Here is a 72,089-nt window from a genome sequence, read left to right as displayed (position 1 = left end):
AATGACTTTAACAACTTTACACTACCCGGGGTCTTCCTCCGGCCAAACCATTGGCCCTCTTATACTATGGGTTCTAAAAACCAATTCCCATTGGCCAAACTGTGGTGCTCTTCAATTTGGGGTCTCACTCCCCCGATTCATCTCCCGGTGCCCTCGCACAATTTCTGGGCTGCGGCGTGTACCTCTCCCAGTGGGTCTACCCACCTGCACACCTCCACCACTGCAGTTGCCTCCGAGCTTACCTGCTCCTCACCCTAACCTAACTACCTGGGGAAGGCCCTCTGGCTCTCTCCCCACTCCGTGCCCTCTCTGGCACTGGGCTGCCCGATCCACACCCGGGATCCTCAGGCACCCACTCACAACTACCGGCTCCCAGAGCCCACCTGCGGCCTCACCTGGCCGACATCCTCACAGTGGTGGAGTGCCCAACCAACTACACACACTAACAGGCTACACGCCCAGCCATTTCCACAACACTAATGCACCCATTCACAACACCATTCTGCAACCGCACCACAGATGCCAATATCCAACCACAATTTACCTGCACCCTCTACCTAACACTTACACTACCCGCCCCGGGTATCCGTGATGGGGGTCCACTCTTCCCCCATCCACACCTTCGCACCATGCACACCACTCCGTACCACTTACTCCAACTTTCTCCACACACCTGTACTTGCACACCTGTGCTCTCACACCTGGTGCCACCGGCACCCTTCTCTCCCCAAGCGCATTCGCGCTGATCCACAACACTCACTACTCATACACTACTCCACACACCTGTCCAGTTGCACACCTGTGCAATCACACCTGTTCAATCCTCACACACACAGCATCATCTCAGCTAACTACTCCCTTCTGAAACTTGCGCTTCCCAGTCGTCCCTTTAAACTATTGCGCTCCCTCGTCATTATCATCCATACTAATCTACCTGCGTCCCCACTACAGGTATCAGTCACTAACTAATCTTAACGTTACCTAATGTCATCTTCTAGATCCCTACACACAATATCCTAACCCACCCGGGCTAGTTTTCACTGCCATACACCCCATAAGCTATTGCTCCTTTGCCCCCCATCTGTGAGGGATGGTGGATTTGCCATCCCACCACATCGGGGGTCTCTCACTATCAATTTTGCACGTCAAATTTCAACAAATCAAAAATTTGCCAATCCTACTCATCTGCCAATCACTACTGCCAATCCTTTGCCAATCACCAAATTTTGTTTTTCTCCAATTTTGGGTCCAAAACACTAACCTCATCACCCGTCTACTCACTAATACCTCTCGGTGCGCCAATTCCCGTCCAAAGCCCGGCTTCGTAAAGCCAAGCAATGGATGCTGGTTGTTCTGTGCCAGTGGCTGGCTGCATCCTGCCTTCGGTGCAGGGAAGGAGGTTTACCCGGCCCGAGATCCCACGCACCTTCTCGGCACGGAGCCATCCAATGTCCCGATCTCGACCTGCCGGAATTCCTCAACAAAAAGTGGTCGCCATGACGACTCTTTCTATCGGGCCGCCCGCTCCGCCTAGTGGAGCACGGACGCGGCCGTTCAAAGCGAGGCCCAGCACGCACCGAGGGCCCGATTCGGCTATAAGTCGTTCTAAACTCTACCCCGTCTAACGTCGATGCTTCACCTGGACGCTTACTCCCCGCAGCCCGTTCCTTGCTCACACATCCAGCCGTTTCCCTGCTCCTCGTACCTTTCCTTACACACCCAGGTACACCCATTCCACTCACAGCCTTGGTCACACACCTGACCACCGAACACTTTGGCACACATTCGTTGGTAGCACACCTCACCAACACACCTCTTCGCGCCCCCTCCTCTGTCACCTCCTCTGTGACAATCACAGGTGTGCTCTCATTCGCACACCCAACCACGTGCCTCACCACCAACTCCAGCGTGCATTCCCACTCACGCTCTACCATTCCAGGTGTGCATCCTTCCATCCCAGGTGTACATCCTCGCTCACCTGTCACAACTAACTCACGCTCCATGTCACTCTCACTACTTTCACCTCCACTCGTGACAACGCACTCACCCTTACTCTTGACAGCACACTCTTTCCTCATGCACCTGTCCGTCATACACCTTTCTCGCGCACACTCTTGCGCACACTCTCCGGTCACACCCTCTGTAACACTCACCACACCACGCTTCCATGTGCTCCCTCGCACACGCGTTACGACCGACTCACTCTCGCCAGCACACTCACTCCTTGGCACGCACTTTTTCCTCACACACCCCAGAGTCGGACTTTCTCGCACACCTCCTCTTTCGCACACCAGACCTGTCACACACCTCACCAACGGCCTTTCACGAACACCCGGATCCAAACCAATCCCCAAGCTTTTTAAATCCCCTGGCGCATCATACGCACGACCATATTGGTCACCACTTACACCGGGTCCTCTTCCTCTTCGCTTCTCCTCCATCACCTGCGAATCCCTCATCCGGTTAATGAGCACATCACGATCCAAACACAGACTTTGGACCAATTCTTTTATCTCCTCTTTTATCTCCTTGTTATCCCCTCTCCGTCGCTTCTTAATTTCGCTCACCCCTTCTTCCACTTCTTCTAATTTGTGCCTCACCTCTTTTATTCCCCGGTACGTATCCTCAAGCTCATCCTCTAAGGCTACCTTGACCGTTTCCAGGTGCGTCCTCACCTGCCGGTCCTTCGTCTCCATTACCTCTATCACCTCGTCCAACCTCGTTGTCAGTCCCTCACGTACTATCTGACATTCCCTCTTTGTCGCTACCAAGTCATTTTTGAGTTCTTTCTGTGTCGCCTTTAAACCTCCTAATACCGCAGTGTTCCTTTGAACCTGCTCCACTAACTCCGTCTGTCCCACCGTCAGCTGCTCCACCTCTTGCGTCAGGTCCTCTATGCCCCCTTGTAACTTTACAGTCCCCTTTCTCACCTCCTTCTCCATGTGCTCCTTACAGTGCCTCACCTCCTCGCGCACTCCTCCGACCTCCTCACTCACTCCTCTTCTGATCTCCTCTCCCATCACTTGCATCTCCTGCCCAGATGCCACCCTCATCTGCTCCATTTCCTCCCTGTGAGCATCCAGTTTGGTTTCTACCCCCATTTTGACCCCCTCTATCTGCTGCCCCATTTGGTTAACTTCCCTTTCCGCTTGGGCCCTCATGTCCCTCAATTTGCCTTCCATGGTGTTTTCCAACCCCTCTAACCCTTTTTGCATCCCTTCCATTTGATTCTCTTGAGCGGCCATTCTGTTTTCTACCCCCGTTAACCCATGTTTCACTCCCTCTATCTGATTCTCTTGAGCGGCCATTCTGTTTTCTACCCCCGTTAACCCCTCCTGTATTTCCCCTAATCTATCGTCTAATTTCCCAAATTTCATGTCTAATCCCTTAAAATTATTGTCTAATCCCTCTATTCTACTCCCTAACCCTCCGATCTGCGCCCCCATGTCCTCCCTCAATTTCTCGCTATTGGACCCCATTCTTTGTTCTAACCGTTGGCTATTGGCCCCCATTTGGCCCTCCAATCGCTCACCCTGAGCATCCATCCGGTTCCCCATTCTGTTTGCCATTTCTTCATTATTCTGGGCCATAAGGGCCTTCATTTGTATCCAAAACGAGTTCAAATCCATCGGGGGCGCTGCCACGGTCGCTGGCGCGGTGATCAGCGAGGCGCCATTTTGCGCGCCCGCTTCTTCGTGCGTGACGGCGCTATTTTGCGAACCTGCCGCCCTCACTGCTTCGCTCTCCTCCTGTCCCTCATTTTGGTCCTGGATCGACCCTACCTCACTCTCCTTTACCGGACCCCAGCTGTCTTGATCCGCCATAGCGCGACTTTCAAAATTCGGTTTTTATTTTTTTTATTTTCGTAAAACAAATTCAAATTTCGCCGTTATAATTTCGCGCGGGAAACGCGCTCCGAATCGATTTTCCCTCCCAAAATTTGGGCCTAACTAATTTAGTCCCGGGTTCGAATTCCACTCCTCGACACCAATTGTTACAGACGTGGCTTGGATGTTATTTACCGAGCGGTTTTATGGTATGACCACGTCTGCACAAGTTACCCGATTGTGCCCGAACGTTGACTAATCGCGCTATGCTAGACCAATGAAGGAAAAAGAAGACACACGGCTGGAATCAATACGACACGACACCAGGGATACGGTTCTCAAAGGTTGTTATTACAATAATGCGGCAGGTTTAGATTACAGGGACAAGAGGGAAACATAGGAAGGTGGGCACTTAAACACACTTATATTAACCCCAACGGACGACAGATAAACGGGACAAGGCTCACTCACACGGGGTTTGATGGAAAGGACAGGCGGGTAGCGATCGCTCCAGGTGCACCTGGGCTCAGGGCAGGATCACGTACGGTCCAGTTTAAGAGATGCGGTGGAGGTATTGCAGCGCTCGAGGGGTGGCGACTTCTCTCTCCAGGCTGGGGGCGCATCTCTCGTCACATCCGGCGCGGGGCCGCGTATATCCGGCGGGGAGTGACACGCCCTCGGCTCGTTAGCTCCGCCTCGTGGAATCGGCACGTTGCTTCTCATTGGGTGCGTGGGGGGGTTACTGGCTCCGCCCCTGACGAGGAGCTGACAGCCAGCCCCTTCGGGGTAACGCCGTGGAGCGTATGGTCATGGCGGGTAACCGAGCCGGTGTGAGGACGCACACTCCCCGCCCCTCTGTTGTTGTAGTCGTAGTTGTAGTTGTAATTGTTGTTGTAGTTGTTGTTATTGTTGTTGTTTGGGGAAGAAGATGGGAGGAGGTATGGGAAAGGTCCTAAACTCACTACTGATGCCATATAATCACATTCTGGTGCAACGAAGAGTCATAATTAATGGAGACGAGGCCTTAACTGACATAGAATAAGAATAACTAGGAAGATGTCCGAAAGTTGTCTACGTGTGGTGCGGTGGACCTGGGCACGACATTTAATGGGGGAATAAGGGGAAGGTCGGCTCTACTGATTGTTATTTACATGCAATGGGACTAGGGAATGGGGGATCGGGGAAAGTTGGGGAGTATTGGAGAAAATAGGGGAATATTTACAAGCGGATATGGAGGCCAAATTCCATATTCGCAACAATATATACAGACTTGGCATTTAATATGGAATATTTTTTTTGTGGGGGTGAACTTACTTTTCAAGATGACTTAGAACCAAAAGTTCATTGGAATTATGTTGAAATTATTCTAGATTTTGTTAATGTGACCTTTAAAAGAAACAAAAACCACATTTGACATTTTGAAGCAAATAAATTGATCCTTGAAAGTGATGTAAACTGATATCGAACTCACTTCACGGACAGTACTGTGTTAAACTTCTGTACGTTTTCCAGAAGTATCTCTTTATTTTGCACATTAGCCAAAAAATTTTTTCACAAAAACAAAAGTTAAATTACGACTGGGATTACGGACAGTAAAATGACAGTTCAGTACTTCGTGTAACCCCCGCGAGCATTCAGGAGAGAACGTACACGTTGAGGCATGCTGTTCACGAGATTTGCCAAGGTTTGGACAGGAATCGCTTGCCACGCAGTGACAATAGCCTGCTGTAATTCACGTACAGAGGTGGGCTGCTGGTCCAAGTTGTCGATTTGATGCATTAATTCTGCCCACAAGTTCTCTATCGGATTCATATCCGGGGACATGGCAGGCCACTCCATATGCTCTACACCACGGTCAGCAAGAAAGTGTTGGATCATGCGAGCACGATTAGGCTGTGCATTGTCATCCTGGAAGACAAAGTTTCCTCGAACGGCTGCACGAGCAAATGGAAGCAATGTTTCTTCCAGAATGGCCCTGTACTTGAACTGGTTCAGGTTTCCATTCAGAACATCCAGGTCAGTTTTGCCACCTGCATGAAAAGTAGCCCAAACGGTCACCCCGCCACCTCCAGCTTGAACTCTTGGCACTATACCATCTTCATTGTAGGCTTCATGCACTTGTCTGCGCACTCGGACGCAGCCATCTTGACGATAGACCAGAAATCTAGACTCGTCAGTGAAGATCACGTGATTCCAGTGTCCTGGCTGCCATTGACGGTGCTCTCTGGCCCACTGCAATCGGCGCTGGCGGTGTTGTCTGGTCAGGCGTGGCTTTCTCAGGGGACGCTTGGCCTGATAGCCTGCTTGAACCAGTCGTTGGTTGACTTGCCTTCTGGATACAGGCACATTTGTCAGTTGCTGCCACTGAGCCCTAAGCTGATTAGCTGACTTGGTATGGCCATTGCGGACTAACCGATGCAGCTGGCGATCATCCCTCCTTGTGGTTCTGCGGGGACGTCCTGGCCTCGGTATTGGAGTAGGGACACCCCTCTGAGCATTTCGTTTCAGGATCTTTGACACCTGACCTTGAGCGATGCCATACTGCTGAACAATAGCACGCTGTTTCATGCCAGAATTTCGTAAAGCTACCACTCCATGACAAACAGCATTGTCGAGTTGACGGACCATCTCCAGAGGAAGCGGCAATAACCTTTTTAGACGTGCAGCAGTTGTTTTCCACTAATACCAAACGCAACAACCCTTATATACCCGATTGTGAAGCCAATCATCAAATGTACCTGTCCGTACATTTTGTCACGCCACCTGTGATATAATCCTGTTATTGACTTCTTGTTGCGACAGACAATCAGTGACATGGTTCTTTTAACAAAGAAATCACCGAAGCGTAAAAGAAACTCACCAGATTGATATACTGAGTTCAGAAAGTAAACCCGTCAAGAAAAAAAAATATTCCATATTAAATGCGAAGTCTGTATATGTATATATTTTTACAAAGAATATGAAATACTTTGTATATAAAAAATATATAAAAGTATACAAAAGTAAATAAAAAACTTTGACTTCCGCTTCCGGTCTTGCCGGCGAGGTTCCGTTTTTTTCGAAGCTGTGCACGCTCTCCACGCTATCGAAGTTAAGTTATTGTTCCCATTTGTATTTTTGTCAAAACTGTATTTATTTTATGGTGTGTGTACCTACAGTGGGTCCCTGGGAAGATTCTCGGTGTAAATCTTTCATACCTGTATAGAAAATCGTGTTAATTAGTGTCATGTCTTTTGAGGCCTTGTACCATGTCCTACCTTGAGGCTTTGATTTTCTCTCAGCGGTCCGTCAATTGTGCTCCAATTACTTTCGTTCTCTGTTTTTGACCCAGTCTTTTCACCCCATACTTCCTTGTTTAAAATATCAACTCAAAAAAAACAAAAAAACAAAAAAACATTTCCTTCTCTGTTCTTATTCGTTGTTCTTATTCGTTTATTCGTTGTTCTTATTCGTTCGTTTGTTCTTCGACCACGTGTTTCACACCCATTTCCCCAGATAGTTTTCACTGTTAAACTTTAAAATGTCTAAACAATGACTTGTCTTTTAGTCCTTGAGCCAACCGGCCATATTTTGAAGTGAATGCTCCGGCGGGGGGAGTAATTCTCATTATGATTTTCCATTAGACCAATGTCTCAAGTGTCAGAAAAGGTGTGATGGACATCTGAGAACGGTAGCTTAGTGCCCGGATGGACGCCATCTTTGAAACCACCCAGCTCGAAAATGCCCATTTGGTGGGGTACATTGTTGCACGTGTATCTGGACTTCTATACTAGCTATCGATGTGCGGTTGACGACTAAATATACGTCCGATGTGTACCGTCTAAATAAAAAATAATATGAAGCATTTTGTTTTAGATTAATTATTATAAAAATCAATTATCGAAAAAAAATCATATATTTTTCAATATTTTATTATTAGACTTGTACTTTTTTTAGTGAAACAGCACTGGTATGATTTTCCAAATTATGCATTGTGCTACACCGTTTATCTGTCTATAAAAATAACTCAAAAACTAAAACATATCATCCACCACGAGTTTACACAAAAAATATATGAAAAGGCATGCACTTTCCACAAACCGAAACTATGTCAGTTGGAATTTCCCGCCGATAATCAACCCACAGGACCCAGTGCCGAAAGTGACGTCAGTCTATTCTATATCTATATTCTATATTCTATATCTCAGTCTGAGATTTGTTGCGGTGACCTGATTAATTTCTGAGGGGGGGGGGGGGGGGGAGGAATCGCTGAGTGGTGGCGGAACATCGCAACGCGTCAACGGTATCATCGTCCAACCGAAGTCGCAGTCGTGTTTGCCGCCCCAACCTCCATCGGCAGTATCCAAAGCAGATAAGAAGCGATCTATCCCGTCATCCAGCGATTTAGTTGCAATATACAGCGGTGGGAAACGAGAGGGCCCACCTGCAATCAGGCCTGCAGATCTTTCTGACACTCTTGCAGGCGCAACATCCCTTGCGCAGCGCCGAAATCACGTATGGATTATGACTCGCATGCTAGAACCATGCGACCAGACAATCAGTTCGTGGACTGGTTTCAACATCATGACTAGAGATCGTGTTCAGGTGACGGAAGATGTAGTTGGCTACCTGCCGACTATAAACGCGCCTGCCACAGATATGGCAACAGTGCAAGAAATCCTCAGAGAAGCTCTGAACATCATGTCATCACTTCAGCTTGAGCGTATACCGGTGGTGCTAGACCAGGCACTATTTGCTAAGGCGACCGAAATAGCATGGAAAGATGTCGATCGATATGGAAGAATCATGCTCATGATGGGGAACTTCCATACCATCTGTAACTTCATGTCGAGCATTGGGAAAATGTTTGGAGATGCAGGCCTTCGGGATGTAGCTGTTGAGTCAGGAGTAATCGCTGAAGGTTCCATCAACAAGGTTCTGGAAGGCAAGCAATACAACCGTGCTGTGCGACTCCACAAGTTGATGTACGAGGCACTAATGCGCATCATTTGGAAGGGCTTCCAGGTGTGGATAGAAAGCAATCATCCTGACAAGGAACCCCAGATTCGAAGCACTGACCTCAAAATTCGCAGCATCAAGGAGGATGTTTGCCACGAGACTCTCGCTGCTGCTCTCGATGATGATTCATGTGTACAGAGCTTTGACATGTTCGCGAAATACCTACATTTTCTGCGAACCAAACATGGAGACCTGGCTCGCTTCTGGATGATGTATATTGATATGGTAGAGACCCTGCTGGGGTTGATTCGTGCGGATAGAGAAGGCGACTGGATGTTTCACTTGGCTTGTGTCAGAAGAGTGATCCCTTGGTGTTTCGCAATGAACAAGGTGAACTATGCTAGATATCTACCAGTGTACTATGCACAGATGACGCAACTCCACGAAACATGCCCCGAGTTGTACAGGCATTTCAATCAAGGCTACTTCTCCGTACAGCTTAGACCAGGGAATCCATTTGCCAGAATCGCTGTTGATCAGACAACAGAAGAAACAGTAAACAAAGATACGCAAACAGCTGGAGGAACACGAGGTTTTAGTCTTCGACAAGGGGCTGTGTCACGATACTATCTAACTGCAGAAAATCGGGCTACTGCACTGAGGCAACTATGAGAAACTATCCTTGTGAATGGCAGCGACACATCTCACGCCAAGCACCCTGACTTGTCTACTTCTCGCATCAAACGTGATGAGTCTGGCGTCACAGCTATCTGTGATCTACTGGAAAATGACTGGACCAATCCATTCGCCGATGATCCGTCATGTCTTCTCAGTATATCTACCGGAGCGGCTGCGAGGGAGGACGTTTCTAATGACCTACTCAACACCCTGCAAAAGGGGGAAGCGGCGTATCAAAGCTTCCAGAAACGTCTTGAAGAGGGAACAGGCTTTCATGACACATTGAACAAGCTAAACTTGAAGACCTTTGGTAAGATCAAGCAGAAAGTTGTGCAGGGCACAAACAAGGAGATCGTCCTGAGAGCTGACAGACAACTGTTTGCCACCATGATACTCATCGCCAAGACAAGGAACCTCGACATGCAACTTGTCCTTTGTCACCCACTAGGGCCGTTACCATGGTCTTTGGCAAACGTTGATGGGTCAATGAAAAAAACGAACAAAGCTGCACTTGCGAAACACATGGAAGGTCTTGTGGAACCAGCCGAGAACGTTGACAAGCGAAGTGCAACAATAATTGATGCGATGGCTCTCATACAAAAGATGCATGGCGAGAACGACACGTTCGAAGAACTATCTGACCGCATCCTTGCTGCAGCGCTTCACGCTGGTCAAGGCAGTGAGCGCATCGATGTTGTCTTTGACACATACACAGAAGAATCCATCAAAGCAGCTGAGCGTGTGAACCGCGGTTCAAATGAAGGCATCAGTTTCAGCGAGATCAGACCCGCACACAAAATCATGAACTGGCGGCGTCTCCTTGCTTGCAGCCAGACAAAGGAGAAACTGGTTGTGTTTCTGGCGGAGTCGTGGAAACATGAAACAAATCGCGAAAAGCTAGGCAACAGAACACTGTATGTCACCTGTGGTGAAAAATGTCTGGTACTGACCCGCGATAGGTGGACGTTGGTGCAAGCACTCGAATGTAGCCACGAGGAAGCAGACACGCGTATGTTTCTCCATGCAAAGCACGCCGCTACCCACTACAAGACGATCATCTTAGTGGCAGATGACACCGACGTTCTGATCATCAGTCTTCATCTCAGCAGAACCATCGATAGTCAGCTCTTCATCAGACGAGGAACAAAGGTTCGAGTCAGAATGATCGACGTTGGAAAGTTGGCTGCGGTATTGGGGTCTGGAGTTTGCAGTGCATTGCCAGGGCTTCATGCATGGAGCGGGTGTGACACTGTGAGTGCTCTGGGCTCTGGCTAGCCAAGGAAAGATAAAGGCTTTGAAGCTTGTGCAAGCGAATGAGCTGTATCTTCAAGCATTCACAGATCTGGGATCTTCGTGGAATGTACCAACAGACGTCTTCAATAGCATTCAGGCCTTCACGTGTCAGCTGTACGCCAAGAACACGAAGATCGTCGGTGTTAATTCGCTCCGTTATCACATGTTCTGTGCAAAGAAGGGCCAGATCGAATCTGGACAATTGCCGCCTTGTGAAGACTCCTTGATGCAGCATACGCTTAGGGCCAACTATCAGGCGGCTATCTGGCGACGCAGCCTTGAAAACCTACCAGACGTCCCAACACCATCAGCAGGACATGGTTGGGAACTCGATGATGGCGGTTCGCTCACAATCCGATGGATGGCGGGTCTACCAGCTCCAGATGTCGTCTTGAATCTCATCTCATGCACATGCAGAAGGACGTGTCGACCGTCAGATTGCTCCTGCATACTGAATGGGTTGAAGTGCACTGTTGTGTGTAAGCTGCAGGGATGCTCCAACATGGTGCAGGATGATGCTATCGTGGCTCAGGATGCCAATGATTCTGATGGCGACTCTGATGATTAACTTTGTGTGCACTGTATATTGTATAGCATATGTTGTTCTCTATTATAATGCAGGCCAAATTGCCTGAAAATCTTTATAGACAGATAAACGGTTTAGCAAAATGTATAATTTGGAAGATCATACCGGTGTTATTTGACTAAAACATGACATGTTCAATGATACCTCCGCTTGCTTATTAGGAATATACATCGTATGGTGTTAAAATCAGCTCCAGACGTCTTTCCAAACTCTAGTAATGAATAATTAATATAATTGGCGGCCATTTTGAAATCCAAGATGGCCACCAAAGTGCAGATTTCCTATGTAACAATTTCCGCCTGCTTATTAGATATCGTATGGTGTTAAAATCCTCTCCGTACGACATTCCTAACTTGCGTTATCGTCAGAATAGATAATGCCAGCGGCGGCCTAAGTCATTTTATGCCTCTTTACATTTATTTGTTGTAAACTCGTGGTGGATGATATGTTTTAGTTTTTGAGTTATTTTTATAGACAGATAAACGGTGTAGCACAATGCATAATTTGGAAAATCATACCAGTGTTGTTTCACTAAAAAAAGTACAAGTCTAATAATAAAATATTGAAAAATATATGATTTTTTTTCGATAATTGATTTTTATAATAATTAATCTAAAACAAAATGCTTCATATTATTTTTTATTTAGACGGTACACATCGGACGTATATTTAGTCGTCAACCGCACATCGATAGCTAGTATAGAAGTCCAGATACACGTGCAACAATGTACCCCACCAAATGGGCATTTTCGAGCTGGGTGGTTTCAAAGATGGCGTCCATCCGGGCACTAAGCTACCGTTCTCAGATGTCCATCACACCTTTTCTGACACTTGAGACATTGGTCTAATGGAAAATCATAATGAGAATTACTCCCCCCGCCGGAGCATTACTTTTGGTCTGGCTCAAGGACTATTTAGGCAATGTCTTGCTCACCAAATCTATTCATTCCAAAAAAAAATTCCATCTCTTACAGTTCCTCTTTTCTACATTCCCTAAACTCTCCTGCACTCCACCCCCCCCCCCCCTCCCTCCAGCGTCCTTAAACGTATTTTTGACTCGAAGGTCACAAGAATCTCATTTTGCAATAAAAGTTCGTTTCCCATTAATCGTACATTTTCCAAAATCCAATCTCACCCCTCCCCTCCAAATCTTCCCCATCACCCCTCCCCTCCAAAACTTACCCATCACCCCTCCGCTCCAAATCTTCCCCATCACCCATCCCTTTCAAATCTTCCCTCTTGCCCCTCCCATCCAAATCCTCCCCATCACCCATCCCATTCAAATCTCCCCCCTTGCCCCTTCCCTCCTAAACTCCCCCCACACCCCTCCCCTCCGAGACTCTCCCTCGCTCCTCCCCTCCTAGACTCCCCTCTCACCCCTCCTCCTCAAAGCGTCCTCCCGCTTCTTCCCCCTTCCAACTCTCACCTCCATCTCCCCCAACCTTCTGCCTCGCTCTTCCCCCTCCTCAAATAACACCTCATTGTGCCTCACCCAATCACCATCAAACCTTTTGTCGGCCCCATCCTTCCCTTTCTCCGAGCTATTCTAAAATCTCTGACACACCTTCAACAACTCTCCCTACCTCTTCCTCCTCTTCCACATCTTACCCTACCCCTCCCTCCCCCTGTTCTGTATCCAATGCTCCCCCTTCCTCTTCATTAACGGTATGGACCTCAAACATCCGGGGCTTTCGTTCAAGCTTAACTGATCTCTCCATACAGGTTGCTTCTGACAAACCAGACGTGATCTGCTTAACAGAAACTTTCCTCCTTCATGATGTCTCTGATTCCTTAGTATCTCTCCCGGATTACTCCCTCCTCCGGTATGATAGACCTGAGCCTTGTCCTGGAGGTGGGGTTGCTATCTTTATCAAAACCTCTCTTTCTCACTCGCCCTGCACTGCCCTCTCTCCACCTCACCCCCAGGAATACCTCTGGGTACGGCTTCACCTTCGCTCCCACCTCTTGTTCATATGTGTGTTGTACCGTCCACCAAACAGTGATGACTCCATCTACATCTCGCTGTCTGATAATATGGACCAACTTCTATCTACTCATCCCAACTCTCTCTTCCTCATATGTGGTAATTTCAATTGTCACCATGCCAGTTGGCTGGGTGTGGGTACCTCCCTCACCAGCCATGGCTCCTCAGCAAAGGACTACTGCGACTCACTGGGACTGACACAATCTGTCAATTTCCCGACCCGGATCTCAGTCAACGGAGCATCTTCTCTTCTGGACTTGGTTAAGCCTAACTTCCCTGAAAATGTCTGCTGCTCTTCTTCTGCTCCAATCGGTTCTTCTGATTATGTGCTTGTTAAAGTGGACCTCTCTCTGACCATTCTCACAGAGCCTCCTCAGCGTCGACGAGTCTGGCATTTCACTCAGGCCAACTGGCACGGTCTTCAAGCAGCCATCAATCATCTGGACTGGTCTCCCATCTCTACCACCTCTGACGTCAACTCATCCTGGGAATTCTTCCAAAGTAAATTGCTCTCTCCCATGTACAGATTTATCCCATCTCGTCTTCAGTTGTCATACCCTTCCTCCCTTCCATGGTACACGGAATCTTGTGGTAAGGCTGTTGCCCAGAAACAACTTGCCTTAGTCTCCTGGAAAGCAAATCCAACGGAAGGAAAGCTCATTTCCTTTCACAAAGCCCGAAACAAGTGTGTGTCCACCCCCGGGAGAGCCAGCAAACAATATCTCTCCTTTCTCAAGACCGAACTCTCTTATCTGTCTCCCTCTTCCAAATCCTGGTTGCGTCTGGTCAAATCTGTTTCTGGTGTTTGTTCCCCCTCCATCCCCTCCCTCACCTCAAATGGCTACACGGCTGACTGCGCACGTGAAAAAGCTGAACGCCTCAAAGCTGTTTTGCCTCTAAATCTTGTGTCCCAAACCCATCCCTCTCTGTACCCACCGTACCCAGTCGTACCCAGCTTCTCCTGGACTCTGTGTCCTTTCCTCCTGACAAAGTGGAAAAGTTTCTGTCAACCCTCGACTCTGATTCTGCAACTGGACCTGACGGCATCAGCCCACAGGTCCTAAAATAATAATAATAATAATACATTTATTTTATATAGCGCTTTTCAAGAAGCCCAAAGGCGCTTAAAGCCTGTTCTTCCGCTCTTTCACTCCCTCTCTCAGTCCTCTTCACCCTCTCTTTTGCTCAAGGTCATCTGCAATCTGCTTTGAAATCAGCCAACATCACTGCTTTACACAAAAAGGTGCAAAAACAGATCCTAGCAACTACAGACCAATCAGCCTTCTCCCAATTATCAGCAAAGTCATGGAATCCATCATTGCTTCGGATATGAAATCTTTCCTCTTCTCCAACACCTTGATCTCTGATCATCAATTTGGTTTCAGACCAGGTCACTCTACTCTGGACATGCTGCTTCTGCTGTCTCAACAATGGATGGAGGTCCTCAATGCCAAACAGGAAATTCGAACTGTCTCCCTTGACATATCACGTGCCTTCGATACGGTCTGGCACCCCGCTCTGCTCACCAAACTCTCCTCCTTTGGTATCCATGGAAATCTCCATGCATGGCTGGCGGACTTCCTCTCTAGTCTTAGTCAACGTGTGGCCCTGAATGGGTTTCTCTCATCTCCTCTTCCTGTTCAGGCTGGGGTTCCCCAAGGCAGTGTTCTGGGCCCTGTGCTTTTTCTGGTCTTCATCAATGATCTCTCTGACTCTCTTGAAAATCCTCTCTATCTCTTTGCTGATGACTCCACTCTCTGCCGCTCCATTCCTCATCCCTCAGATCGGCAGTCTGCAGCCTCCTCACTCTCTGCAGACCTGGACAAAATCACAGACTGGGCAAAGAAGTGGAACATGTCTTTCAATCCTGACAAATCTCACACTCTTACAATGTCTCTCCGAAAAGACCGACTGGACAACCCTCCCATCCACTTTCTGAATAATCCTCTCCAAGAAGTTCTGTCACTCAAGCTTTTGGGTCTCACTATCTGCTATGATCTTTCCTGGGAAAACCACATTTCAAATCTGGCCTCCAAAGCCAGTCGCCGACTGGGCATCCTCCGTCGTGCGAAGTCCTTCCTTGGCACACTTGAGCTCCTCACCACATACAAGGCTTTCATCCGCAGCTCAATGGAATACTGCTCTCCCCTCTGGGCTGGTGCTCCTGCCTCACACCTAGCTCGTCTTCACACTGTTGAAACCAAAGCGTTCAGAATCATTGGAATCTCCCACGATGAAGCTACCTCCGAGGGCCTTTCACTTACTCACCGCAGGTAGGTTGGTGGTCTTTGTCTTCTACCGACTCCTCTCCGACCTTGCTCCTCCAGCTCTCTCTGGGCTCTGTCCCCCAAATATTTCTACAGGTCGCACAAAATCTGTCTGCAACCCTCTTATGGTTAAACTACCAAAATCAAGACTCTCTGCTCACCTTCACTCCTTCATTCCTCTTTTCTCCTGCCTCTGGAACAAACTCCCTCACTCTCTTCAATCCCACTCCTCCCTCCAGGTCTTTAAAACAGCTGTTGACCACCATCTCTTATCTTCCCCCATCCAAAACCTTGAGCTTTTCTACCCCTGCTAATTTCACCCAAAATCTACTTTTTTGAAATACCAACTTATTTCCTGGAAGTCCTTGGTGTCCTCCACCCTTCCACCCCCTTTCCCACGCCGCCTCCACCCAAGCCCTCTCTCTCCCACACATTCCCAATGTCCTTGCTCTCAAATGTTGTGTTTATGTGCTTCCCCTTCTCTCCCCATATTGTCGACCGCTCCCCTTTTTATATACTTTGTTTGTTTGTCTGTTTGATTTGTTTGCATGGTAAATAGTGCAGGCATTTTACGCAAAAAGAGGGTCAACCTCACACTAATTGCAACAGAAGCAAACTCAACTGATTTGTGTATCCTCAATATGTTCTGAATGAGGAAAAAAAAGTGTTAAGGAATTGTATTGGGTGGAAAGTTTTGAAAAATGCATAAATATGATCCAACCAAAAAACCGATTTTTAGCCCTTTCTGCTAGGTTTGACTATGCTGTATTTTTTTCCTTGAAGCAAAAAAAACACATACAGAGTATCAGTGATGAGAATTTATTGTGATCACATCATCACACTGATCTAGAATCCTGCTGTATCCTGCTGTATCCTGAAATTCAAAATGACTGCCATCCACCCTATAGTGACAATACAATACAATCTAAAAAACTGAGCACTCTAAGTTGACATTCGGCAGGTTTATTGCTCAGGACCCATGGAAGTGCAGTGTCAAGATTGAAGTTGTTTGGATGAGTGGTTCTCGAGAAAGTTCACCTCTTGAAGGTGAACTCAGCAGGTGTTAGTCCATCCATGGACTTCAGTATCGCAGTGCCAACGGACTGTGCTGTATCAACGTTGACGGTGGAAAGGGCATTCTCCCCAGTGGCAATATTCCGGAAACTAGGGTCATTGCTGAATGGATTGTGCTCCTGTAGATAACTGAGAACTGTCAGTGTGTCCTTCCAGTCACGGGATTGCCTTGCTTGAGTCACGGGGCCAAGTCATGTCTTTGTTCTGCTCTCCAGTGTTGTAGTTGACCCCCGTGAGTCCCTCCATTGCCTGGTTTACTTCTGCACAGGCGGGCATCGATAACAGCCACAACAGACGCTGTTGCTCCGTCATCCCTCGCCCTCGTGTGAGCCCACGACTGGTTTTTAAACTTCTTCTCATCAGAACCTGCTCAAAGACCAGGTCAGGTGAGAGACCTGCCCATAGGCGATCGCTTCGCCGAATCACGTGGAACCCTTCCTCGAAACGTTGTTGGACTTCTGGGTGTTCAGTCTTGAGGTTGTGCATCTGCTGAAGGTACACCCTGGCAGATTTGGTGTAAAGATTGTGCCCTGATGTGGCCAGATAGGGTAGCATGTCCTGGATGGCCTGCAGATGTAAGGTCCAGTTTCCAGTGCGTTCTGCACTGATGTATTTTCGTAGGATGTCCAGCATGTCCATGTACTGAACCCAGAGAGCTGAAGTTCTAGAGGACTTCTTGGTGGACTCGATGTGCTTTTGAAGGCGGTCTTTGATTCTCATTAGAACTTCAGACTGACAAACTTATTCAGCAGATATAGCCCCATTTATCAGCTTCTCATAGATCTTATAAGCTCCCTCCAGGTCTGCATCTCTGCTTCCATCTGTTATCTAATGATCCGGTGGCCTTGCAGCTGCAGCTGCTTCGGCTGACTCTGACTCTCCATCCTTACTGTTGTCTGTAGTTCCAGATTGCTGTGGTAGATGGAAATCGAACACGTTTGATAGCATCAGTGCATTGAGGGCTGCATCAACAATTGAGTGTGCACGAACTGCTCGCGCAACAGCTTTGCCACACATCATGTGGATTACTGCGTTTGGGGCATAGATCAACTCCAGCAGTTCTTGTAGCCCAGATGAGGCCATCAAGTGTCCGATGCAACCGAGGAAGCTCATTTCTGCATGGAAGCCACCAAAACGCAAGACTATTCGTCTCAGATCACTTTCCATTGGCTCAGAGTTGATAATCATGAGAGCCTTCCACCAGAGTGGCTGATCAAACGTGATTATTGGGGTGACATTGTGGCATCGTGCATGCTCACTAACAAATGGCAGGGTCGAGAATATGCATGTGCTATCACTGGGATTCAGATTGATCATCGGCAGAAGCATAACAGTTGCTTTGCCAGGGTGGTCACCATAATGCACGAACTGCATCATTCCTGACCATGCAGGTCTGGGAGACCCAAAGAGGACGGATGCTTTCCACAGGACATCAAGATTTTCACAGCTGTTCTGGACCTGAAGGTTGACAAGCTTCTGGTAGGTCAGTGCCGTCAAATTGTGCCTTTCGTCTTTGTGGTACTGTACTTGTACCCTTCCAACCATTGCCACATCCAAGGAAGTAGCCTTGATCCTGGGGATTGGCTGCCTTGATCTAATTCCAGGGGTTATGGCTGCAATCACTCCTATACCATGGAATGTACCAAGCCCATCAAGCGTGCGGATGTTATGGTCGACATTGTCAGCTACATATTGGACAAACTCTGTCGATAGGTCAGGAATGTTTGTTCCATGGAATTTGGCTGCATTTAGTTCAAACTGGTGCACCTCCTGGTATGCGCAACAAACCCAAGGTGATGAAGAGTATCAATGAGGAACTGCGATGCAAAGTGGTGATATAGTTGCACGCCCAACCCAAACTGAAGTGGTGCTAACATGACTCTTGGTCTAGTTGCCTGCATCATTGCTTGTCCAATTGCCGCCACTTTGGCTTGAGTTTTGGTCCCGGCAAATAGTTCTTCCAGGAGCACGCGAAGAGTATCTGGAAGAAATCTGACGCCAGCCTCTTGCGATTCTATGTCATCAAGAGCTGGGTAAGACTCATAGGATAACCCGGTCTTTGATATCTTGTTTGATGAGCTTTGCAGCTGCCTGCACAAGCTTGATCTTCTCTTGATCTTCTGTGTTTGTTTGTTTCTGCTGTGTCTCATAGTAGTCTTGCAGCACCACCCTGGCTGTTGTCCTGATGGTAACCACGTTTGGTTTCCCATTGATCTCGGTGTATATTATCTTCTCACCGAAGTGTTTTTGCAGACTCCTCTTCATATGGGTGTAACCATATGGTTCATGTTCACTGTGTGCAAGCTTCTGCTGCATGAGGTCAATTAGATCATTTATGGTGATCTGCTCGTCATCATTTTCTTCGATATACTTCACAACCTCCAAGAATGCTGCTGTCCTCTCATCAACGACAGGCCGACCAGCCTTCATCCTTTTGGAGTCTTCTGTGTTTGTCTGATACGCTACTGGTATCTGCTTTTTTGTGCGAAAATTCACACTGCAAGTCTGATGGTAGACTGCATCTGCTGCATGTAGGTCATGCACATGCAGAATCCGTGCCTTCACAGTCTCTGACCAGTCATCACCTCGTGCACGACATGTTGCCAAAAGCGTGTCCTTGAATTCAATTGTCTTGATTTGGAAAACACTGACTTCACTTGGCTTCTTTCTCTTTTTTCCAAACTGAGCTGGTGTGCCACAAAACGGGCAATCAGTACTGTAAGAGAACCTCCCTGTAGTCGATCTTAGTGTAGGACTCTCACTGCTTGTACTTGTTTCTGACTCTTGTTGCCTGGTGTCCTTGGCTATCTGTTGTGGATTAATGTATGTCCAGCGACAGTCTTTGTGTATCTTATCACCAGGTACAGCATGAATATTGTCTCCCCTTGTTTTACTGGCCTGGTTGATAGATGAACTTCCCTTCTCTCCAAGTGTTGATACTGACGACCCTCCTCCGTCCACAGACTGCTTGCAAATGACACACTGTTCATATGCCTCCATTTCCTGAAAGTGGAAAAAAAATATGCACGTTGAAAAATATGCACGCACGGTTGAAAACGTGCATGTTTGGAACTGGATCCTAGTCAGGGATGTGCAGAGGATGTTAGAGGGTTCATAACTCAGAAAAGAGCACTGTAGTTGTGGCGTGCGTGGCGTGTTTAAACTAGTTAGCAGAATATGTACAATGTAACATAATGTAATAAATAGCTAGCTAACTATTTGTAACTTTCTCGAGAACCACTCACCCAAACAACTTCAATCTTGACACTGCACTTCCATGGGTCCTGAGCAATACACCTGCCGAATGTCAACTTAGAGTGCTCAGTTTTTTAGATTGTATTGTATTGTCACTATAGGGCGGATGGCAGTCATTTTGAATTTCAGGATACAGCAGTTGATCAGTGTGATGATGTGATCACAATAAATTCTCATCACTGATACTCTGTATGTGTTTTTTTTGCTTCAAGGAAAAAAATACAGCATAGTCAAACCTAGCAGAAAGGGCTAAAAATCGGTTTTTGGGTAGGATCATATTTATGCATTTTTCAAAACTTTCCACCCATGCAATTCCTTAACACTTTTTTTTCCTCATTCAGGACATATTGAGGATACACAAATCAGTTGAGTTTGCTTCTGTTGCAATTAGTGTGAGGTCAAGTCACATTATTATTGGCGTAAAATGTTAGCTCTTTCACGAGCCTCGATTCTGTATACAAAAAAAAAAAAAACTTTTGTAAATCAAATGTCTAAGAGTCCGGTAAGGGAGCAAAATTCTAGGAGTATACAACTGGTTGCAAGGTTAAGATAGATATATTTGGAAGAGTGGTAGTTAAAATATTTCAAGATGTTTATGAAATGAATTTGTTGACTCTTTGAAGTTAATTGTTCGAAGTTTTGTTTAAACTTACATTTTGAGTTAAATTGATGATTGTTCGTGGAAATAGTTTGGTGGAGGCTTGTTAAAAAAAACCCCTTGGTTACAGTGTTTTGGAACAAATTAATAAACCATGTGATTCTGATGAGAATAGAAACAAATATGGAACCAAAATAGAAAGACTTTTATGATGACATGAAGTACGAGATTAAAAAAAGAAGATTGAATCAAGTAATGGTACAAATGAATAGAGTAGACTCAAGATAAGGACATAATAGAAATGTTATGAATTGTGCCGGTCTTATAAGATCAAATATTCGTAGTTGACACTATGGAACCGATTCCTCAATTTAAAAAAAAAGTAAAAAAAATTGGGGAATCCATGATAATGATACATTTTGCATAGTTTGTTTGTTTGCATAGTTTGTTCGGAATTAGATATTCCTATTTGTGATTTTAACCATTACTAATGAATGATTTAAATGCATGAGTGAAGCATTTGTGAGAAATATGAAGGACTCATTTTATTTCTGTTTGGTAATGATATAAAAGGTAAGATAGTGATTACATTCCTCATTTGTTTGTATAACAAGAATCACATAATTTTATATTGTCAATTAATGAATCAGAAGGTTAGAGATATCTGAGTTGGTGGAGATATCATAAATTAAACACATCTGGTGTTTTGCCATTATAAATATACATCGGATGTTGGACCTTCTGTCTTTGCGATATATATGAAAATATAATCTTTGAATGTTTGAATGAAGCTGTAATAAGATAAACATGATCAGTTGGAGCATGGTAACTTAATGTTAAGGTGTACTCACTCTGTCTGATTCAGAGTGTGTGGAGAGCAGACTCATATATGGCTAGGTGAAGAGACCAGCTGGCACCGAAAGAACTGAAGTGGTAACTGCTTTGGGATGAGCTACGAGCAGTAAATTTGGACAGAAGGGTTTAATTTAGGGCATACACCTCCCTCCAAAGCATGGAAAAGGTACCATCCTCTGGAAGATTTGGAGAAATGATGTTCTCCATCACCACGGGGAAGTCATGCGACCATTCGTCTGAACCACACTGTTATGCATGAGCTAAGAGCGGCCACCTGCTTCAGTTCGGTGCTTGGAAGACCCATTGAGGCAGCAGCCAAATGGGCTTTAATGTCAACAGTCAAGGGCGTTTCTACTCCTATTGGATGCTTGGGCTGGATGTCATTACTCCATCGACGACCAGGAAATGAAGTCCTGCCTGTGACTGTTGACCAGTGTGGAGTTGTAAGTGGATGGCCTTGCCTTTTCAACACTGGGCCTCCATGTTTCTGGCATGGGCTACGGACCACTTGGACACAATGATCCTATCGTCTCCATCGATGCACCTTTCATCTCAGGCCCACACCTGGCATCGTTTGGATGATCAAGCAACATCTCATCTGCACCCTCTGCCCACTCACGTTGTGTGAAAGGCAGATCAACTGCAACTGGATGACAGCCTTGGTCAAGGTCTACTAAGGCTCATTGCAAGAGTGGCAATGATGCTACGCACGGAGCAGGGTCATTTTATGATCTTGCCCACCTTCTACGCAAAATGATGCAGGTGCTACCATGACGACAGAAGGAGAAGGTCCATACTTGATTTTCAACCACACAAGTGATCGGTCTCTTTCTCAAACAGAGTTCCAACATTCTCTCTGCAGCAAAGCGTCCTGGAATCATAATTGCCAAATGTTGCAGATGTTTTATTTTGAATATTGAATCATGCTGACAGTAAAATAACAGGAATGATTTTATGTTGAACTGATAATTGTTGTGCATTTGCATTTGTGTGCATTTTTGTGCAAAAGGTAAGGTTTGTTTGCAGAGATACTTGTGCTGCTTACTGATGCTAAAGCAATGGAGTAGCGTGTGGCATGCTTTCTGCTGGCACAACATCTATCAGTCATTGCAGATAACGTCATATGGCTTCGTGGTCAACAGTGACTCACCTGAATACAACAAACTGAATTGTCAACAACGGATGGAGCAACGAAAAAGAAAACGCCTATGGTCGACCAGATCTTCTCATGGGGATGCAGATTGAACATGAACATGGGTATGCAGATTGAACACCCAAATTTTGTAATTTGAGTACCTTGTAAATTGTTGTTTGAATTAATTGTTTAATTTAAACAAAGAGAAAAAATTGAGGAATTATAGAAGTTATGAAGATCCTCTACATTTGTTAGGAGTCGACGAGTTATCGCAGGCAGTCAAATTCAAACTTGTCCCTGACCCACTTAATTAATAAAATGTATTGCAATGACAATAATCAGAAATAGTTTCATCATTTGCTGAATCTTAATAATACTATGCTCTGGTCCATAATGATCTTGTAGAAAAGGAGTAATTATCTTATTGAGATGTGTGTATTTCTATGCATTACAAACTTAGGAATTCAAGAGTATATCTCGGACTGTGGTAGACTCAAAAGTTGCCTTGTGATGGAAAGATATACACATCTCTCTTATTTGCAGTGCTGTGTAAATACTAACTTGGGGATAAGATCTGTTAATGCTTTGTTTTACAAAAACGGAGCATCTTCTGACGCTCCTGATTCAAGTGACCAACTGGTGAGATAATGGGTGATCAAGAATTCCCCGTCCTCCGATCTCCCCCCTCCCTACTTCCTAATGCGTTATCAATAACTCCCCGGCCCCCGATCAATCCCCTCCCCAGTTCTTGCTTCCTAATCAGTGATCCCCGTACCCCAGATGTACCCCTCCCTAATCCCTTATAATAATCCATCGGCCCCCGATCTCCTCCCCCCTATCCCCTCCTATGGTGGAGACACAGTCATCATTCCCCTATTGTTCAAAATGATATATTAATTGAGCTCGGTTCGCGTAATCGAGGAAGAATGCTCATTTCCGACCCGGGTCCTGTGCTGTGAATCCTGTGCTGTGAGTTTTATAATGTATTTATGTTTGTAACCAAATGAGTATTTTTCCCAGTGTTATTAAAATATTTACAAGTGTTCATGGCTTTGTTTATGCACACAATGTGTGAGCTGTGCTCGCACGATAAAGCAAGACAAAATGGACGACACAGGAACGAAGTTTCACCGAGCTAATTATTTAGCTCAAAACCAAAGAACTCAAAAGCACACTGAATCCGCCCATCGAACGGGCGGCAATTTATAACGCAAAATCAACACACAAAAGCCACGCCTCTCAGGCGGGGCATGGTATGCAAAAGAGGTAAGTCACGCCTCTCGACGGGGCGTGGTATGCAAGGAAAGTGTTCGCCTGAGAGGGCAAGTCTGGACACACCCGGGCGGGGCCGGACACGTGACCGCTCGCCGGTTGCGTCATCGGCCGGTGCACGGTAATTGTGTCATGCTTCCGGTAACCGCTACATGCGCCCCCCCAGAATTAACCTGCACCGGGAGAGTCAGTTTGAGGGGGGTCCTGATGACCCGGCCGAAACGACCCCTGGCGATTCGTGTGGGGGTAGTAGGCGGCGTGGCGGTGGATGGTCGGGTCGGGGGCTTGGTTGACGGGGGACGGCCCCGTCATGGAGGAAGGGCCAACCGTGGAGGTTGGTCGAGGTCCAAATGGGCCAGCTTGAGGCGGTCCACGGAGATGCGGTCCGGCTTGCCGCCGATGTCGACGATGAATGACTTGTCGTCCCTCTGCAGGACCCGGAAAGGCCCATCGTACGGCGGCCGGAGCGGTCCCCGCTGTGCGTCGTGCCGGATAAAAACGTACTCCACAGTGCGAAGTGCTGTGGGGATGTGGGGTTGGGGGCAGCCGTAGTGGGACGTGGGCATGGGGGCAAATCTCCTGGCGGCCTCCTGGAGGTCCGAGCGTTGGCGAGCCGCGGACCAGGGGCCGGTGGTGTCAGGGATGAATTCGCCCGGCACTCGCAGTGGCTGGCCGTAGACCAGCTCGGCGGTGGAAGCCTGGAGATCCTCTTTCGGGGCCGTTCAGAGGCCCAATAGGATGCACGGGAGCCTGTCGGCCCAACCGTCGTCCTGGAGGCTGGCTCTGAGAGTGGCCTTCATCGAGTGGTGGAACCGCTCGCACAAGCCGTTGGCTTGGGGGTGGTAGGCCGTGGTGCGGTGAAGCTTGACCCCCAAGGCCTGGGCAACCGTGCCCCAAAGCTCGGAGGTGAATTGCGGGCCTCTGTCGGAGGAGATGTCCGAGGGCGCGCCAAAACGGGCAATCCAAGTGCCAATGAAGGCCTGCGCCACGTCGGCGGATGTTGTTGATGCCAGCGGGATGGCCTCCGGCCACCTGGTGGTCCTGTCCACCATCGTGAGGAGGTGGGTGAAGCCCCACGAGGAGGGAAGGGGTCCCACCAGGTCCACATTGACGTGGTCGAAGTGTCGCGCGGGCACGTCGAATGGTACCAACGGGGCCTGGGTGTGCCGGTGTACCTTCGCGCGCTGGCAGGCGACCCAGGCATTGGCCCAGTCACGGACGTCCTTACGGAGCCCGTGCCAGACGAACTTTGCTGCCACGAGCTTCTGTGATGCTTTCCGGCCCGGGTGGGAAAGGCCGTGGAGGGCGTCAAAAATGTACCGCTGCCATCCGGTGGGCACGATGGGGCGAGGTTGGCCCAGGGAAACGTCGCACAGGAGAACCGTGCCTGTGTCCTCGAAGGGGACATCGGCCAACCGCAGGCCTGTGTCCGCTGTCCGGAGGGCTTGCACCGTGGGGTCGGCGGTCTGGTCGGCCGCCATGCGGGCGAAGTCCACACCCAGGTGGACGGCGTTCGTGCCGGACCAGGAGAGGCAATCGGCCACAGCGTTGTCCTTGCCAGCAACGTGCCGGATGTCCGTCGTAAATTCGGACACGGCGGAGAGGTGGCGCTGCTGGCGGGCCGACCACGGCTCCGTAACCTTGGCCATGGCAAAGACCAGGGGTTTGTGGTCCACAAACGCCGTGAATGGGCGGCCCTCCAAAAGATGGCGGAAGTGGCGAACGGCCAGGTAAAGGCCGAGGAGCTCGCGGTCGAAAGCGCTATACTTGCGCTCGTTAGGTCGAAGCTGCCGGCTGAAGAAGGCCAGCAGTTGCCGAGCTCCGTTCACCCACTGTTCATGCACACAGCGCCCACCACGTAGTCGGAAGCGTCCGTGGTGAGGGCGATGGGTGCGTCGAGCGCCGGGTGTGCCAGCATGGTCGCGTTGGCGAGGGCCAGCTTCGCGCCCGTGAACGCCACATCCATCTCTGTGGTCCAGGCGACGTCGTGCTTGGCCAGCTTGCCCTGGAGGGCTTCGTACAGGGGGCGCATGAGTTGGGCGGCGCGAGGCACGAACTGGTGGTAAAAATTTACCATCCCCAAAAATTCGTGGAGGGCCTTGATGGAGCGGGGGCGTGGGAAACTTGTGACTGCCTCCACCTTGGTTGGCAGCAGGACGGCCCCGCACTTCGTGATGCGGTGCCCCAGGAAGCGACGGCCGTTACGCCAAACTGGCATTTCGCCGGGTTTATGATGAAGCCTTGCTGGCCGAGGCGCTCGAAAAGCGTGCGCAGGTGGACGAGGTGCTCCGCCCGGGAAGTGCTGGCGATGAGAATGTCATCCAGGTAGACGAACAGAAAGGTGAGATCGCGCAGCACACTGTCCACCAGCCGCTGGAAGGCCTGGGCCGCGTTCTTAAGGCCGAATGGCATTCGGAGGAACTCGAAGAGGCCAAAAGGTGTAATTACAGCCGTCTTCGGAACGTCGGCCAGCCGGACAGGTACCTGGTGGTAGCCCCGAATAAGGTCGACCTTGGAGAAGATCACCCGCCCCGCCAAACGGGCGGAAAAGTCCTGTATGTGTGGTATCGGGTACCGGTCGGGGGTGGTGGCGTCGTTGAGGCGGCAGTAATCGCTGCATGGTCGCCATCCGCCACCCTGTTTGGGCATGATGTGCAGGGGCGAGGCCCACGTGCTATTCGAGCGCTGCACAATGCCCAACCGCTCCAGTGCGTCGATTTCCGCCTACGCCACGGCGAGTTTGGCCGGGTCGAGGCGGCGAGCCCTGGCATAGACCGGTGGACCTGTAGTCGGGATGTGGTGTTCGACACCGTGCTTGACGGCGACGGCTGAAAACGTCGGCTGCATGAGGGCGGGAAACTCGGCAAGTAGGCGGGTGAAATCGTCCACGGCCGGGAGCGCGCAGGCTAGCTTGGTTGGTGCGGAGCCGCTCAATGAGCAAGCGAGCGAGCTGAAGGTCTCCGCGTTGATGAGCCGACGCCGTTTGACGTCGACCAAAAGCCCATGCGCACAAAGAAAATCTGCACCCAGCAAGGCCATGGGCACGTTCGCCGTGATGAAGTCCCACCTGAAGCGCTGGCCCCCGAAGCAGAATGCGACGCTGCGCGAACTGAAGGTGCGGATGGAGGAACCGTTTGCGGCGAGCAAGGCGGGACCGCAAAGCGCTGCCTGTTTGTCCTCCACCGAGGTGGGTATCATGCTCAGCTGAGCGCCGGTGTCACACAAAAAACGCCGCCCGGACGCTGTGTCCGTAATAAACAGAAGGCTGCCTGAATGGCCGACGCTCATGGCAGGCAGCGAGCGCCAGCCTGGTCATTTCCCGACCTGCCAAAAGTGCATGGTGGGTGGCACGTTCTGGTCTTCTGCCCGAACCTGGCGTGGTAATAGCACATGGTCCGCTCTGGTGGAGGCTCCGGTGGTCGCGCCGGGTTCGGTCGACGGGGCGTCGCGGTGGCCACTGCCGCCAGTGGCGCTAACTCGGCCGGTGGTGGCACCGGTCGTGGCGCGGGTGTTTCCTCGGTCGGCCCAGGGTCCCAGACGGCCGCTCCGATGTGTCGCCTGGCCGAGAAAAATTTATCAGCCTCCTTGGCCGGGGCGCGAGGGTCCGTGATGGGCGAATTAGCCAAAGCTAACCGTACCTGCCTGGGTAGCCGCTGGAGGAACAGCTCGCGGAAGAGGAAGTCCGGGCTGTGGTCACCGAGAAGAGCAAGCATCTGGTCCATGCTTTCGGACGGATGGGCCTCGCCCAGCTCCGGGAGGTGTAGTATTTGTCATGCGCATTCGGTCTCCGTGATACCAAACGCACCGAGGAGTAGGCCTTTGAGCGCGCCGTATTTGTCGGCGTTCGGTGTGTGCTGGAGGAAGCTCAAAACCCGGGCCGCGGCAGAGGAGTTGAGCGCGGAAACCACATGGTGGTAGCGCATCGTATCCTCCGTAATGTTCCGCAGGGCGAAGAGAGAAGCCGCTTGAGCAAACCAAACGGCCACGTGAGATTCCCAAAAGCCCGGGAGCTTCAAAGCTGCAGATGATTCCATCGCCGTGTTCGTAGAAAGGGGTCACCAATTGTGGGAGCTGTCCTCGCACGATAAAGCCAGACAAAATGGACGACACAGGAACGAAGTTTCACCGAGCTATTTATTTAGCTCAAAACCAAAGAACTCAAAAGCACACTGAATCCGCCCATCCAACGGGCGGAAATTTATAACGCTAACTCAACACACAAAAGCCACGCCTCTCAGGCGGGGCATGGTATGCAAAAGAGATAAGTCACGCCTCTCGACGGGGCGTGGTCTGCAAGGAAAGTGTTCGCCCGAGAGGGCAAGTCTGGACACGCCCGAGAGGGCAAGTCTGGACACGCCCGGGCGGGTCCGGACACGTGACCGCTCGCCGGTTGCATCATCGGCCAGTGCACGGTAATTGTGTCATGCTTCCGGTAACCACTACAACAAAATTGTTCTTCAACACTCCACCTCCGAAGGTGCATCAGGTTATGTTTTCACCTGTTTGTTTGTTGCTTGAGAAAAGTTAAGCTTTTGCAAGACGTATATTGAATGATCGTGTGAGTTTTTGTCTGTCTGTCTGTTTGTCTGTATGTCAATTGTCGACAGGTCACAATTTTAAACTGATCTTCATGAAACTTCACAAAATGGTAGAGTTGATCAGAAGCAAGGAGCTTATTGATTTTTAGGTCGGAAAGTCAACATAGGCCAAAGGTCAACAACCTAGGTGTAATTCCTAAAATCTATTTTCATCCGGTTGACTTGAAATTTGAACAGGATTTGCATATCAGGTCACTCAATTCTAAAATAAATCCCCCCCCCCCTTCCCATGCCTCCTCCCACAGATCTCCCGATGTCCCTGTTCTCTACGGTTGTACTTGTGTGCTTTCCTCTCCCCATCTCGTCTCCCGCTCCCTTGATCATATGTTTTTTGTGTCAGTTTGTTTTTATGTGATTAATGTTTGCTCTTACATGAGTCTCGATCTTGTACACAAGCAATAAAAAATCCGATTGACTTCTAAATTTGAACAGGATTTTTATATCAGGTCACTCGATCTAACCACAAATTATTCTTACGGCCAACATAGGCCAAAGGTCAGCAACTTCGGTCAAATTTCTAAAATCCTCAATTTTCATCCGATTGACTTGAAATTTGAACAGGATTTTTATGTCAAGGTCTCTCAGTCCAACCACCAATTACTTTTGAGGTCAACAAAAGCCAAAGGTCAGCAACTTAGGTCAAATTTCTAAAATCCTAAATTTTCATCCGATTCACTTGAAATTTTAACAGGATTTGCATACCAGGTCTCTCAATTCAACCACTAATTATTTTAGCACTTTTAAGGTGTGAAATAATATTGTTACGTTTGTTGGGGGTAGGCAATGATTACCTCAGAGCCAGGTAGAATGTGTAGATTAGTGCAGTCCGAATGTCGTGAAGACGAAGAACCATCTCGATGTACCATAAGTAGGGAATCTGTCCAAGACCGTGTTTCGGGGTAAGCTTGCATATTCGTCCGCATCACGAGGGGTGGGGCTTGTTAATTAGCTGAGAGATTATGGGTAAATTAATCCCCTGTGTGTCGTTGCCTCTGTAAGCTATTCCTTTGGTCCTGATGACACTGCACTAGACACCGAGCCAAAATCGCCCATTAACCGCACTAATTAATATGAAAACCACCGGAAGCCAGGCATGAAGCACTACCGCTGATTACCCCGACTTGGAAATCACACAGGACAGGCAGCTCTGTGGAGACAGCCCAAAGAGCGGTGATTGGGTGGGGAATTGGACTGACACAAAGACGAGTAAGAAGGGACTCTCTGATTGCTGAAGGAAGGACAAATGATGTAAGGGCCTTAATGATAAAGGAACGCGCTGGCGGACATTGTCTCTCCCTACTTCTTAATCCATGAGCTAGAGGGGCCCACTGAGCACCGCCCCCCCCCCGCCCTCAATCAACAAAACTAATTTTTTTTGAAACTCTGAAATGTAGTTTGAGAAATTATATGTTAACATGCGATAAATTGGGACTCAGTATGGATTTTGAGAGACTGAAAGTTGCTATTTCCTCTGTTATGATGGTATATTGGCTATATTGGATGTTACGATGGTTATACACGATGGTATACATAAGCAGAAGATTTTGTTTTTTAATCCAACCAAAGATGGCTGATTGGCGGCCTTTAACTGCAGTGCATTCAGAAAGTATTCAGACCCCTTCACTTTTTCACATTTTGTTATGTTGCAGCCTTATGCTGAAATCATTGAAATTCATTTTTTCCCTTACCAATCGTCACTCAATACCCCACAATGACAAAGAGAAAACAGGATTTTAGAAGGTTTTGCAAATTTATTAAAAAGAAAAAACTGAAATATCACTTTGACATAAGTATTCATCCCCTTTGCTATGACACTTGAAATTTAGCTCAGGTGCCTCCCATTTCTCTTGATCATCTTTGAAATGTTTCTACACCTTGATTGGAGTCCACCTGTGGTAAATTCAATTGATTGGACATGATTTGGAAAGGCACACGCCTGTAGATATAAGGTCTCACAGCTGACAATGTGTATCAGAGCAAAAACCAAGCCATGAGGTCGAAGGAACTGCCTGCAGAGCTCAGAGACAGGATTGTGTCGAGGCACAGATCTGGGGAAGCCTACAAGAAATCTCTGCTGCATTGAAGGTTCCCAAGAGCACAGTGGCCTCCATAATACTTAAATGGAAGAAGTTTGGAACAACCAGGACTCCTCCTAGAGCTGGCCGCCCGGCCAAACTGAGCAATCGGGGGAGAAGGGCCTTGGTAAGAGGTGACCAAGAACCCGAAGGTCACTCTGGCTGAGCTCCAGAGATCCTGTGTGGAGATGGGAGAAACTTCCAGAAGGCGGGTTTCCAAGACAACCTTCCAGACGGACTAAGAACCGCGGGTTTCCAAGCAGGAACGGTGAGTGGACAGGCGCGGCCCATTTGATTCATGCGCGAGGCTAGAAGTGAAAACTCACAGTGAGGCCTGGCTTCCCGCCCACACGCTGCGCGCCAATGAATGTACGTTTCCCCGCCAAAGCCTCGGATGATCACCGACGAGATTTCGGAGACGCTATGAGCGAATTCCCCCACTAAAATTACACACATTTATTTTCGTTCTTATATATTTCCCTTTGTCTGTGTGGAGGGTCCCTCAATTTAGGATTTTAGTTTTATCGTGCTTTCTTTGTTACCGGCATTTTCAGAAATAGACCTGTTTATTTTTTTACATTTTAATTACGTGTTGTTTGCGTTAATTTATCCAGGTGTGAAGACGTCGGGTGGAAGCCGTTCAGGTAAGCGCTCCGGTCCCCTCTCCTCCCACCCCCCTCACTTACCCCAACGAGTATCCTCCGCTATATTTTTGGCTGAACGCCTCAGAGTTAAAGCTTGTTCAGCAATCCGTTTCCTCAAACGATATTAATCGCGAGGAACATGACAATATATCTGGTTATTTGACAATGTACGTTTGGTCTGAATGCTGCTGTCTGTTTGAGGGGACATGCGTAATAAAGAGCACGAGCTTTTTCACATGTCCTTTATTACCCTCTTCTGAGGAGATGGTATTGTATTTGAGTCCGTTTGTTACTTGCCGGAATAGATTCCGGCAAGTATGTTGGTTGGTTGGTTTGTCTGTCTGTCTGTCTGTTTGTGCAGAGTACTACGTCTACATCATTACACATAGCATCGCCATACTTTACACACATATTTGGCCTTGCCCTGGAATAGACTGTGCCCAATTTTTAACTCTCCAGGCCCAAGGTCAAGCTCAAGCTCACCCAAAACGTGAAAACCGCTCCAATTTAATCTTACAGCCACCATTACAGCCAACACGCCTCAGATCTGTCACATTCACGATCGCTATGTCGTATGTACTCCCGATACGTGTTTCCTTCATTGTAAGAACGACTAAGTCAACAGTTAAAAGGATTTTGAGCCGATAGGCGTTACGGCCTTGGCAAGATCGGCAGGGATCTGTTAGCTTATACACCGCCCAAATACTAATAGCTATGCTGGCTATACAACAACAACAACAACAACAGGCATTTTAGGCCATTTTCCCTGCAAGAGCGGGGGTTGGCGTTGCGGTCCCCATGAGAATCTTCTCCATTTGCCCTATTTTCTGCATCTCCCCTTGTTAACCCCCTTGCCTGCATTTCTTCTTCGACCATCTTTAGCCAAGTCTTTCTCGGTCTTCCCCGTCCTCGACTTCCTTCTGCATTCATTTCCATCACTCTTCTCAACCAGTCACTTTCATCCTTCCTCAACACATGACCAAACCATCTCAAACTATTTCTCTTCACAGCATCCATCACAGGGTCCATTCCCATCATCTTTCGCAATTCATAATTTGTCTTCCTCTCTCTCAACGATACTCCACACATCCACCGAACCATTCGCATTTCCACCCTTTCCAGCCTTCGTTGCTGCTCTGCGTTCATTACCCATGTCTCGCTCCCATAAATCATAACACTTCTCACACATGCAGCATGCACCTTTCCCTTCAGCTTCAACGACATTCCCCTCCTCGTCAGAACGCCACTCAGTTCCCGAAACTTCTTCCATGCACATCTCACGAGCAACCATTGCCGAGTTTGTCCACCTTCTCCATTCAGCATGTCTCCTAGGTAACAAAATGTTTTCACACCTTCCAGCTTCACGCCATCTCCAAGATCCAACTCAACATTTCCTCCATCTGCAGCTCCCTCTGTGCACACCTTACATTTGAATGTAGCTGCCACACTGGTTAATGACCTTCTCAAACCACTACATTTTTGATGAACCCACTCAGCGCACATTGTACATTGAATGGAATTCACTCCGCCACCCTTCCTGCACACAGCATATGGCCACTTCCCAGTTCTTTCCACTTCAACACATGCTTTACCACTTGCCATCACCTTCGTGTTTCCGAATATTCACCTTCAGACCTTTTGTCGCCATACATTCCTTCCACTTGTTCATCTTCTCCTTCAGTCCATCCATACTTTCTGCAATCACCACCAGATCATCTGCATCCAACAACTCCCACGGTAAACCCTCCTTTACATTCCGAGCCAGCACCTCCATCACAGCTACAAATAGTAGTGGACTGAGTACCGACCCCTGATGCACTCCCACCTTCACCTCAAACTCACCACTGTTCCTGTCCTTCGTCCTTACAGCTGTGCGCTCTTTTGTACATTGCCGTCACTACTCTGATCAACCATTCCTCCACTCATAACTTCCTCAATGCCCATGTCACTACTTCATGTGGAACCCTATCGAATGCTTTCTCCAGATCAACAAACCCAAGAAACAACTTCTTTCTCTTCTCCATGTACTTCTCCTGCAACTGCCTCACAATAAAAAGCACGTTTGTCGTTCCTCTTCCTGGCATAAATCCAAACTGCATTTCGCCAATCTTCACTTTCTTCCTTATCCTCCTCTCCAACACCCTTTCCAATACCTTCATTCCATGCTCCAATAACTTTATTGCTCGATACGAGCCACAGTCCATAGGGTCACCTTTCCCCTTATATAGAGGGACGAAGGTACTCAGTTCCCAATACACTGGAATGCGGCCTTCTTTCACCACCAGATTGCAGATCTCTGTCATTCTCTTCACACCCCAACTTCCTGCTGCCTTCACCATATCTCCCACAACTCCCGTCGGCCCTCCCGCTTTTCTACTCTTCATTGCTTTTGTCACTTCCTCAACTTCTCTGCCGGTCCTAAAAGTGGGTTACTCTCTGTGTTGCCATCCCATTCATTCTCTGCATTTAACAGTATTTCCATATATCTCTTCCATCTTCCTTTAATTCCATTTGGGTCCACAACGATTTGTCGCACTTCATCCTTCAAGCAACTCACCCCCATCACATCACACCTCTCTTTTGCAATCCTGAATACCGCTCTCTGGCCCTCTTCCGAATCGAAGCGTTCTCTGAACATTTTCCTACATGCCTCCTGTGCCTTTACTACCCCTTTCTTTGCAGCCTTCTTGGCTGCCGTATAACTTTCATGCTCTGCCTTTTCTGCCCCCATACCCTTCGCCTTCTGCTACTCCTTGAACTTCTTCCTCTTCTCGTCAATCTTCTTTCCAACTTCATCATCCCACCACCATGTTTCCGAGTGCCTCGGTGGTCCTTTTGTCCATCCACATACCTCACCAACGGCTCCCAACAGACTGTCTTTCATTGACCTCCAACCACTTTCAATCTCAACCACATCATCCTCTAGCATACTCTGCCCCTCTTTTAATGCCTCCCTCACCACACCTTCATTCTCGGTTGGTACTTCACCTGCCGAGTTCTCCTCGCGGGTATGCTGGCTATGCTGCTAGCTATACACTGCCGGCAAGAGTATACATGTATAGATTTCAAGAGTATACTTGTATCGACATAGATTTCCTGCCATTTTGATCCAAAATGGCCGATAAAAAAAAAGTACATTCCAGGCAAGTCCGCGGTCTCTGACCGATTTTTCATTTGATTGTCTGACTGTATGATTGTTTGTCCGCATAGAATAAATACGATTTTCTCTGCAACCGTTGGTCCGAATGACAGCAATTTGTCACCATATGTGCAACTCCACCTGCATAAAGTTTTTAATGACAATTATGACGTCATAGGTCACGTAGTTCGGCCGCCATCAAGGAAAAACCGAAAAACTTTGCACCTCCATATCTCCGAAAGCACTGAATAGAAAAAATTGAGACATGGCTCATTGGAAAGAACGCTCCAAGTGGAATAAAATCTGTTAATCATGATGTCATAGGTGCCTCCATTTTGACGTCATAATTTGTCAAGTACAAAACTTCATCCAATAAAGATGAAATTTCTTGAGCATAATCTCTGAATAAATTGTTGGAGAATTTTTTAAAATAATGATGACGTCATCGGTCATGTGTTCGGCCGCCATCTTGGGAAAACCGAAAAACTTTGTCCCACAATACCTCCGAAAGCCCTGCATCGAAAGAATTGAGAGGTGGCTCATTCTAAAGAACAGTCCATTGGGAATAACATATCTTAATGATGTCATAGGTGCATCCATTATGATGTCATAATTCGACAAGTTCAACACTTCATTCGAGCAAGATTAAATTTATTGAGCATCATCTGGGGACAAATTAGTGGAGAATAAAATAATGATGACGTCATCGGTGACGTGGTTCGGCCGCCATATTTGTTTTGATACAAAAGCCTTAAAAACCACTCAAAACATGTCCTGGGGAGGATCTGCAATCTCTGATTGGTCTTTGCAGTTGTAACTGGAGTGATCATGACTAAAATGTCCATCCAGCTCACTCCTTGCAATACTTCTGTCTTTTTAATACATGGTGAAATGGACGAACACAGATGCTCATTGGAGAAGAAAGATTGGATTATCAGTCATTGCATTGTGAGGATAGGGCTGTCCAAAAAGTTTGGATTGCCCACAGATGTCACGAGAGATACCGTGGAACCATGGGATGAGCCTTCTGTGATGCCAAACCAGTCAAATGAAACTAGTCAAGGGAACTTTCTAAAATTGACTTTTCAACTCTGTAATGGAAATTATCCTGGTATAAAGTTATTTTGATAATGAAATCAGAGTTCATGGTTGTTTTCTCTTCATTTATTGCAAACTTAACCACAAGCCTTGACAAAATAAACAACGACAAATAAACCAAACAAAACCACAAACAAGTCTTCTCATCTGCATTCACAGGTTGCACTTGCACTCTCTCTCCCCAACGGTGGGTCTGCATCGTATCATTCTGTTATGTTCCGGTCTTGCTGTTGGGCTTCTGGTATTGAGCCATGGTCTGAGTTCCCATCCTGTTGCAAAACTTATCTTTCAGTTATTGTGAATTGGTTGTCATTATCTTCTGCTTCTCAAGAAGAACAGTATCTCAGTTTCTCTTGTCGTGCTGCACTCACCTCTTGTCTCTCCATCTGCTGTGCAGTTCCATTGGTCTGTTGAGTGCTCCTACGCTTTCAAAGTTTGCACTGTGGGATTTTTTCCCCAAATATATGTCATATTCATCCGTTGTGGCTTTGAAGGAAGTTTTCCAATTGTTGGTCACCATTCACTTCTTATTCCATCTTCGACTTGTCCTTGCTGCAACCTCTTATGTTTTCATCAGAGTTTAATTTTGCTCCCCCAAAGTGATATTTTAATGAAAATGTTTTTGGAATAGCCACTCCCAAGTATTTGCATTTGTAACATTATGCCCTTTCCTTCTCAACTGTGTGAATTTCTCTATGTCTGATGAGGAATTTGAAAAATCTCTTGTGCATAACTTACAGAACATTTATTTGTGAGGCCCCTCTCACCTCTCCAGGGTGTACTTTCTGATGTTTATATAAATTTGATGAACAAGCATACGCGTTGCCACACACAGAACACTTGTACGGCTTCTCACCTGTGTGAATTCTATTGTGGGTTTTCATTGCTGAGGAATTTTGAAAATCCTTACTGCAAACGGAGCACTTGTACGGTCTTCTTCCACTGTGTACTTTTTTATGTTCATATAAATATGCAGAATGACCAAAATCCTTGTTGCAAACCAAACACTTGTATGGCTTCTCACCTGTGTGTATTCTTTGATGATTCTTCAAAGCTTGCGAGAAAGTAAAGGCCTTAGGACACACAGAACATTTGAAAGGCTTCTCTCCTGTGTGTATTTTTTGATGCTGATGTAAATATGATGGATAAGTAAAGTCCTTACTGCAAACTGAACATTTGTAGGGTTTTTCACCTGTGTGTATTCTTTGATGCCGAGACAAATGCTTTGAATCAGTAAATTCCTTGCTGCACACAGGACACTTGTATGGCTTCTCACCTGTGTGAATTCTTTCATGGCTTTTCATTGATGAGGAAGTTGTAAAATCCTTGCTGCACACAGAACACTTGTACGGCTTCTCACCTGTGTGAATTTTTTCATGTCTTTTCATTGATGAGGAAGTTATAAAATCCTTGTTGCACAAAGAACACTTGTACAGCTTCTCACCTGTGTGAATTATTTCATGTTTTTTCATTGATGAGTGAAATCGAAAAACCTTGCTGCACACAGAACACTTGTACGGCTTCTCACCTGTGTGAATTCTTTCATGTATTTTCAATGATGAGTAAAATCGAAAAACCTTGCTGCACACAGAACAGTTGTACGGCTTCTCACCTGTGTGAATTCTTTCATGTATTTTCAATGATGAGTAAAATCGAAAATATTTGCTGCACACAGAACACTTGAACGGCTTCTCACCTGTGTGAATTCCTTCATGCATTTTCATTGATGAGGAAGTTAGAAAATCCTTGCTGCATACGGAACACTTGAACGGCTTCTCACCTGTGTGAATTCTTTCATGTTTTTTCAGTGATGAGGAAGTTATAAAATCCTTGCTGCACACAGAACACTTGTACGGCTTCTCACCTGTGTGAATTCTTTCATGTATTTTCAATGATGAGTAAAATCGAAAATCCTTGCTGCACACAGAACACTTGTACGGCTTCTCACCTGTGTGAATTCCTTTATGTATTTTCATTGATGAGGAAGTTAGAAAATCCTTGCTGCACACAGAACACTTGAACGGCTTCTCACCTGTGTGAATTCTTTCATGTTTTTTCAGTGATGAGGAAGTTAGAAAATCCTTGCTGCACACAGAACACTTGTACGGCTTCTCACCTGTGTGAATTCTTTTATGTATTTTCATTGATGAGTCAGTTGTAAAATCCTTACTGCACACAGAACACTTGTACGGCTTCTCACCTGTGTGAATTCTTTTATGTATCTTCAATGATGAGCAAATTCGAAAATCCTTGCTGCACCAAGAACACTTGAACGGCTTCTCACCTGTGTGAATTCTTTCATGTATTTTCAATGATGAGCAAATTCGAAAATCCTTGCTGCACACAGAACACTTGTAAGGCTTCTCACCTTTGTGAATTCCTTCATGTCTTTTCATTTTTGAGGTAGTTATAAAATCCTTGCTGCACACAGTGCACCTGTGTGGTGTTCTTCCACTGTGTATTTTTTTATGTTCACATAACTTTGAGTTTTGACCAAAAGCCTTGCCACAAACAAAACACTTGTACGGCTTCTCACCTGTGTGAATTCTTTCATGTACCTTCAGTGATGAGCAAATTCGAAAATCCTTGCTGCAAACAGAACACTTGTAAGGCTTCTCACCTGTGTGAATTCTTTCATGTTTTTTCATTGATGAGGAAGCTATAAAATCCTTGTTGCAAACAGAGCACTTGTGTGGTCTTCTTCCACTGTGTATTTTTTTATGTTCATGTAAATGTGAGTTTTGACCAAAAGCCTTGCCACAAACAAAACACTTGAATGGCTTCTCACCTGTGTGAATTCTCTCATGTATTTTCAATGAAGAGGAATTTATAAAATCCTTGCTGCACACAGAACACTTGCACAGCTTCTCACCTGTGTGAATTCTTTCATGTCTTTTCATTGACGAGGAGGTTATAAAATACTTGCTGCACACAGCACACGTGTATGGCTTTGCACCTGTGTGAATTATTTCATGTCTTTGCAATGATGAGTAAAATCGAAAATCCTTGCTGCACACAGAACACTTGTACGGCTTCTCACCTATGTGAATTATTTCATGTCTTTTCAATAATGAGTAAAATCGAAAATCCTTGCTGCACACAGAACACTTGTACGGCTTCTCACCTGTGTGAATTCCTTCATGCATTTTCATTGATGAGGTGGTCAGAAAATCCTTGCTGCACACAGAGCACCTGTATGGCTTCTCACCCGTGTGAATTCTTTCATGTTTTTTCAGTGATGAGGAAGTTAGAAAATCCTTGCTGCACACAGAACACTTGTACGGCTTCTCACCTGTGTGAATTCTTTCATGTTTTTTCAGTGATGAGGAAGTTAGAAAATCCTTGCTGCACTCAGAACACTTGTACGGCTTCTCACCTGTGTGAATTCCTTCATGTATTTTCATTGACGAGGAAGTCAGAAAATCCTTGCTGCACACAGAACACTTGTACGGCTTCTCACCTGTGTGAATTCTTTTATGTATTTTCATTGATGAGTCAGTTATAAAATCCTTGCTGCACACAGAACACTTGTATGGCTTCTCACCTGTGTGAATTCTTTCATGTATCTTCAATGATGAGCAAATTCGAAAATCCTTGCTGCACACAGAACACTTGTACGGCTTCTCACCTTTGTGAATTCTCTCATGTATTTTCAATGATGAGCATATTCGAAAATCCTTGTTGCAAAAAGAGCACCTGTGTGGTTTTCTTCCACTATGTATTTTTTTATGTTCACATAAATGTGATGAGTGCCTGAAAACCTTGCCACAAAAAAAACACTTGTATGGCTTCTCACCTGTGTGAATTCTCTCATGTATTTTCAATGAAGAGGGAATTCTAAAATCCTTGTCGCACACAGAACACTTGTACGGCTTCTCACCTGTGTGAATTCTCTCATGTGTTTTCAATGATGAAGAAGTTCTAAAATCCTTGTCGCACACAGAACACTTGTACGGTTTCTGACCTGTGTGAATCGTCTCATGTATTTTCAATGAAGAGGGAATTCTAAAATCCTTGTCGCACACAGAACACTTGTACGGTTTCTCACCTGTGTGAATTCTTTCATGTATTTTCAATGATGAGGGAATTCTAAAATCCTTGTCACACACAGAACACTTGTACTGCTTCTCAACTGTGTGTATTCTTTCATGTATTTTCAATGATGAAACATTTGGAAAATCCTTACTGCAAACAGAGCACTTGTGGAATTTCTCACTTTGGTCATTTTCTCCACTTGGTGGTTTTAGGATATGGGAGGAAGTTCTCCCAGAACTCAAAATCTCCACCTCATTTTTCGGTGAAGGATCATTATTCAGGGGATTTTCACCTGTGTGAATTCTTTCATGTATTTTCATTGATGAGGCAGTAATAAAATCCTTGTTGCACACAGAACACTTGTACGGCTTCTCGCCTGTGTGAATTCTTTCATGTATTTTCATTGATGAGGAAGTTGGAAAATCCTTGCTGCACACAGAACACCTGTGCGGTCTTCTTCCATTGTGTATTTTGTTATGTTGATACAAATGTGATGATTGACTGAAATCCTTGTCGCACACAGAACACTTGTATGGCTTCTCACCTGTGTGTATTCTTTCATGTATTTTCAATGACGAAGAATTTGGAAAATCCTTACTGCAAACAGAGCACTTTTGGAATTTCTCACATTGGTCATTTTCTCCACTTGATGGTTTTAGGATATGGGAGGAAGTTCTCCCAGAACTCAAAATCTCCACATCATTTTCTGGTGAAACATCATCATTCAGGGGAGTTGCACCTGTGTGTATTTTTTTATGGAGATTTAAAGATGACGAAAGAGTAAATGATTTGTCGCACACAGAACACTTGTATGATCTCCCACTTCCTTGGATATTGTTCAACGTCTCTGCACAACTTTTGCAACTGCGATTGTAAGACATGATGCCAAACTTGTCAGTTTCATCACAAATAGTCCGAGTCATGTGTGGATTGAAAACTTCTGGGTGAAACAACGTGGAACAGTTGGAACAAGAAACCAGCTTCATTTGTTTCTCTGAAAAGACAAATCACAAAAAGGATAAAAATTCAAATCATCTTTGAAAAGTATGGGATAATTGACAAATATTTCACACAAATTACATTTGAGGAAACACAAACTACATTATCAGACGTTGTTCTGGAAAATGTATTCAATCAAAAGTGTGGCTCCATCCAACGAAGGGTTAACACTCGAAACGTCAGCTCGTTGCTTTTCATGACAGATATCAAACTTCAACAAACAATCTGTGGAATTCAGAATGCTTCGTTCTGCTTGTCCGCAGACAAGGAATGATTGTCAAAGCTCTTGCTTCTCCAATTTCCAGAGAAGAGAGGTGAACCAACTTTTAAGGGTACCAACTATCGAGGGAGAATAATAATTCAGTGCTCTGAGAAGGCTTTTTTGACGGCAAAGCTGTCTAGACAGTGTTTGACCATCCGTATGTATGTATGTCCACTCAAACATATACCAATCAGAGCTGAGGATCTGGTCACATGACAGGGTGATGTGATTACGTCCGATATCATTGCGGCGGTAAGGCGGCTGATTCCACACACCGCCTTTTGATTCAAATTTTGTTCAGGCCGAACAGATTCCACACAATCGCCAAGCTCTGCCTTGTCGTGTTTCATTCCGTGTGAAACACAAACAAACTGATTGTTAAAATGACCATCAAATATCGAAAGCATCGGCGTTACAGGTCTTCCAACGACATAGTACTTATCGCCCTTAAGCTTCATGCCTTCATGGGTCACCTTCAGGCCGCTTCGGACAAATTAGCCCAGGTTTCTTAATACAGTGGTATTGTTTTTGTAATAATAATAACAGCATTAATACTAACAAGCCGAAACCCGTGGAACATCCACGGAAGGGAGGATGTGGTGTATGGATAGAGTGTACCATTATGGATGGCAGAGGGGATTTACTTGTCCGAGTAAGAGTTAGGAAGAAAGATGAGAATGAAGAGTGCGTATATGAACAACGTATTTATTGCAATCTACTTAAATGACAACGCTACGATATACTTTTGAAAATATCACGTACTGTCTCGAAGTCAATGGCATCCTTTTATCTCTTCGTATACAACTCTGATTTCTACCTTATCGTGAACAGGGTAAAGCCTACTTTTATAATCATGAACGGTGGCAGATGCAGGAGTTGGTGAAACGAAAGGGGGGGGGGGGGGGGGGCTGATCATGACCTACCCTACGCCAATATGACTCGGCCAGCTGATTCAGAGACAACGCAGGAATTGCAAAGTTACCATCATATTGAGTCAACTTACACACTGGTCTTTGAGGAACAATAAGCTGCGCTATTCACGGTGCTTAAGTTAATCCTTCAAATCATTTAAAAACAACCCAACGTTGACGAAGCATGGCATATGAGGCCCGTTCAAAAGGTTCACGGAACGACGTACTCTCAAAGGTCTGAGGCCAAAATGTTTGTTTTTTTCCCCCCTTACACAACGGAAACAACAACTGGATAGGTAGGGCCGAGGCCTACGCCGACGTTTCCTCACTCGGCGAAGTACACTTTGTTTTAAGCTTTCAGAAGCTGAAGCCTTGGTAATTATTGCTTTATATGATACTGATGGGCTGCTCCTCCGTTTCACTTCGTTGTAATCACAGTATATGGAAGAAATTATGGTAAACCCACCTGATGAGGTTAGCGTACAGCGCGATCGACGACACCGGCACAAATGGCGGAATGCATGCTCAGGATTGTCCACTCAGTGGACGGCTTGCTGTCGCCTTCGACTGTCCAATCAGCGGACGGCTTGCTGCGCCTTCACCCAGCAGACGCCAATACGATGGAGTCGTAAGATGGCGTCGTATCGGCCGTTAATTGGATGCTTTTGGGCCCAAACGTCGGCTAATTCAGATTTTTCAAGTATGGCTGTAGGTGATAAACAAAGAGCGCGGTTCGTAGATCGTAAATCCATTAGTGCCGTGAGCATCGGGTCACTGGGTGCGGCGTAAAAGGGATAACAAAGTCGAGTCCTTACGGTATTATTATATAGATAATATAGTAAATATAATCGTAACACTGCAATCCATTTGTCATTATTGCAAAGTTTCGAGATTGAAGCAGTGTATGGTTTGTTCATTGTTGACTTTAAACACAGAATAAACCAAGACGGTCGTATTGTTTTTGTGATAATAAAAATAGTGTTAATGCTCCCACTCTCTTCAATCCCACTCCTCCTCTCCTTGATTTTGTCGGCAACGTATTGGATCTGCCTTGGCATCACAGATGGGCACTCCCTTCCTGCCACGGCTGCCCATCCCTCTGCTCATGATTTGATCTGCTTGCGATCGGGCCCACCACCATGCTCGTTCCTGCGCCCCTCCACCCACTGATTGGTCTACATGTGGACCTTCATGTTCTCTGCTGCGTGTGCATGGGACTTCTCCGTGATTTTCTGCGCAAACGCTGTGGATATCGCCGGAGTTGTGGGATGGAGGTCGGGGAGAGGTTCAATGTCGCAGCCTCCATGGCTTATTTGGTCTGGTTAAATTTAATGGGAAGGCTTGGTGCAGCTTTATTTATTTATTGTTTCTCACCACACTTCATGGTGCCTTTGTTGTGCACCACTCTGGATTTGATCTTCTTCATTAATTTGAAATTTGAAATTGCAATACTTTGTATCACCTTTCATATTTTCCTTCTCACCTTTTTGTGTTCAAATAACTTCAAATTGGTTTATGCGTTTTATAACTTGCATCTTGCTGCATCTTATATTATTATTGTAACTTACTAGGGCATGCCCGTACTATATCTATATCTAAAATTATATCCCCCCCCCTCTATTTACATGAAATGGTTTGGTCCAAAGCGAACGGCTTGCGAGTGGTGACAATCCCCCCCCTCTATTTACATGCAATGGTTTGGTCCAAAGCGAACGGCTTCCGGAGTTTGGTAAAGAAATCGCCATCGCGTGCACAAACGCGCAGGAAAGCGAATGAATCGCAAATTCGTTTTTATTAGTTGTAAAACATAGTTTAACGCCAACATAGTTTGCAAACGTGAAATAAATGAATACGCTCTCAAATGTGCCATCCGAGGCAGAGTGTGCCCGCCACGTTCGGCACACGCGATCGTTCGCTGCTCTCTGATTGGTTGAATCGTTTTTTGGACATAGCTCGGTAAGTAATTGTCCGATTAATATGAAACCTTGAAAAGGCACATCCTCGGGTCCCCAGCAATATACCTGGCAAGTTAAAAGTATATCGGACCCGTGGTTGTCGAGAAACAGCGGTCACAGACAAACGTACAGACGTACAGACAGACAGACAGAGATTACTGGAATTATAGATAGATTATTGTCATCAAAATGCAGTATTTGTAAATTGACTAATTCAACCTATGGCTGCAAGTCTTTTTTGAATAAACCGATTATCTATATAATAATAGCGTAAGGACTCGACTTTGTTATCCCTTTTACGCCGCACCCAGTGACCCGATGCCCACGGCACTAATGGATTTACGATCTACGAACCGCACTCTATGTTTATCACGTACAGCCATACTCGAAAAATCTGAATTAGCCGACGTTGTGGCCCAAAAGCATCCAATTAACTGCCGATACGACGCCATGTTATTGGCGTCTGCTGGTTGAAGGCGAAGCAAGCCGTCCGCTGATTGGATAGTCGAAGGCGACAGCAAGCCGTCCACTGAGTGGACAATCCTGAGCATGCATTTGTGCCGGTGTCGTCGATCGCGGTGTACGCTAACCTCATCAGGTGGGTTTACCATAATTTCTAAACATTCCGTAAACTGGGTATCTATTTGCCTGCTCCTGTCTTCTCCCACGGCCAGTTATATGTGGCATGTTCAAGAGCACGGTCGTTCAAAGATGTGTATATCAAGGTTGATAATACGAGTACGCAAGGAGTCGTCAGAGGCTTGACTATTACCCCAAACATTGTTTATCCAGAAGTTTTAAAATAATTTCAACCTCTGATACTGCGTTCATTGTATTATATTCCGACTGCTCTGCCTTGACATTGACGCTTACCAATGCGCCAATATGGGGCTAATTCCAGTCGATTTACTAATCCGTACATTTTTTAAAAGTCTATGGTTCTACTGCTGTTCCTTTCCATTGACACATACCACTGCGCCAGTGTGGCCAGAGTGGTGCTGCGCCTATTACGAATCCATTCATTTTTCAAAAGTATATCGTAGCGTTGTCATTTAAGTAGAATGCAATAAATACGTTGTTCATATACGCACTCTTCATTCTCATCTTTCTTCCTCACTCTTACTCGGACAAGCAAATCCCCTATGCCATCCATAATGGTACACTCTATCCATACACCACAACCTCCCTTCCGTGGATGTTCCACGGGTTTCGGCTAGTTATTATTATTATTATTATTATTATTATTATTATTATGCAGCAATATTGTTTTCATAATAATAATAATAATAATAATAATAATAATAATAATAATAATAATAATAGCGTGAATACTCATCATATGGTAAATATAATTGTAACACCGCAATCCCTTTGTCGTTATTGCAAAGTTTCTAGATTGAAGCGGTGTATGGTTGGTTCCTTATTCACTCGAAACATCGAATAAACCACTGTCTCAATGCAAAAAAAAAAACCATACTTACATTATTTGTGAACTGGTATATATACTGGAAAGACGAAATATCAACAGATATAAAGTGACAACTGGGTGAAAGACGAAAGAGCAGGAAAACATAAAAAGAGTTGGATAGATTGTGGATAGACAAAGAAGGATCATTGGAATGGCTAAGAAGAGGTCAGTTCAACTGGGACGGAAAACAATTCATTATTAATGCCGGCTGTAAAACATTGCTTCAAAAAGGGGACGGAAAAACAACAACAACCACGGTCCCCGAAAAAGGCCAACCCCCACTTGCGGGGAAAAATGGCCTCCAAAGGTGGGTTTTTTTATTAATGCCAAAGACCAAAGACCACCCAGGTTACGTCGATGTTAGACTTTCGGTCTTCTTTTTTGACAGCGAGAAGAATTAAGGGAAGACAAGCCTGTTGTAGAATTTATAGTCTGCAAGCCCTTTCATGGAGACACCACCGGGAATGGTGACACCAACAAAGTTGTCAAAAGTACATTCCTTTCAAAATAGCACCAGCTTAATCCAAGAAGTAAATATGAGAGTTGGTTGGTTTATCCTGTCAGAGAAGTATTGTAAGTATTTAGGACTACCTGGGTTAAAACTCATACTTCAGGTGCGGGAGTATTTTTTGATCTTCTGTAGGTTATCTGTGAGAGACGGAATCACTGTTTTTCGGGCAACGTGCCAAAGTATTTTCATATGTCAGATGGTACGTGAAATCTTCAGGAAGGTTTCAAAAGAAAACTAGAACGGGCACTCGGTAGAGCGCATACCTTCGCCGCAGCTACTGTTCTGTACTTGGCATGGGAGTGTAGGGAACAGAACAGTGAACAGTTTGGTGCTGATTTCATGCAAATCGGATAAGAATTGACCGAGTTATGACAAATAAAAATACGATTTTGACCTTTTCGTGACCTTGACCTTGACCTTTGACCCGATTGCTCCCAAAATCTAATCAAATGTGTCCCGTATAATAACCAATCATCCCACCAAATTTCATGCAATTCGGTTGAATACTTTTTGAGTTATGCGAATAACATACACACACACACACACACACACAGACATACAAATAAATACACAGCGATCAAAACATAACCTTCCGCTTTTGCGAAGGTAATAAAAACGGTAATCAGGAATGGAATCTAGAATGGGGTCATAGCGCAAACTAGTGTCCAATAGGAGAGACAGTGAGATGAGATTGAACATGAATGGTGTGATGCACAACTCAAGCTTAGCTGGGAGAGGCTACCATTGAATCAAAATATATTCCAGGTTTATTGTTCCGGGTAATGTTCCAGGTTTAACACATTGTGGAGAAGGAAACATCAAATAGTAGATATTTTAAGATTGTCATGGAACCGATTTGGAGAACGTACTTCCACAGCAAGTCATCCAAACACGGTGCATTAATCTCACTTGATTTGTTATTTCCAATGCTATTTCCGAGGTGTATATTAATAAAGTAGAGACTTTTTTTGGCTTTATTTGTTCAATGAATCCTGAGCAAAGGCCAGAAATACAGATTGCATCAAAATTTCTCTGTATTTTACACAACTAATATTCCTGTATAAATCTGGGTATTTTAAAGGCAACTTATATCGTTTCATCATTGGTTTCATCATTGAAAAAGAACAAAGAAACAAGTAAAAACCATGTGATGTGTTCATTATGACGTTTGGCTTACCCTCAAGCAGCTGAACAGCTTTGCTGGACTCCATGGGAAGAGATTCATGTGGTTCCTGCTTTACATGTTCATTGCTCAAAGCATCTTGGGAAGTCTCAAAATAACTTTGGAAAGTTTCCATCTTCCCCTGATGAGCTTCATCTGAAAAACATTTGACAATGTATTGCTTTCCCAGGAAGGCATGCGTGACAACCATCACTGAAGATTATTATTTTTGTTAATATTGTTGTTCTCCACACCTTTGACAAGCGAGGGGTAATCGTCAATGAACTCGGACTCCACCTTTACTTCCACAATAAAATCTGAAAATAAAAACACCCCATTCAAACTCCACATTAAATGGTACTTCAAAATTCACGAAAATTCCCAATGCAGTTCTGGACAGCAAGTGTTTCGTTTTGGAGAAATGGACAGAATTCAGGAAATCGGTGAATGGAAACGGAAAAGGAAATCTGACAGAAAAAAATAAAAATCAGCATGTGGCACTCACAGAAAAGGAAAAAATAACATCTCCACTATATTGTCTGATGTATTGATTATAAACACGACATGAAATAGAAAAAGTCCCATGTGGAACAGAAAGAATCCCATGCGGCAAACGGACAAGTCCCACGTCGCAAAGATACAAGTACCACATGGAAAACATACAAGTCCCACGTGGAAAAGATACAAGTCCCACGTGGAAAAAACACAAATCCCCAAATGGCAAATAGACTCGTCCCACGTGGAAAAGAGACAAGTCCCACGTGGAAAAAACACAAATCCCCAAATGGCAAATAGACTCGTCCCATGTGGAAAAGAGACAAGTCCCACGTGGAAAGAGACAAGTCCCACATGGAAAAAACATCTCACATGGCAGAGACAAGTCCCATATGGCAAAGAGACAGGTCCCGTGTGGAAAAGATACAAGTCCCACGTGGCAAAGATACACGTCCCACGCGGCAAAGATACAAGTCCCATGTGGAAAAGAGACAAGTCTCACATGGCAGAGACAAGTCCCACATGGCAAAGAGAAAACGATGTCCATGACAATAATTTCACCTCCATTTCATCAAATGGGATGTTTTTGTGATTTTATTTTTGACAAACCTCAGGAATTTTTCAAGATATCAGAATGAAACTTGCAAATCTTATTTGTTCGTATGTGTAGTATTTATGGATGAGATCTTGTCAATGTTCGTCAAAGGTCAGGGTAATTGCCATCCAAAACATGTAAAACACCTATTAGGCATCAATGTGAAAATTTATCATCCAAATTTGTGAAGACAATTTATCATGTAAACACTTCATACGCAAAATTGTCCAATTAACCAAATTGCTGTTTCCAGGGCAACTCATGTTTATTTGCATTTTGAAAATATGGTGCTGTGCAAAACATCTTGTTTGTTTGTCTGTATAACAGGATATCTCAATGTTGTGGACAGATTCGGGTAAAATTTGATGGACAGGTTGAGTTTGTGACACAGACAAACCGATTCGATGTTGGTGAAGATCTGGATCCGCATCGGATTGTAAATTTTATAAAGAGATCGGGCCACAAACAATATACAACATGATGTTTCAAAAAGTTGTGGATGGATTATGGTAACACTTGGTGGATGAGTTAGGTCGGTGACAAGAACAAGCCGATTCGATTTTAGTTCAGGTCTGGATCCAGATCTGACCTATCGGTGGATACAAAATGTCAACTTTGACCTTGGTGGAGGTGTGCTCTGCACCTGGTGCTGTTGTAGTTTACAAATAAAATGTATTCGGGTCGATTTCCTTCCAACACAAGTAGAACTGAAGGACCATTTTACCTTCAAACCACTCACTTCCACTCACCGCACGATATACATCCCTTCTGAAACTAGTGAGGTGTATCAAAGTGTCCAAGTCATGTGGTTGCAGCAAATGAAGCTTCATTACGTCATACTGTTTCGAAACGTTTCGAAGTTTTGGTGGTTCGACGCTCCCAGTCACACAAGCACTCCCATCAGAATGTCCTATTGCATCCACGACTTTCATACACAAACGAAGGTATAACCACATGAAGGCCTACTATATATATAGACGACTACATAATCGACATAAATCCAGGTCTGTTTATTTCAGGATATTGTCGACGACTCATATAATCATTTTGAATCATTTTGGTGTTTTTTTCGGTCTTCCCTTTGTATTTACACACATTTTACCACAGACGGAGTTTTGAGCGTTTAGAAACAAACAATTGGATCAAAAAGCCTCGTTTCTCCCATCACGATCTGAAACTCCCACCTTCTTCACCTTTCAACTTCCTTTTCCTTCACAAACACCTTTACAACTTTCACCGTTACAACTTTCACCTTCCTTTTCACCTTCCTCACCTGCATCGAAGAACATCTCCCACCATCACTTTTCTGCCATTTTGTGTTTCTGACGTAACAAACACGAAATAAATAAACTCAGCACCAAAACTGATAAAGAGTTCCGAAGGTGTACAGGTGATTATAACAAAGGTAAAGGAGAGAGTAGTTTTGTGGAATCCGAGGGAAGAGGAGGAAACGATTGAACTTCTCTCACACCTCGTCCATTAACGAATCTGCTCTCAGGAATCAAAATCTCCGTTCGAGCTTCGATAACAACGAGCGGAATCGATTCACCGGGTCAGGACATCGACACAATCTTGTACAAGGGAACCCGATCAGGACATCGACACAATCTTGTACGAGGGAACCCGATCAGGACATCGACACGATCATGTACAAGAGAACCCGATCAGGACATCGACACGATCGTGTACGAGGGAACCCGATCAGGAGATCGACACGATCTTGTACGAGGGAACCCGATCAGGACATCGAACAATCTTGTACGAGGGAACCCGATCAGGACATCGACACAATCTTGTACGAGGGAACCCGATCAGGACATCGACACGATCATGTACAAGAGAACCCGATCAGGACATCGACACGATCGTGTACGAGGGAACCCGATCAGGAGATCGACACGATCTTGTACGAGGGAACCCGATCAGGACATCGAACAATCTTGTACGAGGGAACCCGATCAGGACATCGACACGATCTTGTACGAGGGAACCCGGTCAGGAGATCGACACAATCTTGTACGAGGGAACCCGATCAGGACATCGACACGATCATGTACAAGAGAACCCGATCAGGACATCGACACAATCTTGTACGAGGGAACCCGATCAGGAGAGCGACACGATCTTGTACAAGAGAACCCGATCAGGACATCGACACGATCTTGTACGAGGGAACCCGATCAGGACATCGACACGATCTTATACGAGTGAACCCGATCAGGACATCGACACGATCTTGTACGAGTGAACCCGATCAGGACATCGACACCATCTTGTACGAGTGAACCCTCCCCGTACATCGTGTGATTGCCCGTATAAATGTATTTAAACAACAAACATCACGTACAGTGTCCGGACTCGTTCTCCTCAGGTCCAGCGATCCTGAACCTGCAGTCCGAGTGAGAATCTTCAGGACCGACCAAGTTCCTTCCATCGGAGAAACTCGAGGATCCCGGAGGGTTCAACATGTTATCCTCACCGGAGAGATCTCCATTCATGGCGAACAGTGAAGTGAAGAGTACAGTCTCGTACAGTACAGTCTAGTACAGTGCAGACAACGTGTGAGCAAAGACAACTCGTTCACTCAGCAATCCCTGGAAATACTTAATTCACAAATTCCAACCGACAGATTCGCCACAGATTCGCGGATTTCATTACAAATATTCGGGTTTTGTTTAAAAACGAACAAGAAGTCCTGATCGAACCCCAATCGAGGAACCACGGCTCGTATTTGAACCTTGAACTCTAAAATGGAACAATAAGAGATTTCCGTGTGTTCTTCATTCAAATATCAATTTGTTCTCTTTTGTATAAAATGTTGAGGATCCTGAACCACAAGATATTTATTATCCTCGCCAATGGAGAGGGTCTGCGCCATTATGTATATTACACCCGTGGGTTTTTTTGTTTTGTTTTTTTGTATACATAATCGAGGCTCGTGAAAGAGCTAACATTTATCACACAAACAAATCAAACAGACAAACAAAATATATAAAAAGAGGGAGCGGTAGACAAGATGGGGAGAGAAGGTGAAGCACACCAACACAACATTTGAGAGCAGGGACATCGGGAGATGTGTGGGAGGGAGAGGGCTTGGGGGGAGGAGGCGTGGGAAGGGGGTGGGGGGGGGGGGGTGGGAGAAGTATAAAACACAAGGACACCAAGGACTTCCAGGAAAGAAGTTGGTATTTCAAAAAAGTGGATTTGGGGTGAAATTAGCGGGGCAGAAAAGATCAAGGTTTTGGATGGGGTGGTGAACAGCTGTTTTAAAGACCTGGAGGGAGGAGTGGGATTGAAGAGAGTGAGGGAGTTTGTTCCCAATGCGGGAGAAAAGAGGAATGAAGGAGTGAAGGTGGGCAGAGAGTCTTGATTTTGGCAGTTTAACCATAAGAGGGTTGCAGGCAGATCTTGTGCGACCTGTAGGAATATTTGGGGGACAGGGCCCAGAGAGAGCTGGGAGGGCAGGGCCGGAGAGGAGTCGGTAGAAGACGGAAAGACCACCAACCTGCCTGCGGTGAGTGAGTGAAAGGCCCTCAGAGTTAGCTTCATCGCGGGAGATTCCAAAGATTCTGAACGCTTTGGTTTCAACAGCATGAAGACGAGCTAGGACGAGCTAGGACGAGCATGGCAGGAGCACCAGCCCAGAGGGGAGAGCAGTATTCCATTGAGTTGCGGATGAAAGCCTTGTATGTGGTGAGGAGCTCAGGTGTGCCAAAGAAGGACTTCACACGATGGAGGATACCCAGTCTGCAACTGGCTTTGGAGGCCAGATTTGAAATGTGGTTTTCCCAGGAAAGATCATGGCAGATAGTGAGACCCAAAAGCTTGAGTGACAGAACTTCTTGGAGAGGATTTTTCAGAAAGTGGATGGTAGGGTTGGCAAATCGGTCTTTTCGGAGAGACATCGTAAGAGTGTGAGATTTGTCAGGATTGAAAGACATGTTCCACTTGTTTGCCCAGTCTGTGATTTTGTCCAGGTCTGCAGAGAGTGAGGAGGCTGCAGACTGCCGATCTGAGGGATGAGGAATGGAGCGGCAGAGAGTAGAGTCATCAGCAAAGAGATAGAGAGGATTTTCAAGAGAGTCAGAGAGATCATTGATGAAGACCAGAAAAAGCACAGGGCCCAGAACACTGCCTTGGGGAACTCCAGCCTGAACAGGAAGAGGAGATGAGAGAAACCCATTCAGGGCCCACACATTGACTACAACTAGAGAGGACGTCCGCCAGCCATGTAACAGGCCTGTGGAGGGCACCAGGTTGCAGTGTAACACGGCCCCGTTCGGCCCCGCTCGCACGCCACCAGGCCCCGCTCCAAGCTCCACTCCTCTCGCCGCTCACGAGGTCCGTGTACCAAGCACCAAGCGTCCCATGCACCAAAAACACCACGTGTCCAACGCAGGCTGGCGAGCTCCACACACGAACGACCTCCAACACGAGGCACAAGCTCAGAATGAAGAAATTGCAGGAGGAGAAAACGCAAGTGCGACTGCACGCTATCAGCCAAGTCCAAGTGAGCTCTCTCGAGAGTTGGACGTGCCAGAGAGGCAAAGGAACATGCAAGAAGCAAGCTAACGAACTCGGGCTAGGACTGCACTCGGGCTAGGACTGCCAAGACGAAGAGAGCGTGCTGCGCAAGACGAAGCGCCGGATGTCCAAGAGAGCAATTGTCGTTCGGCGTGCCTTGATATAACCTGCGGCGGTGACGTCCGCTTTGGCACGCCACCCAATCAGTGCCCTCCACAGGCCTGGAGCGTGGTCATAGCACGTAGCGTGTAGCGTGGTCATAGCACGTAGCTACCCGAGGCCTAGCGGAGGTGCAGCTGGCCGCGGTACATGCGGCGGTGCCCTGAACTGGCCTCTTGCCGGTTCATCTTCCAAAGTCTTGTCAGGGAAGGAAATTTAATCAATGCGTGAACTAAAGGGCCTCACTAAGTGTCCACAGGTGTGCATTGCCATAAGGGACAAAGGCTTGATGACCAGATTTGACACACAGGGGCGTTATTCTTAATCCCTATACTATCTAACACTCGAACATCATGGTATGTTCACAAGCAGACATCTTCACCCCACAAACCGGACTAACAGAACTTATTACAGGTAGATTCGCTATCACAACAGTCGGATACCTACCTACACAGATCTATCTGGCTCTAGATATTGCTTTACCCCCAGACATAACACAGCCCCCCACCTGAAACCGTAGCTCCTGCTAGGTTCACTGCAGGCGCTACCATTCCAGTCTTAACACTTACTGTCACACACTTAATTAACCTACGAAATAAATCAGGAGGGCTGTGGGAAGTGAGTCGGACTTCCTACCGATACTCTTTAACATGCTAATCCCCTTAACAATCATGCAGTCAAATATTTACAATTATTTCGATTCATTCCTGCGGAGGGAGGAAACAAACAACAATCAAAACCTAATTAACCACAAACTTATCCTTATCCAAAAATTCAAACTCTAATAACATTTATACAACCCCAGTCTACAGACCGCGTCCCCCGGTGGATGCCACAAGACACAACCCTACCTGCGGGGCCATCCCAATGTACCCCTAAATTTCCACGGGCCCTGTCCAGATGTTACAGGTGAGTGACATGGCTCGGTGGTTTTCGCCCACATTCATAACACAACCCCTTATCCACTCCTACTCATTCCATCACTCATTACACACAAAATCATTTCAAAGCACATATTGATCACACCCTCTTTGCAGGACCATGGCATTGATGTCATTCGTGGTGTGCATTCCTCAACACGGCAACGGGGAGGTACCGCACAACAAGATGGTGGGGGCGCTTCAGGCTGTGGTGCCCACATTCCCAAACACAAGTCAACCGACTCGCAAGTTCATTGCCCCCCCCCCCCCCTTTATCTCTTGGCCCCGTGACAGCCGAACAGCCCTTTCCGCCATTACCTCGCCGGTGAGGGTCTCCACACACCAGGCTCCATTGCCTCCTGCTTCCGCGCAGCTACACGGGTCACCGGGGGTCTCCCTTACCCCCACTGCGCCCAACCAGACCCTCCACCGACGAGCTCCAATTTCCAGATACCACTGGCTGCCAGGGGTAATTGCCGCAGAGGGGGGTCGCAGGCATCGCTCCTCCGAGCTTGATCTGTACCTGCGGGAACACACACCTTCCCCACCCACAATATCCCAAAACACATTTCCTCCCCCACTGCCATTCAATCCTCCAGCACAATTCCGAGCAGATGGTGTTACAAAAAGAAGATGTTTCAAGAGTTTTGCCATGGCCTGCCACATGTGAAATCCCAATTCACATTTAAATCATTACATTTCCAAAAGCACAATAATCATCACTCATCCTCCATTCTCTCCACTCTCACGACCACATGAAAACACATCACCTCTACACATAAACAAATGCCACCCACAAGACTCTGTGGCACACAATCCACCCCCCCCCCCCCCACTCACCGACCATGTCATCACACTCACCCACCCCCAACTCCAAATTACATGTCCCCAATTTTCCATAGCAAGTCCTGAAGCCTGGGACAGTACACCTCAAACACTCACCTCAAGTGCAGGTAGTTGCAGGTTGCTCAGACCCAAAGCGCCATCCACCCTTCACAATCCCAAAATTTATCATTGGGCCTATCAAATTGTCATCAAATTTCACTTTTCTCCCCACTATACTGGCAGATATGTGGGTCCGCATCCAACGGTGATTATCACTACACAACTACCTGTGGCCACGACAGCTCTGCACCTCTACTGTGCAAGGGTCATCAGAACAAGGTGAGCAGTCAAAACGCCAACATGGCCCATGAGTGTCCATAAGGGTGCGACCCACCATCCATCCTTCGGCCCCCCTGGGAGGAACACAGCTGCACCAGCCCCAGCTGGCCAATGTGGTGAGCACCTGCTGCCACAAACACTACTGCACGCACAACCTCGGCCCTGGGGGAGTCGGTCGCAGTGCGTGGCCTTCCCCTCACGTCACCTACGCCGCCCTCATCCCCCAGTCCACAGAACTGCAGCCCCCCAGTGCTCACCTACAGCAACCCCCTGCATTCCAGAATAGTGACCATGCCCAACAACCACAGATCCAAGAAGTCCAAGATGTCAGAACATACCAGTTTCAGCAGCCTTTCTGGCAACCTGCCTGGCAACGTCAGAATCAGCCCTTGTGAATTGGCCAGGATGAGACAGCTCTATGTCCCCTTGTAAATAAACAGGTATCTGTGTTTCCTTTAGTTGCAGAGTCCCCTGAAGAGCAACCTAAACTGAACTTGAGGATAGGTGGACAGGAAGTACCATTTTTAATCGACACAGGCGCCACAATAAGTACTTTGTGACGAGCTGACTTCCCAGATGTTCCATTATCATGGGCACAGGTAAATGTTATTGGCATGTCTGGGGTTCCCATGGCAATGCCTATAACAAAGGAATTGCGTGTACAGGTGGGCCCGTTGACTGGACATCATTCTTTTATCTTGGCAACCAATTCTCCAGTAAATTTGCTGGGGAGAGACTTATTGTGCAAGCTGAACTGTACTGTCAAATGCACTGAGGATGGTGTGTACTTAGAAATGCCACATGACTCACATGACTCTGTTTTGAATTTGTTGCAAATGGTGACCGAACCTACTGTGTATCAATGGAGACTTGATGACGTGACAATTCCAGAAAATTTGTGTGAAAATATTATGAGACTGATGGATGTCGTGCCCCAAGTGCAGGAGTGGGTGAGTGATCACCGGATGGACTTTCTGGAAGGAAGCCTTGATCTTCACTGTACTGCGTACTATGATCCCACAGGCGAAGACACTACGTACTTCGATGAAGTTTCTCCACACCTGGGATCGAGGTATAACATACCCCTGTTGTCCATGTGGGTAGGAAGACAAGGAATAGGTATGTTAGTGCACCTGACGAAAGAACAGCTGCCCTTGTGGAAACAACCTCAGACGACGACCCCACATGTCACCCTTGCGGTGTCACATGGATATGAAGCAAAAGATGTCGGGACAATGATAACTGATTTGCGGGATTGTAAGAAGGAAAGGTGGATGACTGAGAGCCAACTATCGCAGCTTTTCGACTTGGATGGAGATGGATTTTGTTGGGAACTGGATGCAGGAGTGACCCCATCCACCTTTGTGGTAAGTGAATTATCACTGGCGACTGCTTACACAACTCCAGTCCACCATCAGACCGAAGGTATTTGGGATCCACTTGATCAGGTACCACCTTGTTTGTGGACTACACACGCGAATAACGTAGGACGGATCAAAAGTATGACGCCTGTCAATATCACAGTGGATGAATCAAAGCCGTTGCCATGGAGACGTCAGTACCCTTTACGACCAGAGGCCAAAGCCGGTATAGCACCGGTGATTCAATCTTTGTTGGAACAAGGAGCCATAATTCGTACTGTCAGTCCATGCAATACACCTATTCTACCTGTAAAAAAGCCAGGTGGGGATGCCTGGAGATTTGTTCAAGATTTACGAGCGATAAACCTTTGTGTGATTCCAGCTTACCCGGTGGTTCCAAACCCAATCACCGTTCTTTCAAGCATCCCATGTACTGCAAAGTTCTACTCTGTGGTGGACCTATTGTCCGCTTTCTTCTCTGTACCTGTTCATGAAGCCTCGAGGTATCTTTTTGCATTTACATACAATGGCCAACAGTATACCTGGGCTGTATTACCCCAGAGCTACACATAGAGCCCAACTTTGTTTTCACGGGCCCTACACGAAGACCTAAGCGATGTCGAGTTTCCAGGAGGTTCGGTGATTGTGCAGTATGTTGATGACCTTCTAATATGTTCTGTCTCTAAGGAAACATGTGAGCAGGACACCATTGTGCTACTCAAAGCCGGCCACTGGAATAAACACTCTATGCGGTTGTTTAGGGCCACAACCACTAGGGGGGGGGGGGCACACACGGCTAACTCAGTGTGTAGCCATGTAATGCTGGGGTAACGTTGCCGTCAACGTTTTGTTGTTATGTAGCAGCGCCATCGCCAGCACCTGCCTTCGCTCTCCCAATCTCCCATTCGCAACTTATTTTGACCAACAGAGTACACAAATGGCTTCTAAAAGAAAATTTATGTCTGGTGCTCAAGGGCGGAAGAGAGAAAATTGGAGATGGTAAAAAGAACACAGGATAAAGGTATGTGATTGTTTGTTTGTTTGTTCTGATTGAATGAATCTGACAGTCGTTTTTATTGCAACATTAAAGTCGTCTTTTAAAATAACTAGTGCAGCGCCGTTCAAAACATGCCTGTTACCACGGAGGTATACAGTATATAGAAACTGGAGAGCCAATGAGATGGGGCACAGCATTAGCAGCTGTGAAGCCGAGCGGCGGCCATATTTGCGGGCCGAATGTTTTGTCAAAAAACCATTGCGCCCATTGGTGACTAATACTAGTATTTAAAATTGTACGGAAAAAAGAAGTAAAATTTAAAATTGTACGGAACAATGTAAGTAATAATGTACGTAATAATGTGAGTGAGGGGTGAGCCGTGTCGGTGGTGAATGAGTGAGCCGTATCGGTGGTGAGAGAGGAGGTGACCAGTGTCGGTGTTGAGGGGTGAGTGAGCCATGTCGGTGGTGAGGGAGTCAGTGAGCCGTGTCGGTGGTGAGGGAGTCAGTGAGCTGTGTCGGTGGTGAGTGAGTCAGCGAGCCGTGTCGGTGGTGAGGGAGTCGGTGAGCCGTGTCGGTGGTGAGGGAGTCGGTGAGCCGTGTCGGTAGTGAGGGGTGAGCCGTGTCAGTGATGAGGTAGAGTGAGCCGTGTCGGTGGTGAGGGAGTGAGTGAGCCATGTCGGTGGTGAGGGAGTGAGTGAGCCGTGTCGGTGGTGAGGGGTGAGTGAGCCGTGTCAGTGGTGAGGGGTGAGTGAGCCGTGTCAGTGGTGAGGGGTGAGTGAGTACACATATGCACACAAAAATACTGTGACACTGCCAATTAGCCAAAGCCAGTGCCGGATTAACAATGATATGAATGGTACGTTCGTACAGGGCCCCCCACAAACACGTAATACAGACTTGGCATTTAATATGGAATATTTTTTCTTTGGGGGTGAACTTACTTTTCAAGATGTCTTAGAACCAAAAGGTCATTGGAATTATGTTGAAATTATTCTAGATTTTGTTAATGTGACCTTTAAAAGAAACAAAAACCACATTTGACATTTCGAAACAAATAAATTGATCCTTGAAAGTGATGTAAACTGATATCGAACTCAATTCATGGACAGTACTGTGTTAAACTTCTGTAAGTTTTCCAGAAGTAGCTCTTTATTTTGCACATTAGCCAATTTTTTTTTTAACAAAAACAAAAGTTAAATTCGACTGGGATTACGGACAGTAAAATTACAGTTCAGTACTTCGTGTAACCCCCACGAGCATTCAGGAGAGCACGTACACATTGCGGCATGCTGTTCATGAGATTTGCCAAGGTTTGGACAGGAATCGCTTGCCATGCGGTGACAATAGCCTGCTGCAATTCACGCACAGAGGTCGGCTGCTGGTCCAAGTGGTCGATTTGACGCGTTAATTCTGCCCACAAGTTCTCTATCGGATTAATATCCGGGGACATGGCAGGCCAATCCATATGCTCTACACCAAGGTCAGCAAGAAAGTGTTGGATCATGCGAGCATGATGAGGCCGTGCATTGTCATCTTGGAAGAAAAAGTTTCCTCGAAAGGCTGCACAAGCAAATGGAAGCAATGTTTCTTCCAGAATGGCCCTGTACTTGAAACTGGTTCAGGTTTCCATTCAGAACATCCAGGTCAGTTTTGCCCCCTGCATGAAAAGCAGCCCAAACGGTCACCCCACTACCTCCAGCTTGGACTCTTGGCACGATACAATCTTTGTTGTAGGCTTCATGCACTTGTCTGCGCACACGGACACGGCCATCTTGACGATAGACCAGAAATCTAGACTCGTCACTGAAGATCACGTGATTCCAGTGTCCGGGCTGCCTTTGACGGTGCTCTCTGGCCCACTGCAATCGGCGCTGGCGGTAGTCTGGTCAGGCGTGGCTTTCTCAGGGGACGCCTGGCATGATAGCCTGCTTGAACCAGTCGTTGGTTGACTAGCCTTCTGGATGCAGGCACATTTGTCAGTTGCTGCCACTCAGCCCTAAGCCGATTAGCTGATTTGGTACGGCCATTGCAGACTAACCGGTGCAGCTGGCGATCATCCCTCCTTGTGGTTCTGCAGGGACGTCCTGGCCTCGGTATTGGAGTAGGGACACCCCTCTGAGCATTTCGTTTCAGGATCTTTGACACCTGACCATGAGTGATGCCATACTTCCGAGCAATAGCACGCTGTTTCATGCCGTAATTTCGTAAAGCCACCACTCCATGACAAACAGCATTGTCGAGTTGACGGACCATCTCCAGAGGAAGCGGCAATAACTTTTGGAGACGTGCAGCAGTTGTTTTCCACTAATACAGAACGCAACAACCCTTGTATACCGGACTGTGAAGCCAATCATCAAATGCACCTGTCCGTACATTTTGCCATGCCACCTGTGATATAATCCTGTTGTTGACTTCTTGCTGCGACAGACAATCAGTGACATGGTTCTTTTAACAAATAAATCACCAAAGTGTAAAAGAAACTCACCAGATTGACATACTGAGTTAAGAAAGTAAACCCAAGTCAAGAAAAAAAAAATATTCCATATTAAATGCCAAGTCTGTATTTTGTTTTAATGTTGGTGCATACGACAATAGAAGAATCTGGAGGTTTTCCCAAATGTGTCTGACGTTGATGATAAGTAACTGTAGAGAGGAGAGTTCATGCTCTAAGTGATCAGAGATGACCATGTACAGTCACATGAAAAAGTAAGTACAACCCGTGTAAAGTTTTGACTTTTTCAACATATTTCAACATACAGCTATTTGATCTTCATTTCAACAATATTGATAGATAAAGGTGATATAATATAACAAATATCATGAAACATTTACATTTTGTAGTCCATTGTATAATTTAAATAAACATAAATGCAAATTTCGCATGTGGAAAAAGTAAGTACACCCCTACATTTATCACCACTTCAAATACATAAAATTAGAATCAGGTGCACCAGCTCAGGTGCAAATGATTAGAACATCGTTAGAGAGGATCTTGGAGGAACCTGTCTTATTTAAACCTCAGACATTTCGTTTGGTTTTCTCTTTGTTGTTGAAGTGTGCGGCGTCACCATGCCTAAATCAAAAGAGCTCTCTGAGACCTTCAGAAAGAAGGTTATAGATGCCTACGAGTCTGGGAAGGGATTTAAAAAGATCTCCAAACAATTTGAAATCAATCATTCGACTGTCTGGAAGATCATCTACATGTGGAGAAGGTTCCAAACAACTGCCAACTTGTTCAGGCCAGGCCGCCCCAGCAAGTTCAGCCCGAGAGCAGACCGCAAGATGCTGAAAGAAGTCTCTAAGAACCCCAGAATGTCATCACGGGACCTACAGGTAGCTCTTGCCACTGTTGATGTCAAAGTGCACGAGTCTACCATTAGAAAGAGGCTGCACAAATTTGATCTACATGGGAGGTGTGCCAGGAGGAAACATCAGGGAACAGAAAGAACATCAGGGCAAGACTAAAGTTTGCCAATGAACACCAAGGCAAAGACCAGCAGTTCTGGAACAATGCGCTCTGGACAGATGAGTCAAAGGTAGAGATATTTGGCCACAGTACCAGAAGACATGTTTGGCGAAAACCAAAGACAGCATTTGACCACAAGAACCTGATACCAACTGTAAAGCATGGTGGTGGAAATATTATGGTTTGGGGCAGCTTTTCTGCATCAGGGCATGGGCAGCTCACCATCATAGAATCCACTATGAATTCTTCATTGTACCAGAGGGTGCTTGAGGATAATGTGAGGCCATCTGTCGGAAAGTTAAAGCTCAACCGAAGGTGAACCTTGCAACATGACAATGACCCTAAATATCTATCTATAATTCCAGTAATCTCTGTACGTTTGTACGTTTGTTTGTCTGTGACCGCTGTTTCTCGACAACCACGGGTCCGATATACTTTTAACTTGCCAGGTATATTGCTGGGGACCCGAGGATGTGCCTTTTCAAGGTTTCATATTAATCGGACAATTACTTACCGAGCTATGTCCAAAAAACGATTCAACCAATCAGAGAGCAGCGAACTATCGCGTGTGCCGAACGTGGCGGACACACTCTGCCTCGGATGGCACATTTGAGAGCGTATTCATTTATTTCACGTTTGCAAACTATGTTGGCGTTAAACTATGTTTTAAAACTAATAAAAACGAATTTGCGATTCATTCGCTTTCCTGCGCGTTTGTGCACGCGATGGCGATTTCTTTACCAAACTCCGGAAGCCGTTCGCTTTGGACCAAACCATTTCATGTAAATAGAGGGGGGGGATATAATTTTAGATATAGATATAGTACGGGCAATGCCCTAGTACCAGTAAATCCACCAAGGAATGGCTGAAAAGAAAGAAATGGAGGGCTCTGGAATGGCCAAGTCAAAGCCCAGATCTAAATCCCATCGAGATGTTGTGGGGGGATTTGAAACGAGCTGTGCATGCAAGAAACCCCTCAAACATAGCAGAGCTGAAAGAATTCTGCATGGAGGAGTGGGCAAACATTTCTCCCAGTCGATGTCAGAGACAGGTAGACAGTTATAAGAAATGCCTACTTGAGGTTGTTTCTGCCAAAGGGGGCAATACCACCTATTAGAGCCAAGGGTGTACTTACTTTTTCCACATGCGAAATTTGCATTTATGTTTATTTAAATTATACAATGGACTACAAAATGTAAATGTTTCATGATATTTGTTATATTATATCACCTTTTTCTCTCAATATTGTTGAAATGAACATCAAATAGCTGTATGTTGAAATATGTTGAAAAAGTCCAAACTTTACATGGGGTATACTTACTTTTTCACGTGACTGTATATATCGCTCTTCACATTTCACTGTGCGCTCTATCGCTCTACAACAGCAACATTTCACTGTGCTAAGTTCTCTGATTTCAGTGCTGCTAAAACGAGAAGGGAGTGTTCATAAATTATGTAGTGGGTGGGGCGGTGAATTGGAAGTAGGTCAGCGTAAAATTTTCGTGACTCCCCATGTACCAAGGGCAAACGTTTTCTCCCCCACCCATCAGCAAAACTTTATTGCCCAACCCCCTCACCTAACCTAGTTAAGAGTATCCCTAACCTTTTCCCCTGACGACTTGTCGTAAATAAGACACTGTTTTAGTAATCTAATTTATCAATTATAATACATAAATAATCATACAATACGTGTCAGACGGAGGACACGGGAGGAAAAGTTCGTTGCAAAACAATCACTAACTTCCCCAGTGACAAAAAGACGAACACATGCTAACCTTTCTAGTGTTTCTGTTGTACAAAAATCTGTTGTGCACAACATTATTCCACTTACCTATGAAATGATACATTGGAGCTCTTCCCTGTGGCATTTGTGCAACCAAATGCAGCACATTGAGGCATATTTTCAGCGTGAGACTTATACAGAGCTGTCTGTGTCAAAAAGTTTGAAGCAGCTGACAATCGGCCCTCCAAGATGGCCGTCTCATTACTTCCGGCTGCTTCAAAATAGAGGCTTCATTGGCTCTCCAGATTCTATTTATAACTCCGTGCCTGTTCCAAATAGGCATTATTTGGACAAACTGACTACATATAAATCGACCTGGAAAATACATATAACATACCCATGTAATGTCTTCCAGCCTATATTTAAAAAATAATAATAATCTAATGTATAATCTTTTCAGGGGCGTTATTGAAATATTTTGGAGCAATCTCCACTGCACCAGGACCATCTACCTCGTCAGCTGACATGATTGCTGCTGAGGGAACATCGTCAGATTCAGAGACTTCAGGGGCATCTACTCCCTCCTCTGACGTGACTGCGTCTGCTGCAGAGGTCGTAACTGAGGTTCCACAGCCTTCTACATCATCCACTGATATTCCATCTGCCACCTCCCAATATCCAGTTGCAGCACAACCGCAAGATCCATTTGACTGGCCATCTATCTTGTTCGATGCAGACAGGACAGATATTGTATGCAGAGGGCCGTTTCAGGATGACCCAGCATTCACCTTTCCCAGAAGACAGGATGGTAGACGTTTTCATCACCACTACACATACAGGACACTGGTAAATGAGGAAACAATTAAGTGGAGCTGGCTCGTCTACTCCAGGAAAAACAATGCAGTTTACTGCTTCTGTTGCAAACTGTTCTCCAGAAAGACATACAAGTTGGTTAAAGAGGGACTGTCAGACTGGATGAACATTGGGGCCTTGTTGAAAACCCATGAAAACAACCCTGATCACACAAAGCATATGGTCACATGGAAAGAACTGGAGCTTTGACTCAAGAAAGGGAAGACAATTGACCAGGTAGAAATGTCCCTTATATAAGCATCACAAAAACGCTGGAGGGATGTTCTCAATCGCCTGGTCGCCATTATTCAGTCATTAGCAGAAAGAAACTTGGCTCTCAGGGGAACTGTTGACACTTTGTACAGTCAGAATAATGGCAACTTCTTGAAAGAGGTGGAACTTTTAGCCAAGTTTGACCCAGTAATGAGGCAACACATCAGCCAAGTTGAAAGTGGAATGAATTCTCATGCCACCTACTTAGGCAAAACAATTAAAAATGAACTGATTACTTGCATCAGTGACAAAATGATGGAGAGAATGGTGGCTGAAATTAAACTGTCCAAATATTATGCCATAATTTTGGATTGTACCCCAGATCTCAGCCACCTGGAGCAAATGTCTGTTGTGATCAGAACAGTCAAGCTGGAAGAAACACCTGAGATCAAGGAGCACTTTTTGGGCTTCCTGGTTGCACCCGAATCGACAGGTCTTGGGTTGTCTGATCTCATTTTGAGCAGCCTGGAAGAGCTGAACATTCTCTTCAGTGATTGCAGAGGGCAATCATACGACAATGGTGGCAACATGAAGGGCAAAAACAAAGGAGTGCAGGCAAGGCTTTTGGTGAAGAACCCCCGTGCCCTGTATGTCCCCTGTGGGGCTCATACATTGAATCTTGTTGTGGCTGATGCTGCCAAGAACTCTATAGATGCTACCAGTTTCTTTGGCAATGTTCACAAGATCGACACTCTATTCTCAGCTGCTCCCCAGAGATGGGCCATTTTGAAACAGCATGTCACCATTACTGTAAATTCCTGGAGTGAGACGAGGTGGGAGAGCCGTGTCAACAGCATCATCCCTTTGCGCTACCAGGCATCTGGCATAAGCGATACATTGTTAGAAGTCAGGGAAAAGGCAACAGATGCCATCACAAAAATCGAGGCCCAATCTTTGGCAGAGGAGGTTGGGTCATTCAGATTCCAGATTTGCACAGTTGTGTGGCATGACGTCCGCTCCAAGATCAACACAGTCAGCAAGCTACTGCAGTCTTCCACAATGCAGTTGGATGTGGCAGTCAACCTCCTGGAGAGTACTAAGAGCCATCTGTTAAGCTACAGAAACGATGGCTTTGCTGCTGCACAAGCTTCTGCAAAAGATGCATGTGAGGAAATGCATGTGGAGACCGTACTCAAGGAGAAGAGACTGCGAAGCACGGAGACTCACTTTGCCTATGAAGCACCAGATGAGCCAGTCAGGGATGCCCTGAAGAGGCTAGAGACCACATTTTTCAATGTGGTCATCGACTCTGCCATTGCATCTTTGGACGACCGGTTTTGAAACACTTGGCCAAGTTTAAAGCAAGTTTGGGGTACTGCAAAACTTCCCAACCTTGGATGATGAAACACTGGAGAAACAATGTGAGGAGCTTGAGAACAAACTGAGGTGTGGAGAGGAAGCCGACATTGATGGGAGAGAGCTGGCCATGGAAATCAGGAACCTTCCTCAGTTACCCACAAACAGGATGACTGCATTTGAACTGCTGGACTTTGTTCACAAGAAGGAACTGACAGAGTTGTATCCAAATCTTTGGATATCCCTGAGGATTGCCTGTACCCTGCCAGTGACAGTGGCATCAGCTGAAAGAAGCTTTTCAAAGCTTAAGCTGATAAAGACATACCTGCGATCATCTATGGCACAAGACCGCCTCACTGGACTTGCCATCATTAGTATTAACCATGAGGTTGGCAGGCAGGTGTCTTACGATGATGTCATTCACGATTTTGCTTCAAGAAAATCAAGGAGGCAAAGATTTTGAGGACTTTCTCACTGATGTTGGATGGTGGTGAAAGGATAGATAGCTATAGTTTCTAGACTCGCCTATAGCTGCTGTTTTGTACAATAGTTAACACTTTTGTAGTGTTCACTTTATTTATTTTGAATATTTTGCACTCACATTGATTGTTCATTGCTATTTAATTGTCAAAATATTTTTGTTTTTATTGGTGTTCATTTGTCATTGTCTACTTAATTGTTTCTTAACTTCTCAAATTTTAATATGGCAGATGGCAGAGGGTGATGGCAGAGGGTGATGGTAGAGGGTGATGGCAGAGGGTGATGGCAGGGTGATGGCAGAGGGTGATGGCAGAGGGTGATGGCAGAGGGTGGTGGGAGGGTGATGGGAGGGTGATGGGAGGGTGATGGGGCAGGGTGATGGGGCAGGGTGATGGGGCAGGGTGATGGGAGGGTGATGGGAGGGTGATGGCAGGGTGATGGCAGAGGGTGATGGCAGAGGGTGATGGCAGAGGGTGATGGCAGAGGGTGATGGCAGAGGGTGATGGCAGAGGGTGATGGCAGGGTGATGGGAGGGTGATGGCAGAGGGTGATGGCAGAGGGTGGTGGGAGGGTGATGGGAGGGTGATGGGAGGGTGATGGGGCAGGGTGATGGGGCAGGGTGATGGGAGGGTGATGGCAGGGTGATGGGAGGGTGATGGCAGAGGGTGATGGCAGAGGGTGATGGCAGGGAATTAACATTAACGAATAAAATTTGTAATGTAATAATTTGTAATAATTTGTAGTAATATAATAATAATAACGAATTTGTAATAATTTGTAGTAATATAATAATAATAACGAATTCTGCTCTGTTTCAATTCTGTTTCAATTTGTTGATATGCTTTGCAAACCTTTTTTTTTTTAAACTATTTTAAAACTAAAACAATTCGAACATGGAATACATACTGACACTGCACTTTCAGGTCTCCTACAAATCCTACCCTGTCGCCTCACCGTGGCGTAGGAGTGGCAATGGTCAATGGCATCGAATGTCATGGCTAGCAAAGACAGGGAGGTAAACTTGATTTTAATTTGGGAAAAAATTTTTTTATTTTTTTTTGCCAAGGAACGGGCACCCACGTACGGGCACGTCCTAGTATTTTTTAATATACATTGTTTTCAAATAAAGTAAGAGATTTGTTGTTAATTCATTTGTCCATCTCCATTGTGTGTGTGTGTGTGTGTGTGTGTGTGTGTGTGTGTGTGTGTGTGTGTGTGTGTGTGTGTGTGTGTGCGTGTGTGTGTGTGTGTGTGTGTGTGTGTGTCCATTCAGTTATGAGCAGTGTGTGATTTGGTGGTTGCGCTGGGTGTTTTGGGGCCACAAGCAAAATATTGTTTAGGGCCAACAAAATCGTAGGGCCAGTCCTGATCTGCTACTGATAGCGCTTGCAGAAAAGGGGCACAAGGCCTCGAAGGACAAACTACAGTTCTGCAGGAAAGAGGTGAGATATCTAGGACATATTTTGAGAGAGCTACATCACCGCTTTGCGAGAGCTTCATTTGAGAGAGCTTCAGCCAACATCACCGCTTTGCACAAAAAAGGTGCAAAAACAGATCCCAGCAACTACAGACCAATCAGCCGTCTCCCAATTATCAGCAAAGTCATGGAATCCATCATTGCTTCAGATATTAAATCTTTCCTCTTCTCCAATGGCTTGATCTCTGATCATCAATTTGGTTTCAGACCTGGTCACTCTACTCTGGACATGCTGCTTCTGCTTTCTCAACAATGGATGGAGGTCCTCAACACCAAACAGGAAATTAGAGCTGTCTCCCTTGACATTTCACGTGCCTTCGATACGGTCTGGCACCCTGCTCTGCTCACCAAACTCTCCTCCTTTGGTATCCATGGAAATCTCCACGCATGGCTGGTGGACTTCCTCTCTGGTCGTAGTCAACGTGTGGCCCTGAATGGGTTTCTCTCATCTCCTCTTCCTGTTCAGGCTGGAGTTCCCCAAGGTAGTGTTCTGGGCCCTGTGCTTTTTCTGGTCTTCATCAATGATCTCTTTAACTCTCTTGAAAATCCTCTCTATCTCTTTGCTGACGACTCTACTCTCTGTCGCTCCATTCCTCATCCCTCAGATCGGCAGTCTGCAGCCTCCTCACTCTCTGCAGACCTGGACAAAATCACAGACTGGGAAAACAAATGGAACATGTCTTTCAATCCTGATAAATCTCACACTCTTACGATGTCTCTCCGAAAAGACCGACTGGAAAACCCTCCCATCCATTTTCTGAATAATCCTCTCCAAGAAGTTCTGTCACTCAAGCTTTTGGGTCTCACTATTTGCCATGATCTTTCCTGGGAAAACCACATTTCAAATCTGGCCTCCAAGGCCAGTCGCCGACTGGGCATCCTCCGTCGTGCGAAGTCCTTCCTTGGCACACCTGAGCTCCTCACCACATACAAGGCTTTCATCCGCAGCTCTATGGAATACTGCTCTCCCCTCTGGTCTGGTGCTCCTGCCTCACACCTAGCCCGTCTTCACGCTGTTGAAACCAAAGCGTTCAGAATCATTGGAATCTCCCGCGATGAAGCTAACTCCAAGGGCCTTTCACTCACTCACCGCAGGCAGGTTGGTGGTCTTTCCGTCTTCTATCGACTCCTCTCTGGCCTTGCCCCCCCAGCCCTCTCTGGGCTCTGTCCCCCAAATATTCCTACAGGTCGCACAAGATCTGCCTGCAACCCTCTTATGGTTAAACTGCCAAAATCAAGACTTTCTGCTCACCTTCACTCCTTCATTCCTCTTTTCTCCCGCCTCTGGAACAAACTCCCTCACTCTCTTCAATCCCACTGCACCCTCCAGGTCTTTAAAACAGCTGTTCACCACCATCTCTTATCCTCCCCCATCCAAAACCTTGATCTTTTCTACCCCCGCTAATTTCGGTCCCCTTGTGTTTTATACCTCTCCTCCCCGCCCTCCCCCTCCCACGCCTCCTGCCCCCAAGCCCTCTCCCTCCCACACTTCTCCCTGCTCTCAAATGTTGTGGTTGTGTGCTTCCCCTTCTCTCCCCATCTTGTCTTCCGCTCCCTCTTTTTGTGTGTTTTGTTTGTCTGGTTGATTTGTTTGTGAAATAAATGTTAGCTCTTTCACGAGCCTCGATTCAGTATACAACAACAAAAAAAAAAAAGAAAAAAAAAAAGAGGACACGAGACGCCTTTGTCCTGAACGAGTGACGGCAATACGATCTATCCCGAAACCAACGACCATCAAGCAGATGAAATCTTTTTTGGTAACAGCGGGCTACTGTCATCAGTGGATCATGGACTACGCAGTGTTAACGCACCCTCTGTTGGACATTAGCTTCCCGTGTAGCCCAAATCCATTGGAGTGGACACCAGAGGCGGAACAAGCATTCCTAGCACTGAAAAACGCTTTAGCATCGGCACCAGTGCTAGGGTTGCCAGATTATAGGAAAAACTTCTTCCTGTACTCACATGAGAAGGGAGGATTTGCTCAGTCTATACTGACACAGAAACATGGAGGGAAAATGCGTCCTGTAGCATACCATAGTACAAGGTTGGATCCGGTTGCGCGAGGATTTCCAATGTGCCTGAGAGCAGTGGCGGCAGCTTCGTGTGCAATCGAAGCCATGGCCTTGTGGAAGTGTAATTCAGTGTAACTTATTAATTGGCACTGGTAACTTATTGGTTGACCTAGTAACAAAGCAGATGCATTTTACATGCAAACTCTGTGGGGGACGGGTTTGTAAATGAGTTAGGAATGTGCACGAACATGATGGTCTCTTGAAACACCTGGTCACAGCCCCAGGCTGGAGCACCCCCCTATTGTTTGATAAATGGAACTCACAGCAGGGGGGGGCTAGCTGGCGCCAGGAAGGCGACCGGTGACGTCGGCGGAGAGGAGATTACGAGTTCAGCGGACAGAGGATTAAGTCGAGTTGGTCCATATAAGCGGGAGCTGCGGCTGGAGTCGAGAGTACTTGCTACGTGAAGCGCTGACCGAACGGGAGTGTCGGATGGAGAGAAGGACCAGCGAAAAGAGTTAACCTGATCCATTATATTATGCGGTATCATTTTGGTAATTGGATGAAGTGAATACAGTTTAATAAACGAGACCTTTTGTAACCTGTGTCCGGTCTTTGGAGTCCTGTGAGTCCCCCAGTAAATTCCATGACAATCTTGGAGGCACCGCTGCGATCAATTGTACAAGCAAGTCTTCTTTAAAAGGTGAGTGTGTCTTGTTTGGTCCAATATGATTTACGAACTTGGAAGTTATGGGTACATACATGGGGGAGCAGGTGGACTGGGGCTTCTTTGCGCACCGATGCCGCGATATAGGTGGCGTGAGCCATCACGAATGGGATTTCGATAAACGACTGTAGCAATTTATTCGTTTTTTTTTCTAAATGATTTCTGTAAAAACGTATTTTTGCGCTGGTTATTAAAGGGCCTTACTGTGACCTGGAAGCGGGCGGAGCAAGTGTGCACCTTGCGACCGCTTGCTTCCAGGACGTGTAAGGCCGGTACACTCGTTTACTCACCCGCACACGGATAAAGTACTACTTTTTTTTGCACTTGTTCGAAGCACTTGACTTGATCGGCGCTCGGCGAGCGACAGGGAACCGGGAAACGGAATTATATTTATATATATATATATATTTCCAATATGGTACACCGGCCACAACGATTTTAGCGATTATCCGAGTTTTTTTTATTAACGATTTCTGTAAATACGTATTTTTCCTGCGCTGTGTAATTCTTCTGACACGCGCCACGAAGAAACGCACCACTGATGTGCATGAAGCGACTTGTTTGCCGGTTCGGTAAGGTCCGTCCGTACACGTGTACAATCGTGTACACCCGTTTTAAATAAATAATTTTTTTCAGTTTTCCCGCCATGCCTATAAATTCATGACAGACAACCCCCCCTCATGCCGGTCCAGAATTATGATGAAAGATGGCGATTGAGAAAAAAAAATTGCATCAAATTTTGTCCAGGTCCATCAAGAAGCCTTTGAGACATGCTTCACGGTTGAATAAAAAACCACCGTTTAGAGTACTTCTTTTTTTTGTTCAAAGCACTCGACTTGGAGCCAGCGACTTGCTCGGCGGGGGATATAATTTTAGATATATATATAGTACGGGCATGCCCTAGTGAGAGATAGTTACAGGAAATGGTGTTTGTGAGTAACAACCACCCTCTGGTCGAGGCTCATAGAAGGGGTGATGCTTACTGATTCGGCACGCTCACAAAATATGGGATTTTAATGGCAGAGATGCCACGAAAGATCAGGAAGGGAAGGAATGGAAAATTTGTCAAGGTTTGAAATTAATCGGACAAGGGGGTCCCAAGGTATGGTCACCGTACTCGCAAGTCGTTCGTTTTGGCTTTGCGAATGGACCAAACCATTCCATGCAAATAGGAGGGTGGTTCTGTGGTCGTAACTGCCACGTGGTTTCAAAGTTTTTGTTGTTGCTTGCACGCATGTTTTTTGCAAGCACGTACGGGCGAGCACGTACGTGCGGGCACGCCCTAGTATATATAAATTGAGGTAATATTAAGTTATGGAATTAATTGCTTTCAACAATGCAAAGGGTGATAAAATATGGGATTTTAATGGGATTTTTTAATGGGATATTGGTTTCGGAATGTTTAGAGGTCATTGCAATGTGATAATAACTTGTTGTTGGAACTTGTTGTTGGAACTTGTTGTTGGAACTTGTTGTTGGAACTTGTTGTTGGAACTTGCTGTTGGAACTTGTTGTTGGAACTTGCTGTTGGAACTTGTTGGAACTTGTTGTTGGAACTTGTTGTTGGAACTTGTTGTTGGAACTTGCTGTTGGAACTTGCTGTTGGAACTTGTTGTTGGAACTTGTTGTTGGAACTTGTTGTTGGAACTTGTTGGAACTTGTTGTTGCAACTTGCTGTTGGAACTTGCTGTTGGAACTTGTTGTTGGAACTTGCTGTTGGAACTTGTTGGAACTTGTTGTTGGAACTTGTTGTTGGAACTTGTTGTTGCAACTTGCTGTTGGAACTTGCTGTTGGAACTTGTTGGAACTTGTTGTTGGAACTTGTTGTTGGAACTTGCTGTTGGAACTTGCTGTTGGAACTTGCTGTTGGAACTTGTTGGAACTTGTTGTTGGAACTTGTTGTTGGAACTTGCTGTTGGAACTTGTTGTTGGAACTTGCTGTTGGAACTTGTTGGAACTTGTTGTTGGAACTTGCTGTTGGAACTTGCTGTTGGAACTTGCTGTTGGAACTTGTTGGAACTTGTTGTTGGAACTTGTTGTTGGAACTTGCTGTTGGAACTTGTTGTTGGAACTTGCTGTTGGAACTTGTTGGAACTTGTTGTTGGAACTTGTTGTTGGAACTTGTTGTTGGAACTTGCTGTTGGAACTTGCTGTTGGAACTTGTTGTTGGAACTTGTTGTTGGAACTTGTTGTTGGAACTTGTTGGAACTTGTTGTTGCAACTTGCTGTTGGAACTTGCTGTTGGAACTTGTTGGAACTTGTTGTTGGAACTTGTTGTTGGAACTTGCTGTTGGAACTTGTTGTTGGAACTTGCTGTTGGAACTTGTTGGAACTTGTTGTTGGAACTTGTTGTTGGAACTTGTTGTTGGAACTTGCTGTTGGAACTTGCTGTTGGAACTTGTTGTTGGAACTTGTTGTTGGAACTTGTTGTTGGAACTTGTTGGAACTTGTTGTTGCAACTTGCTGTTGGAACTTGCTGTTGGAACTTGTTGGAACTTGTTGTTGGAACTTGTTGTTGGAACTTGCTGTTGGAACTTGTTGTTGGAACTTGTTGTTGGAACTTGTTGTTGGAACTTGTTGGAACTTGTTGTTGCAACTTGCTGTTGGAACTTGCTGTTGGAACTTGTTGGAACTTGTTGTTGGAACTTGTTGTTGGAACTTGTTGTTGGAACTTGCTGTTGGAACTTGTTGTTGGAACTTGTTGTTGGAACTTGTTGTTGGAACTTGTTGTTGGAACTTGTTGTTGGAATGAATGGGAACATTCAAATGTTGGGTTTTGCTAACGTTTCCACAACGTCGCTACAACGTTTCACTTTCGTTGTTGCAACGTTTTGCTCCAACGTTTTGGGGACATTCGAATGTCAAGTGAATCGAATGAGAATTCAGGAATTATTTCATTATTAACGATTAATGAAGTACTTATTTAATTAATTACATTTCTTATTAC

General features: G+C 46.0%; 1 protein-coding gene across 1 annotated transcript; it reads right to left on the bottom strand.

Moving 5' to 3' along the window:
* Positions 1 to 35,923: 35,923 nt before the first annotated feature.
* Positions 35,924 to 40,548, bottom strand: LOC137428490 (uncharacterized). The gene is made up of 5 exons (XM_078777365.1): positions 40,509 to 40,548; positions 39,644 to 40,345; positions 36,845 to 39,448; positions 36,227 to 36,676; positions 35,924 to 36,015 (listed from the first exon to the last, which is right to left on the bottom strand). The coding sequence occupies exons 1-5, from the start codon at positions 40,546 to 40,548 to the stop codon at positions 35,924 to 35,926; spliced, it is 3,888 nt and encodes a 1,295-aa protein (XP_078633491.1).
* Positions 40,549 to 72,089: the final 31,541 nt, after the last annotated feature.

Source organism: Myxine glutinosa, chromosome 5, assembly GCF_964187855.1.
Source record: "Myxine glutinosa chromosome 5, kmMyxGlut1.1, whole genome shotgun sequence".
In the NCBI taxonomy this organism is placed as follows: Eukaryota; Metazoa; Chordata; class Myxini; order Myxiniformes; family Myxinidae; genus Myxine; species Myxine glutinosa.
The sequence above is the reverse complement of the archived record's forward strand: the minus strand, read 5'-3'. Positions and strand labels throughout refer to the sequence as shown.

Coding starts and splice junctions, on each gene's coding strand:
- LOC137428490 (XM_078777365.1), bottom strand. CDS start 40,548: ATGAAAAGCAACGAGCTGACGTTTCGAGTGTTAACCCTTC. Junction 36,677..36,844: donor ACATGAAAGAATTCACACAG/GTGAGAAGCCGT, acceptor AAATTCACACAG/GTGAGAAGCCGTACAAGTGT. Junction 36,016..36,226: donor GTACAAGTGCTCCGTTTGCA/GTAAGGATTTTC, acceptor ATTCCTCATCAG/ACATAGAGAAATTCACACAG.